The 55,525-nt window shown below is 39.6% G+C and overlaps 2 long non-coding RNA genes across 2 annotated transcripts in view; both read right to left on the reverse strand.

The window, feature by feature from the left end:
* Positions 1 to 16,433: 16,433 nt before the first annotated feature.
* Positions 16,434 to 37,730, reverse strand: LOC103473362 (uncharacterized). Its single transcript, XR_535009.2, has 3 exons — positions 37,626 to 37,730; positions 31,586 to 31,767; positions 16,434 to 20,449 (listed from the first exon to the last, which is right to left on the reverse strand). It is a non-coding gene; the product is annotated as an uncharacterized LOC103473362 (long non-coding RNA).
* Positions 37,731 to 51,553: 13,823 nt separating this feature from the next.
* The window catches only part of LOC145554280 (uncharacterized), a 4,705-nt gene continuing 733 nt past the window's right edge, over positions 51,554 to 55,525 (reverse strand). The window contains exons 1-6 of the long non-coding RNA XR_014090301.1: positions 55,306 to 55,525; positions 54,546 to 54,620; positions 53,852 to 54,058; positions 53,435 to 53,765; positions 53,022 to 53,190; positions 51,554 to 52,877 (exon numbers count right to left, since the gene is read on the reverse strand). The exon at positions 55,306 to 55,525 is cut by the window's right edge and continues 733 nt beyond it. This is a non-coding gene — a long non-coding RNA (uncharacterized LOC145554280). The remainder of the gene's footprint in view (positions 52,878 to 53,021; positions 53,191 to 53,434; positions 53,766 to 53,851; positions 54,059 to 54,545; positions 54,621 to 55,305) is intronic.

The raw sequence follows: 55,525 nt of genomic DNA on the forward strand, positions 1-55,525 counted from the left end.
GTGTGTGTGTGTGTGTGTGTGTGTGTGTGGTGGTGAGGAGGAGGGGAGGGACAAATGGATTCCATGTTTGCAGCGGGAAACACGCTGGAGGCGCAGGAAAACTTTGTTGTTTATGAAGCACACGTGGAACCACTCAAAACTAAATTATCTTCCCGCCGCTCCGGCTTTTGTCGTTTGCAGCCTCTCGGTTTCTCGGCAGCGGTGTCACCACCCAGCGAGCGGGGTGGGTCTGCGCCCCGGTGCGTGAAAAGCAGCCGCTTTCCAGGACTCACACACGCAGGGAAACGCGGTGAGGTTCTGATGCTGCGCGTACGTCTGTGTGCCTTCTGCTCCTCTCTGCTACTGTAAAAGTACATCTGACAGGTTTTTTTTTATTTTTAAAATTTTTTTATACCCCCCACCGCCAGATCTATTTTTCTTGTGCTTCCTGCTTCCTTCTTAACGTGAAGGAAAGTCATTGCCCGTTTTATTTTCAGTTAGACGTATAAGTTTGTGTAAAGATGTAAGCTTAAAGAAGTTATTTTATTTTATTTTTTTTGCATCAACATTGTTTTTATTATTGCATTGGCATCTAAATGCAATATGTCACATTAGACTATTGTTTTCAGGTGTGTAAGAGGAACTATAGCACTATAGCTGAACACATCTCTCGGCATGCCACACTTTTCAGTGTTTTCTTATTCATGAAAACACTTTCCCCCCCACTTACTTCATGGTAATGCATCACTTTGAATTGATCTGTCATATAAAATCCAAATTCAACACATTGATATTTGCATTGGAATGAATATGAAAAGTCCCAGCCTGCTGTCTGTCTGAACAGAGCTTGCTTGCTTTGTGTTTCCCCGGATACGTCACAGTTTCAAACACTACTGTAGGTTAATTGGTCTCTTAAGTAGGCCTCCAGTGAGATTGTGTGCATAGATGGTCGTTGTACATACTGACGGAGTGGCGAGCCATCCAGGAGTCTCCGGGTCCCCTTTGACCCCTGCAAGGACGGGGTCGGTACATGGACATTCTGTGCTCAGGTTTATTGGAACACCTTATTCCTCCACTCGACATCGTATGATCACACGAACCACGACTGGAAGCACACGTCCTTCCCCTGCTGATCATTTCCCCATCGCGTTTTTTACGCTCTCAAACATTCGGTTTTACGGCGGGCCTCTGTTTCTCCTCAGAGAACAGGTGTTCAGCTCATTCGGACTCTGCACTGCAAGGCCAGCTTCGTCTGCAGCGACGGAGGAAATTGCCGTATGAGGGCGACCACAGCAGGTCATGAGACTGTAGTTTAAGTGCAATTACATGAGTCTTACGCGAGGGTCAGTGCTGCGTTTCACCGCAGGATTACATGTTCTGTGGAAAGAGTTCTGTGATTACACTTCTGAACCCTACTCAGTTTTATATATGATAACTTTTGGGCTTTAATGCGCTTTATGAGAAAAGTCTTTATGAGGATTTTAGATCCCTTCCACGAGTAGGCGGCTTTAGATGACATTATTACATGAGCGAGGCTAAGCCTTTGGGGGAACCGAGTTGACGGAGGCAAGAATGAGGTTTTTTTTTGTTATTTTTTTTTTATAAACTCCTGAAGGTAAAATTGTGATCTCTGTAAATGGAGCTCAGATAGCTTGATTTGTTCTATTTGATCTTACTCGTTTACTGGTTCGCCTGTCCTGCAACGTCTAAACAATACTGCAATTCTTTCGGTGGAGAAAAGTGCATTTTGCTATTGAATTCATCATTGTGACTAGTTGGGTATCTGACGACTGTGTTTCATTGACTGAAACACAGTGAGTCCACTCGGTAGCCCTGTGGAAGACGAGGGCTACCGAGAGGGTGCGCTAAAGCAGAGATACATCTGAAACACGCCGAGCACTCTGTGGGCTCTAAAGCACACTCACCAGCCACTTTATTAGGTCAATTTTTCCCAAATCGTTGTTAACAAGAATGATGGCTCACATGGCAGCAACTCAAAGCACTTAAGCATTTAGATGTGGGGAAGATAACTTGCTGAAGTTCAAACAGAGCATGAGAATGGGAAAACAAGGGGATTTATGTTGCACGGTTGATGGTGCCAGACAGATGGGTCTGGGTATTTTTAGAAACTGTCGATTTTTAGACATAGCGGCGGGTGCTCTGAGAATGTTCTTGAAAAGGAGAAGTGACAGTCGTGTGGATTATTATCTGACCGATGTCAGAGGTCAGCAGGGGGAATGAACCGACTGGTTTTGAGATGGTGGTATTTACGGTAGCTTGAATAAGCTACTTCTATCAGCTGAGAGCAGGGAACAGAGGCTACAGCTTTCACTGAGTAACCTAAACTAGACAAAAACAGACTGGAAAACGTTGCCTGGTCTGATGAGATTCAATTCAGCTGAAATACTGAGATGGCGGAGTCAGAATTTGGTGTAAGTAACACAAAAGTATGGACACATCTTGACCTATATCAGTAGCTTAGGCTGGTTGTGGTGGTGGAATGATGTGGGAAATAGTTTCTGACACATTTTTGGCCACTTAGTACCAACAGGTGCCAACATTTAAATGTTGCAACATAGCTTAATAGTATTTCTAATTATGTCCAACTATGATCTTTGATGCTGGTCAATGATCAACATATAAATGGAGATGGTAGGAAGCCTGCTATTGGACATTCGAAGTTTATTGAACAAATGCATTTTGAGTTTCCCCCAACAGATGGCAGGGCAGCTCTTCCAAACACCATTAAAAACAAAAATAAAACGTAGACATTTGTGTGTTAATGTTTATATGACAAAACCCTAAACAAACACAATGTAAGGACTCAAAACTAACATCCATCCATCCATCCATCCATCCATCCATCCATCCATCCATCCATCCATCCATCCATCCATCCATCCATCCATCCATCCATCCATCCATCAGCAATCCAAGCACAGAACCTTGTGGCATTCCACTAGTGTCCATCCATCAGAATTATTGAGGTAATTGTGTAGAATGATTCAGGTTTTAAAGCTAAGACCATTAACATATTATTCTACAACTTGCAAAAGAATGCAGAAATATTAAATCTTAGAAACTAGAGCCATCAGTGTTACCTTGTAGCATGTTTCAGGGGATTCCGATTTCCAAGCAATTTATTAATAAACCACTTTATTTAATGCATTTTCAGTTTAAGCATTAGACCAGGAAAGGAAGACATCAACATACAACATATTTATTACACGAAGCCTTGGTTCACAATGTGGCATTTTCCTGTTGCCTGATCAGACGACGCGTACTTTGTAATTTCATGTTAAGGAGGTTTCCATAGGAACGGATTCCCATTTCGGTTTGACACAACCGTGAAAGCAAGTAGTTGCAAACTTTAAATAGCCTTTTAGAATTTGAATGATCAGTGAAGAAATCCCCTCTAAAAAGAGCTTTCTTGATCAAATGAAGCACAAACTAAAGAACCTAGAGCTCCCGCAGGTTTTATTGTGTGTTTTTTTTTTTTGCCAGAGCAATATAGCTAAAGATCACAATCGCAGTCCCAAAGTTTCAGTTTCTTCCCTGTCTGCAATTGTAACTCCAAGTATACCATTTCACACTAACAGAAATTAGAAGCAAGGGAGAAAAGTAAACATGGGAGAATTTGGGAGCTGGATATTTTGGAAAAGGAATCCGCTGTTTGTATTAATATTTTACCTCTGGGAAAACTTCTGTCACTGACAATTTAGAGGGCGGGCGGCCAACGTTATGTCAATTTGCTGTTACACTGGTATTTATGACTTTATTGAATCAGGGCTGAAAGTCTGCGGTGGGTCGACGTGTTTAAGGCCAGGAGAGGAGAAGAAATGAAAAAAAAAGAAAAGCTCCAGCTAGTTTTCATCGAGGGACGGAGAGTCGTGACTTATTTTTGTTTCAGACGTGTTTCCGTGCACATATGGTCCCAGTTTCGGCCCATATACTTGGGAATCTCCGAGCTGACCCGTGACCCTCCTTCTCAGGCTGACATGATTTCGGCTGTTTCAGTCTGAGGTTCTTGTTCGACCTCCAGAGTCCCTGAAGTTCAAGGGTCACCTCCAGAGAGCAGCAAATTAACCCAATGTGTCAAAGCTGGCATGACACCATGTTCAGCCGAGTCGTCTTGTTTAAATATTCTCATCTTTTCCACCGTCATGCATCTGACGGTAATCTGTTTCTGTTCTCGTCCAATTTTTTTTTTTTTTTTGTGGGCTCTTTTAAATTCTACCTCTCTTCAGAGTTTATGGAGTGTGACTAATTTACCTCCTTTTAACCTCCCTTGTCCGTCTCTGCTGAAATCCCATACACGGCACTCACCCAGCCCTCCCTCCCAATTTCTCCTCTGTCTTCTTTTCTTCTCTGACATCTTCCTCCTTTTCTTTTAGGCGGGTCCTCTCTCTGTCTGATCTCCCCTCTCTCTCTCTCTGCAACCATTTCTCTCTCGCGGTAAAAAAAAACCCCCGCTCCTCTCACTGTGTGTCTCTCCCTGCGGTTAAAGACGTTTCAGTTCAGCTGTCACAAATTATGTTCGCCTGCCCAGCTGTCAAAACAGGGGGGTGTCCCTTTCATTCCACCTCACAAACTACGAAAGGAGAGGAGAGGAGAGAGAGGCAGTGGGGTGGAGGGAGTGGGGGTGAGGGGGGAAAGGGGGCTTTAACGCTCATGTTTGGACACAAGCAATTATCTCTAATTATTGTTTTTCTTTTCAGTTTCCCTGTCCCGATGGAGGTCCGACGAGACGAACATGCAATAATCCGCTCCAGTCGTCCGGGATCAGCGGGCCCTCGGAGTCCGGGCTCGGTCCTGGGAGTCTGTGGCTTTCATCTCAATGTGAGTCAGGAGTTGATTCAAACATGTAGTGATGGGAGAATTAACCCCCGAGACCCAGCTTTCAATGGGCTCCGCTAGGAGATTATATGTGTTGATGGCAGGCTTTTCTGTGTGCTGGGCTTTTTTAGAAGTTTAACTGTTAAATCAAGGCACCGCGGCCAGGATCCTCACCTCTGTGTCGTCGCTTTATGAAGCCTTTCTTCTCTCTCTTGCATCTGTTTTTTTTTTTTTTTTTGGTCAGCACTTTCTTAATCCATAAGCTGACCAATGGAACAGAGTAAAACATGTCCTGAAGTTCTCTGATAGCACAGAAATTAAAATGTTATACTGCAAAAACACAAAGCCTCAACAGGTATTTTTTTTTGTCTGGTTTCTTGTGTAAATATCTCAAAATAAAACAAAACTGACTCACAAGTAAATTTTCAGCAAGTAATAGGAGCTTGTTGTAGATCAATTATTCCTTAATATTGCTGAAAAAGTACCAGATTATTTCACTTATAACATGAAAATAATGTCTTGTTATAAATGAAATAATACATCAGTGGAGCTGGTGCCTTTTCAATCAATATTAATTAACTATTTACTTAGAATAACCTCCTACATCTTGCTGACAAAGTTACCCATAAGTTGTTTTTGTCTGATTTCAAGTACACTAAGGTTTTTGTACTAGAAATTAGATGAAAAATACTTGGTGAAATGTTGTGTTTTCTGAAGTTTAACTCTCACTAGACTGCCATTGTGACGCCCAAAGTGCAGCTGAAAATTCCCATGACGTTCACTGCATGTGAATATGTGGCGCTCGGCAGGTAGACGCACGTAAATATGAACACTCAATTAAAAAAAAAAAAAACGGAAGTCTTTGTCACAATGCAATAAATCAAGGTCGACATCTTCGGTGGTCCTTTCCGTCTGAAGGGAGACAAGCAAAGAACAAATAAAAGCAGAAAATTGTGTCTTTGCAGCCTCATAAAATGTGTTGCATCCATCTTCATGCAAGCCAAACCCAAAGAAATGCTCTGGCAAGGCGAAAAAACCCACTGTTCTCCAGTGTGAGTGACACGATGAGTGCCAAACCAACGGAAGGAAAGTATAAGACAGGGTAAGATTCATCACTGGGGAAGGACAGAATATTAAGTTAAAATAGTAATTTTATATGTGCCTTTTAGATTTAGAACGCTGTATTTAAATAACCCTGAGCTTGGATCCTGTTGCTGTTCTTTCTCACAACTCTGCTTATGCTAACTCCTGAACTTTTAGAACAACAAGAATCGAGCTGCTACTCAAGTCTATTTAGCAAAGTCAATTATGATCAATTTACCAGTTATTTATCAAATTATAATACGCTTGTACAACTAGAAAGTTGTCGTCTGCCAAAGTGTCAGCAGTGGTTCCTAAATAAAGCAAACAGAGCCTCGCACATGAGGGGAACGCTCAATTAGGTTTTTAAAATCAAGCTAGTGCGTTTGTGGCCTTCAAAGTGTTAGCTCCCAGGCTAGAATAGCTTGGGAGCTACTTTACCACTACCCATTCACAACTACAGGAAGGCAGTCATTTTTTTTTTATGTCTTCAGTGTGGCACACGGGCTGAAAACCATAAACCCCCCCCCCAAAAAACCAACGTATTTTGCCATAGCAAGTTTTTAAACCCGCACTATGCTCTAAGTCGTATTTGCCACGCTTCCAGATTTCTTTAGTTTTTCCTTTTTTAATCAATCTTAAATGTTTAAGATCATCCAACAATTTTTTTAAATATATATATATAAGCGGTTCCTAATTAAACTGAACAGAGCCTCACACATGAGGGAAACGCTCAATTAGGTTTTTAAACTCAAGCGAGGATGTTTGTGGCCTTCTAAGTGTTAGCTTCCAAGCTAAAATAGCTTGGGAGCTACTTTACAACTTTCACTACAAGACGGCGGTCATTTTGTCATGTCTATGTTGTGGCACAGGGATTGAAAACTATACAAATAAAAACCTAAAACCTATTTTGCCGTAGCAATTTTTAAACACGTAGTCTGCTCTAGAAAGTATTTGCCCACACTTCCAGATTTCTTGAGTTTTTTCCTTTTCTTTATTTATTTTTTTTTTTTTAGATGATCCAACAAAATGTTTAATACCAGATAGTAGATAACCTGAGTAAATACAAAATCGGTTTTCAAATGATGATTTCATGATACTGTGTAAGACTTCATCAATCATAGGAGCTTATGTGTTGGATCTTGACACAATGCAACTATTTCACGGTATGGAAGAAGATGAGGACCACTGGAGGGAGAAAAAAAGAATTCTGACATTATTCTTGGAATTTTGAGAAAAAAAGTCTTCCATAGAAAGATTAGCATAATTTTTAACATAATTTTTGTTTATTAAAGACACTTTTTGTTAGCTTAGAATGGAAATGTTTTAAGACCTGCATGTTCAATGCAGGTTGTTGTTGCTTGTCATCACTCTGAAGTGAAACTAGTTCAGCCAGTGACAGCAGCTGGGATTTGTACAATCACACCAGTAGGGAGGGAAATGTACAGGCATGATAATCCTGATTATAACCATGTTTCCTACTGTCATTAAGCTAGCTACAAATGATAACTTACTGAGTCCTGGTGTAGAAAGGTACAAACAAAACAAAACTAACCCATTGCTAGTTAGTTTTGTTCTAACTAGCAATGGGTTAGGTGCATAGTATCAGTATGCACCTACTGATACTTTTCTAGCTTCTGTAGAAAAGTATCAGTAGGTGCAGTCACTATGTGCTGCAACTGAGTTCGCTGCAAACCAATATGTTTGGTTTCCTTATACTTTTTACTCAATTTGACTAATAAACTGAACTTGACTGCATTGTCTGAAAACCAGAATCAATTTGCAGTGAATGTAGTTGACTCTGTACTCCTGGATTAAATTGACATATACTTTGAAATGGCTTGTGCTGTTAATAGGCGCCATATAAATAAACTAAACTGAATTGAATTGAAGACTCCACATTCCCAACTTTAAATCTCAAAGCACCTGACGGTATTTCTGCTGTGAATGTAAAGTATTTGTAGGGGTGTTTGAGAACGATTCTGAAAATCATGCAGTTATTCGGAGAAGACTCTTTTGGATTGATGAAAGGGGAGCAAGAGATAAAAATGGAACAATCATTTTCATTTTTCACTTACAACAAAAATTTTTTCCAATTTTTGTAAGTGAAATGATCTGCCAGTACTCAGTAAGTCAATATGAAGGAATGACTTACTAAAAACAATGTTTGTATCTTGTTGAAAGTTGGTTTTGTCTCAACCCAAGCGTACTAAGATATCTGCAAAGATATCTGCACCAGACACTAGACCAAAAATATTTAGTAAAACTTTGTGTTTTTGCAGTGATAACGTTACAGAATATTATCCCCATGCAGCATTTTAAAAAAGAAAGTGTCCCTCTGAACCATGATGTTTTCCACTGTAAAACTTGTCACCAAATAGTTTTAAAGTTGAAAGATTTACACTATGACTGAGAAGGAGGGGAAATGTTACATCTGACTCGATTCACCATGGCAACCCCATAACCTCAAACTGTATTTGATCACATCCTAAAATTAACCTAAGCATGTTCTGTACATTATCGGACCACCAGGGCCCACCATCAATGTAACATTCACACGCATAACGTATCGGGTTTTTCTTTCTGAATAATTTCGCCTGTAAGTCATCCGTGTCACCGCCAGCTGCTAAATGGAAGCGCAGCCTCGTACGCATGATCTTTCCATGTGTTCGACGGACTGAGAATAAAATCCCTCCCTCAAGGTTTTCCGTACTGAACCTAAGTGACACTCGGAGAACGCAAGTGGGCGACATGCATTGACTGTTTGAAAGATTTTTCAGTAAAACAAAAACAAAAAGGAAAAAAGAAAAGAAAGAGGAAAACTTCCTTACTTTTTTGGCCACTTGGGGGCAGTGGAAAAAACAAAGTACCTCATTAGTTTCATGAAGCAGACATGTCAGTAGTTTACACATCTAGCCGGGTGGGAAGACGTCTAGTTTTGTGTTTGGGGTTAGACAATTTAGGGCAAACAGAGTTTATCTGAGCTTATTATTTGGGAAAAGAATGAGCTTAAAAATGACATTCACTCGGCTAGACTCCCCTCCTCTCCTAAAAGTCTGATCCACTCCTTTTTTTTTTTTTTTTGTATCCCCTCTCTATAGGGAAGACATTACATGACAAATCTCTATTGTCCTGGCTCGGATTCTGGGTGTAATCTCTCTTGTCAAAGGGAAAATTCAGCGATTAGTCCCCAGCAAATTACAAGAGGTGATCAGTGTGTCTGTTCAGCCCTCATTAACTGCTAACAGAGTTTCGTCAGAACCACCCACGCTACCGGGACCTTCAACCTCTCACCCCTGACACCTGGAACTTTCACAATTTAGCTCCCAAATGCGTACATTTGAATTGAGCGTGCTCTTCTTTTTGAGGCTTTCTGAAGACGACAGACTGATTGGAGAATTCCCATGGTCTAAGGGTAAATAAAGATGGTATTTTTTTTTTTTTTTCGACTAGAGGTTCCACATGTGTAACTTTTTATCTGGTGATGACGGGAGGGGGGCAAAAAAAGCGCCAAGTGTCACTCAGTAACAAGACATGCGGACCTCGTGCCGCGCTATCTCTAGACCACCCATCCGAGACATTACGTTGGACAAACAGAAGATTTTTTTTTTTTTTTTAGCTGTAATATCTAGCAGATGAGAGGGGTTGGCCTGCGAAGAGGGCTCATCAGGACGGGGTCGTCCACGATGCTGGTCAACTGGTCATTTCTCCCAACCCATTAACCACCTGGGATCGGTATGTTTTGTCAGCTTTTCCCCAGTTTTGGGTTTCATTTGCCAGTGCTTTGAAATCAAACACGCTCGCCCCACGCACGCCTAGAAACGCGGCTCGCTCTCTGACAAACACACACAAACATTTATGCGCTCTGAAGTCGGACTCAACAACCCGGAGCGCACATGCATGTGTGCAGACGTCGCAAACAAAACGCGCTCACCCCGTGCTTACAGATGCAAACAAAGATGGATCCGAAATGCGTTGAAGAGCTTTCCTTTGTTTTTCATGCCAAGTTTGCACAGTTGAGTGCGTCACCTTTTGAATTCTAAATATTAATTAAACCTTGTGATTTATTTATTTATTTGCACAAGAACATCAAAGAGACAGTATATTTATGAAAGATTGCTGGTATTTACAATTTTGTAGAGTTTTCACACCCTATTTTGCCATGTTCTAACCATACACTTTTTCCACTTCCGATACCAATACAGATATCTGAGGTTTAGTAACAACTGATACCGATCCAATACGGTCTCATTTCCTCTCTTCCAGGATTGTTCTGCATTTAGCTCCCTCCGTCTTCCCATCGACTCTCAACAGCTCCCTCATAATAAACACAATTCCCACAGCATAATGCTGCCACCACCATGCTTCATGTGTGGATGGTGGGTTCATGACTACACATAGTATTAAACATCTAGACTAAACTCACATTCTGGTTTCATCTAATCAGAATTTCTTAGAATTGAATAATTTAATTTTTTTTTCCCAGTGGCACTAATCGTCTTCCGTAGACTTCTTACGGATTTCTTTCAACAACGGCTTTCTTTTCTCCATTTCTCCATAAAGGATAGATCTGAGAACTACATTGGTTGGTTTTCCAGGTAACAGTTTCTCTCTCCCAATCTGCCGTACCTTTTTCTGTTTTCAGCCATTTGGACGAGCCAAACCACACAGAGGTGGATTTGCACCACGCAGACAAATTTTCCTACAATGTAACATTACATCATTATGCCTATTGTCACAATAAAGCAAGCCAATGAAAAAAAAAAAGTTAAAAGCTGCAGGTATGAAATGTGCTATTCATGCACAGCCAAATGAAAAACCTTGAAATCAAGGAGTTCAGAAGGGCGCTGCACATTATGATCGACTCTGATCGTTTTATAAACCCGCAGACTCTGAACCCACATGTGAAGATTTTCTTCACACTAAATGAAAGACTGCGAGCCGATTTAAGCGATACGCGCGGATATCTTTCAGGATGAAAGGGAAAGCCGGTTGCCTCTTCCTTCCCTCCCTTCGTCCAAAAAGCTGCATCAGCTGCAACATCTTAAGAATCACCTTTCAGCCTGTCGGGCAATCACTGCTGAGAGTTCCCTTATGTGAAGACATGAAACGCAGTGGGGTGGAAAACCGATACGCCTCCAAATTCTCTGGTGTCCAGGCTTCAGAAAGAAATTAAAAAGTCTACTAAGAATAAGTTTTGGAACGAGAGATGCTGATCAGTCTCAGATGGGTCCGGAAGAGTCAAAGTAAACCACGCATTGCAGCTTCCCTCTGTGCTCCATGAGACGTGGGTTGTGTGATCAATCTTTTTATTTTATTTATTTCTTCTTCATTTCGCATGCCTTTTCTGTATTCCTCATGTGTGTGTGTGTGTGTGTGTGTGTGTGTGTGTGTGTGTGTGCGCGTGTGTGTGTGTGTGTGTGCGTGTGTGTGTGTGCGTGTGTCGGGGAATAAAAGGTTTACAGTTGTTTATCAAAACATGCTAAGACTGCAGTTAATTAGATTGCACTGTGCTGCAATTTGCTGTGGCTGGTGTGTTGAGATGCAGGCAGTTGCAACTGAATACAAATCCTGCGCTCCTCCTGTAAATCTGCCACGAACAATGTTAACATTTCAGTCTTCTCCGGCCCAACGCATTTATTAGACTGTCAGCAAGCTCGATGTCTGGCTTTTTCACTGCTGCTCTGTTGCTGAATCATTTAAGAAGCTCTTTTCCGCAGCATGGCCCTTTAATTGTGGTTGTCTTTTTCAGCGATGTGTTCATAGAGGATCCAGTAGGGGGGGATGATGAAACTGTTTGAGGAAGAATAAATTAAGCTTACAGATGTGATGCTGGAACTGCTGTGCCTAATGACAAACCTCATTGAACTGAGATGTGTCTTTTAACGCTTTTTTCTAAATATGTAATTATGGTGAAAACATCTCCGAGTTGCTAAAAAAAAGGGCATGTTTTCGTGCATTCTAATCAATCTGATGCTATTAATCCTCGTTATTAAGGAAAAAAATGGAAAGTTCGGTCAATGTTGATGAAATGCTGAAACACTTGGCAGCGTTGCTTTTCGATTCTGACACCAGTAGGTGTCTACAGCTCTTTAGATGGGCTGTAATGTCTACAGCCCATCTAAAGAGAAACAATTTGCTATTTTTGCTAAATACTGCAATCGCAGACGAGTTTCTAAATAACCAGTTTCGGTAAGGTTTTAGAGAAGCTTGTTTTTAACCAACTGAATTGTCCATAAAAAAAAATAGCCTTGATTTAGGACCAAATAAACCTCCACCATGGCGATTTATTGGACCGAAGAGCAGCCTTTGACACCCTCGACTACACCACTACAATTGGCTTCCTTGCTGCTCTCCTTTAATTTGCTTAAAACCTGGTTTAAGTGAAAAACAAACAAAATCGTCGGGGCAGAAAGATAATAACCCGATTGCACACTCTTAGAATAATACTTTGTTGAACCACATTTGGATTCAATTTTAGCTTTTAATCTTCTTTGTTTGCTCTGACATCTTCACTTGACTATTGTTGCCCACTCCGATACGTTTGTGCCCACCACAAACTACTGAACTTGGAACGTTTTATTTACTTTTGATGAAGCCACTCGTTAATACCTGGAGCCACTCTGATGTCGAAAGATAACAGTTCTCTAGTCGAGACAGATGATCGTGACTGTTTAATGAATGTCTTTGGCAGAAGAAACCCAGAATGCAAGATTATTCTGAAGAACAATCACCGAGAGACCCGTCTCAGGTGCCTGATCTCAGAATGTCTTATGAATGACTAGAGAGAGAAGGCTTTAATTAGGACATCCCAAGAACAGACCGATAAAAACCGGGATCAACCACATCCAACCAAGAGGCTAAAGGTTTCAACTAACTCTCGACATTTCAGGTGTCAGGCGTTAGCTAGAGGTCCCACATTCAAAGATCAAAGGTGATGAAAATGATGAGGATAAAGATCTAGACTGAAAGACAACAGGTCGTTGTCGTAGCAACATCTAGACATTTTCAATAATGTCAACTTTGTATTAAAAGTGTCATAATTTACCGAATGATGCTTTATGACAACAGTCATAAATATTCATGAAGGCTTATTCATGTTCATGTCAGATGTTGTGTCATGTTTATGACAGTGTCATGACAGTCTTATTCAACCCCTTTCAAATAAAGTGTTACCAAAGTTTTTATAGTCTTTGTTACACCATGTTTTATGTTCTGATTTATTTTCCATATCACACAACGTTTAAGCCCATAGTTATGGGTTGTGTTCTTACCATGAAGCACCTCATACATTACCCCATCAAGCCTGACCACATTCTCTGTCCGTCCCGAAAGAGGACAGAGCATCATGCAGCCACCGCCATGTTTCGCTGTGGCAACGCTGAAATGGAGGGAGGAGGGAAGCGGAAAGGGAAGAGGGAGCTTTAATTTCCCTCTCATGTTTCCTCAGTGCCTCTGGTTCGGCATGATGTCTTTATTATCCTAACTTTGTTTAGTCATTGTATATTTGTCGCTGGCTTGTTTATTAGTTGTATCTGTTTTAATGGACATCTTCTCTCAGCGGCTCTATGAATAACGTCTGGCTCTTATTAATACGACTCTCCAGATGCGGAGCAGTGCTAACATGTCTGCTGTGTGCATTGTGACGATGCCTTTGGACGTGTTTTCCCTTTGTTTCCTGCAGTACGCGCCGTTCCTTTTTTCATTTTTGGCTCCAGATCTCGGAGCGCTGCATCCGACAGTCACATCTCTGAACGCACTGTCACCCTTCTGCCCGTCCTGCACATGTTTATTAAAAGTTTATGCGAGGACAGTACCGCAGCAAGTACAACCGCACATTGTTTGATGTGTTAAATTAATCTGCAGTGTCATTTTTTATTTTTTACTTATTTCTTTGGCTGTGAAACATCCCCTTCTACATCACAGGCTGAGTACGAAATGAGTTATATCACATTAAGCCTCTGGAGCTCATTTTTGAGCAAATGGGGCTGTTGAAAAACAGCTTCTGAAATGAAAGAATTTATGACCTCCCATCTCTATTCAAACACACACAAACGCACACACACAAAAACCACATGGCCGATTTACAAAAGCATCTGGATTTTCTCAAAATTGTTTTGTATTCAAAGACTATCATTCTCTTCGCTGCAGCAATTAGTCACGTTTTTTTTTCCGTGAAAGAATGTGTCTTGGAGTTTAACGTCCCTGTTTTGATAACACTTAAAAAAAAATGAACGGCTTTTATAAAGTTCTTCTGATAGTTACCCATTTTTCCCGTTTTTGTCATGCTACAGCCACAAACATCAATGTATTTTAATGGGATTTTATGTCGTTGATCTATGTAAAGTAGAGTAAGACTGAGTGTAATAATGAATTATGACTCAATCAATCAGACTTTAGCTATGAAGCACTTTAATGCAGTCAAATGAGTCACAAAACATTTTACAAAAGCATCACAAAATGTTAAACTTGATCAAAAAAATATAGGAAAATCAAACAAATGGCCCAAACAATAATGAACATGTCTTATAAAATGTAGTACTTAGGAAATGCAATCACAAATAAGAAAACATTACAGACAGAAATAAAGAAAAGCATAACGCCTAAAATGTGACCATCTAACAACATAGAGATAAAATATATCATTATATTCAATTTATTATTTCTAAAAAGTTAAAAATGCGGAGTGAATGATGGTTAGTCGACAGACTCCATCTCCTGCGTCAGTGGACTGCGGCGGCACCACGGGCCTTATTGATGCTCAGCCCGTCGGTTTATCTTGGTCGGTCTGCAGTTCTTCCATATCTTTTTATGATGAAGGCTTGAGCAGGGCTCCGGCAGATGTTCACAGCCTGGATTTTTGTTTTCGAACCAAACCCTGAGTCCAAACCTCTCCGCATGTCTGTCCCCGCTACGTTCCTCGGTCTTCACATCGCCGTTTGCTCACAAATGTCTAAAGAAACGGACGTTTTTACAGAGCAGCTGCATTTAGACTGAGATTAAATTACAGAGATGGGCTCTGCAGCCAGCCGTTTGGTGACAACTGTAGGTGTCTGGATGCAGGAGGGGACTATTTCATAATATGCGAGTCACGAATTTTGGATTTTAATGTGCACAAAAATGTATGCACTTTTGGCTCGATGGCATGAAATCTATCCACGTGCAGTGAACAATGCAAGGCATTTTATGTAAAAACAAAACAAAAAAAATTACAAGAAAAAGCCCTTATCAGTGACAAAAGTCTACATCACCAAACACTTAATATCCCTGCACTAAATCATGTTTGCAACTTTTTGGAGTCTTCTTTTGTGAGAACTCTGCTGAACGCGTCAGTCCCCGTGCAGAAGACCACACTTGAAGCTCAAATATCGATCATTTCCATAAAATGCCATCATGAAACTAATTGGTATCCCATACTTCACATCACATTTCCAGCGCATGAGAGTCAATAAAATGTGGTATTTGTGGGCTCGAGGACAAATCCACTTCAACATAAATGATCCAACATCCCCTCTCACTTATTAGCCCCACGCTGTATGGCGTTCACAATTGATATTTCAGCCTGATTTTTTTTTTGTGTGTGTGTGAGCATTGCAAAACCTTCTGGCTGAGAAAAGATTGATTTTACCCCCGCAGTTAGGGCATGTGAGAGTCTCTTTTGAGCCAAATGTGCGCAGAGTAATGGCCACGGTGCAGCACAAGTAGTTAATGCTCACTTAACTGAACCTAATAAAAGTAGATAAAAGTGCTGAATGTGATGGCATGAAAGCGAATGTGGAGAGAAAGCCGAACGATTGAATCGCTAAGAACTGTTATACATATATATATATATATATATATGTGTGTGTGTGTGTGTATAAATAAATAAATGAATACATATATTCCCCAAAAAGTCCTTAACAAACGCATGGCAGGAATCCCTGCAGACTGGAGGCCAGCTGTGCGGCGCGTTGCTCCGATGAAGACATTGTACGGTAAACAGTTCCAGCCCAGGTTTGTTGCAGTAAAAAGGCACCGAGAATGCGAACCGTGCACGCCCCAGCTGAGAGCCACTGCTATCAGATGTAGGGCGCAAACCACAGAGTGTGGGACCGTGTGGGGCAGACCACCCATGAGTGCACCTCCCCACTCCCCCCTTACCCCAACCTTCCCTTCCCTCCTCCCTCCATTTCATTTTCCCTGGCTGCAGCTGGATGGGACACAATGCTGGAGCATGGGAACGAACACCAGCCATCGGCAGCAGAGCTGCTCTTTAAACATGTTTTTTTTCTTCTTTTTCTTGCGTTAAGCATATGAGGACGTTCTCACTTGACTTTAAGTGAGCAAAGTTGTGTTTGTCTAAGGCTTTCTAGATGCCTAAGTGTGAGCCTTTATTTGTTGACGTGCCATCGAAAACTGACGTAGCCTTGTTTAGCTGTATGTCTGCATAAACTTCAGGCTCCAGTGTGTAATATACAAACTCACCGACAGATCAAAAATGTTCTTCATTTATTTGCAGTTTAAGATTAAAAACAAAAGAACATTTTTAAAAAAGTCTGCTTTTTATATCTAAAAAGCCAAAGATGTGAAACATGCAAAACCTTATTGGGCTTCAAACATTCTCAAATAAACCCGATTATATCAGTCACCATTCATCATTTCACAATTGTGATCTGCTTCCAAGCCTTCATCATCCTCACCTTGGGTCACTGAGATATGAAAGGGGAAAAAAAGAAAAAATGTCCATGCTCAAACCCGAAGCATTCAGCTGGTATGTTTAGGTTAACTAACCCCATGGGTTAATAAACTAAACAAAGGTAAACCGTGCAAAATGGCCACAATGAAAGCCAGGCTAAGTAAACGAAGCAGAGTTTACAAGATGCGAGGGTTTGCGTGAAAGTTTAATGTGAAACAGGTGATGGAGGGCGTTTTAACTCGGGGCTCAGAAGGAGAATCCTGTCAGAGAACAAATTATTGAAACGCAAAAACTTTAATTAAGGATGCCTGGTGTAGTTTGTCTATCAGAATGTCTCCTGATGTACAGCAAAATCCATTTTTGAGGGCACGGCTGGTAATGATGTCTAAATAAATCTAAGATAAATTCATCTTTTTGCTGCAGTGTTGTCATCTCACATAGTTTACTCCTCTCAACAGTGAGCTTTGAAGATCTCTTTTACCTTTAAAAGTAAAAGCGTAACATTACATCCTGCTGACCAGGCGAAACTATAAAATGATATTGAATTTACAATTTGTTTAAGACAAAAAATAAAAGATTCCTGTTTTGTTTTTTTTAAGTGTCACAAATGTCTAATCCGTGTAAAATATGTTCCTAGGTTCGATTAATCTACATATTACTGTTTTTACGGTTGTCTTAATGTAAAAAAAAAAAAAGTCTGTTTCTGCTTTTACACAAGTAGAATAAATATTTCATAAATCCCAAATTGAATCTGAGAATTCCATATTAGTTCATCCAATTCTGCTCTACTCAGTCTATATATTATACATTTTACACAAAAAGTTGTTAAATGTAAATGTTAATTGAAAAATTTTAAAAATTGCTACCAATGCTAAAGCAGAGCCGAACTTTAGCGTTGCTAGCAGCTAAAGCTAGCCAATTTTTGGTTCTATCAGGTGTCTTGGGCTAGCCCAATTAGCATCCTTTATTAGCTCGTTCTGTTAACACCAGCAACACAAAACCAACACTTCCTTTCCTACTTCAATTTAAGATCCTCAATCATAGAGTAGTGTAGGATGTTAAGCCTAAAGCTCTCAACTTTAGGCTTAAACGTTATTAGCAGTATTTAACTTTATTACATACTGCTAATAATAGCCTCCACGTATTTCAACAGACGAAGACGCGCATGCTAGCAGCAGCTGAAAAATGTTTGCAACACGGCTGGGATGAAGAAGGATGCTCTGTCTCGCGTAGCCATTTTCCGTTTTATGAAGATTAACACAAATATGCTTTACTTGAATGTCATGTTTTATCATCGTTCCCGTTTTTGAGAGCAGCTCAGAAAAATAGCCCTGCAGGTCACGTTACAGAAAGTCATGGAATACTAATAACAATTTCCTTGACATGCTTATGACCTTCAATATGTTAAGTATTCTTTAAAAACATGCTCCAGGCATTCATAATAAATGATGACTGTGTAAGAAAACATGTATTTCCTAACTAGATTTTTTTGTTTTAAATTTGATTTTCTGTATTTTTCAATCTGAGATTCTTCTGCTGAAATAAAGGAGATACTCATACATGAAAATGTTGTTTTGAGACAATTTTCACATATTATGTTAAAGGCACAAGAACATATTCTTAAAGATCAATACACTTTCAATTCCAATGAACATGTCACTGGAACTGGTAGACATTTTAAATATCCCAAATAAAAAAAACGAAACAACCAAAACAAGAAATAAAATGAACATAAAATGGAAATTATTGAACTCTTTTTAATTTATTGATTTAATGCGACAGGCCTACATGATGCAGTAACAACGGCATCTTTGATGTGTGATCTGGTGTATTGATTATTAACCGTAGTTTGATCATTTTCACTGCACAGGTTAGTGAATTATTCTATTTTAGGTGATTAAATTGTTTTCTGGACTTTGAAAGCATGGGGATGGGTAGTGAAAAGAAAATAATCTCCTGTCTCTTTTCGACCAACGCCTGCAGCTCGTAGTTTCTGCCTTTTCCATTTCATATCTTATCTGAGCGATTATCCATGGAGTCTTCTGTGAGTTTGTCTTCGCTTTGTGTGAGTTATTGCATTCTGTTTTTTTTTTTCTGCCGTTTTTCAGTTTCAGTCGGGGGGAACAAACACGGCGCGTGGAGGAGCTCCAGAGAAAATATGAACCCGAACAGCAACAATAGGCCCTCTTTTTAACTTTTTCAGACCACATCTCCCAATAAAAGCTGAACAAACAAACCCTGCCACTTGCGAGCGGCTGCTGTCCAGCTAGCTTCACAGGAAAAAAAAAAAAAAGAAGAAGAGAAGACTTGCGTTCAAAAGAGGGAGTGGGCGGAGGCTTATGGGTCTAATGAAAACTTCACCTTAACTGAAATAATAAAAAGCTCACCACCCAAACAGTGGTGATTTGTTCTTTTCCGCACTGTTTTCTCTGGGCCTCAGCTCGTCACTCAGGAAGCTTAAACGTTTTCCTTCGAGCCCCCGTTTTGTGGTCCACTCATTCTGCTGCGGAGATAATGTGGTGCGTATTTGAAAAAAAGACGTCAAATGTGCCCTGAACCGTGGCAAAACCGCACTGCTTTAGACGTCTGCGACTGAAAGCTGACGGCCTGCGAGGCGACGCGAGGTCGATTTGTACCGCCGCAGCGCCTTCCCCAGGAGAAGGCAAAAAGCCGGTGTAGCCGGCTAGCATGAAGCAGAAAGGGGTCTGTGAATGGTTACTGTTCAATTTGTATTCGGTTCCCCACTGGTCGCCGAGTTGAGATCAGAGCCCGAAAGTGAAAACACATGGGGAGGGTCAGCTGGATCAGAGGGGCCGCCACACACAAAGGCAGAGAGGAGGAAAAAGCCAATGGGAACTTGTGTGAAGAAATAGATTGAATAAACAGAGTCTGCAATGGGCTGCACCCTGTTATCCCATAATTTACACTGCATGGGAGCCTGGAAATCCAGGGCACGGCGTTTGGAGGCCATCAGCTTTCGCCTGCAAAAGAAGTGGCATTCCGCACCTCGTGCCAATCAAAAAAAAAAAAATATCCAGGCGTTATGGCTTCAGACATGTTTTGAATTCCCGTCGGCCTAATGTGTTTATTTTAAATATTCGAGGGAAATTGTTACATCACCAGCAAGCAATGTCTTCTGGTGGAGCCAAAACCCCTTTGAAGTATCCGGGAGCAAAACAGATTTAATAACATAATAACTCTGGAAATTGTATTTGTACAATCAGTAGTGAGGATTAAATGTGGAAGCATGAGATTGGGCTTTAACAAAACATAAAAAAATAAAAAAATTGGCAGCACCTTGACCAAACAAACTTCGCAGAGCGAGTAGTGATGAGGTATTGGGGTTGTGTTGGTTTGGCAGTTTCCCTCCACCCCGCTTTCCTCCTCTGTCCTGATGAAGCTCGCTTCTCCCACCTTGCTTTAATTACACTTCTGAGCACGGGAACCAGCTCCAGTGAGCTCAGCAGTAGTGAAAACACTTCTTAGAAAGATGTCCTGTGCGTTTCCAGAAGGATCGAGTTGCCGGTTATTCAAGCACATCAAAGCGGGATTTGCTCGAAGCGTGACTGAGCCGTTCATCTGCTTAATAAACAGTGAGCGGAGAGGAGCGCTTTATCACAAGATGGAATTTTCTCTGTGCGGCATTAACGATGTGACATCAGTGTTTATAAAGAAAACAGCTGACATGCTTTGATTAACATGACGCCAAACTTCTTATTTTTAATGCTTACGTACACTGTTGAAAAAAAACAAACAAAAAAAATGCTTTTCTGTCTAGATTTTCGTTCAGACTTCTGCAGCACATCATCTCGCTGCCGGGGTCCCCCAAGGCTCTGTACTGGGACTTCTTCTCTTTGCCACCTCATGGGTCACTTCAAGCTGGTAATAGTGAAATTATTACAATATAAGTTATGCTATCTCAACAAAGCCTGAATTTGATGTGGAAGATGGCCAAATTCAGAAGAACTACCCCAAATGCAACATAAAAACACAGATTACAGTGTGGAAATACACACAAGATCAACGTGGTTAACTTCCTAGATGTACTGTGTGCTGATAAAACTAAAATCTGAAGCGTTACATTTGGAAAAACTCAAGTCTGGGAATACAATCCCACCAATGAAGAACAGAACTGTGTTTTATGAGTGTTTTGCTACTGGCCTTCACAAACTGGATGGCGTTGCAGTGAAAGAACACAATACTAAAGCAACAACTTAAGACGCTCTCCAGGAACTTGACACTAGTGCACAAATGGTTATTCCAAGTGGGAAATGAGCCTCGGCAAACAGCCAGATTAGTTACAAAGAGGCTGACGAATGACACAGTCAATGTTTCTGGTGACATCATGAAGCTCTGATCTAAGTTTTATAGAAATGATGTGTCCAGAGCTGAAAGTGTGTGTGTGTGTGTGTGAGCAAGGAACGCACAAAGATGACTCGGTTACATGAGCTCTGTCCTGGGTCAAGATCCCAGAAAAGTACAGTGGGAAACTTGTGGAAGGATAGTCGAAACAGACAGCATTGCAAAATGATATGTACACTTTTGAATTATGAGCAGTTTTAAAACTTAAAAAAAATGTCTCTCTTATTATCCTGACACTTAGAAAATAGAAGAAAACCTAATCCTAATTACTTGAATCAGGAAAAGTTTAATTCCTGACGGAGCGAAAAACTAATGTGTCCTTTTATGAAGTAAGTTAAAGATGGAAACAGATTTTTATGGAGTACAAACTCTTTCATTTGTAATGGCTACAGTTAAAAAGTCTGATTTATTTTATTTTAATTTTTAGATAAAAAGAAGTCTGTAATACATCCATAAAACCAAACCTAGAACATATGTCAATATTAAGGTTTAATACAAAAAATCTGGTAAAAATGTGTTTGGCAAGTGTCACAACTTTGGTGTTAATATTTTATGGATCAGTGCATCATTTTATTGAATTTCTCTCCTTTGTCTCTTTTACGGTATACAATCTGTATCCTTTTGGTAGGAGAAAATATGATAAATACACACCCATCAATGCCTGACATATTAATTATGACACAAAAGGAGCATCTTTCCAAAAAAGAAAACAGTTCAGCTTATGCAAAATAATCTGGTTTTTTTTTTTTTTTTTTGCATCAGGCTTTAAAGGATTAACAAATTTAGAGACAAAACTTCTAAGCTTAAACTAAACAATATACTCATATCTCCAACACCTTTCAGCGAATCGGTTTGTCGTCTTATTTCCAATCCTCTCTGGAATCTGAGACTGAGGTTAATTGAAATCAGCGTCGTCCCGATTGGAGAAACGAAGCGGATTATTCCGGCCTCTCATCTTGTCTGGTGTGATGGGCATTGGAGGAGGTTATCCAGCCTTTGAATCTCTCAGCTTATTTATCCAAGGGCTGGGCAAATACCCACAGCCCTTCTGCATTAGAGCTCTTTTTTTTTTTCTTTCTCCAAAACATTTATAGAAGACACAGCTCAGTGTTTACTCCACCATCTGCCTTCACATCTGCACTTAATATTTTTCTATTATTTATTTTTTTTGCTGACTTTTGTGCACAAGAAGAGCTCAGTCCTTTGTTATGACAAGAAGAGATTCAGGACTTTCTAAGGATTAATACTGTTTGCTTTCCTGCACACCCTCACAAAAACATCCCCAGGGTTCCAGTAGGCTAAAGCTGATATCTGGAACCGAAGTTGGCGAGCTCAGGCGGGACGGGATGTTGCCTTCAATTCATCTGCCACTCGCATTACTCAGCTGGGACTCATTGTCTCTTTAATTAATACATTTTTCCTCCCTTCTGCTCCATTGCAGTTGTGTTTTTTTCCAGCTATTTCGCGGTGGAAATATGTGCTGAGAAAATTTTGACCTCATCCATAACTATTATCCTTTCTACACTTCCTTTATTTCCAGGTTCTTGTTATAATTACCCTTTAGGTGAACTTATATGTCAAGTTTTAGTCTTTGTTAGAGCAACTCTGGAGGATGGTGGCGCATTTTGATCTAAAGATCAACCCATTATGAAGACTAAATTGACACTTTTATGTGCTTTTAAAGTATTTTGTGAGTGTATTTCTAGTTCCAACATACTAAGCGTTTATATATATATATATATATATATATATATATATATATATATATATATATATATATATATATATATTTTTTTTTTTTTTTTTAAAGGCTCTGTAAACCCATGTTGCTTATTGACTGTCAAATTTCTGAAACAGGATGGTTGGTCTCTTTCTGTCTTAAGCAAGTTGAGAGTAAATAATTCCTAATATCCCTTTCACTCTGTTCTGTAGTTGTGTATTAAGTTATGTGGCTTTAGGAAAATCCGGATCTCTACAAATCTGATTATATATATAATGTAATACCAAGCTGCCTCCAATATTTTGACCAAGTTAAAAAGTTTCACAAGTTTGCAACTAAGGGATGCAAAACACACTTCCAAAAATATGGATATTTGATAGCACTAATGCTACCAAATTTTGACCAGTGCTACCCAAATGCTGCAGTACTGATCCATTCATAACCTTACTGGATCTCATGCTAGGGTATGCAGATGCTTTGTCTTCACTAATGAAGATTTCCTCACCTTAGTATGCTTGATGGTTGAAGAGGCTCCAACTGAAATCAGCCCGACCTATTTTCTGATCAAATCAACTAATAATCATTTATCCACTTGAAGGCTCTCGTTCAGAGAGCAATTAACCTTCTGCCCAAGAAGGTAAGGCACTATTTAGTAAAAATTCTAAAGTAACTCAGACGGCAGACAGGTCTGTCGCAATAATCCATTAATCTCATGTCAAATGAAAACAAACAATCATTTTCACTTGTATAATTGATCATTTTTCTCTTTTTCTTGATGATAAAAGTCTTCAGTCTGGTTATGTGGTCTCGACCAGCCCTTATTTTGAAGGACAGTTTTGTTTACCGAGACTTCATGATTAATTTTATTGTTTCCGTTTCTGTTTTTTTATTATTTTTTTTATTTTGGATATTTAAAATGTCTTTCAGTTCCAGCATTAAATGTTCATTAGAATTAAAGTTTATTAATCTGCAAAAATATGTTCCTGCATTATTATTACTTGAAAATGGCCTCAAAATAACAACGTTATTGTTTATCGCGATAACTTTTGGGACAATTTATTGTCCAGCAAAGTTTGTTATTGTGACAGGCCTAACGGTAACCTTTTTGCAACCTTTTTGAAAATGTTAGATTTTTTTTTCCCTTTTACACTTATTATTCTATAGGTTTTGTTTGTCATTGTTGTTGGGATTGGGATTGCTGTAATCGTTGCCTTGACTCCATCCACTTTTTATGTTTACACATAGTTGTTGTGATCTGTCCTACCTGTGGCACTAATCAGACACCGTATGTATTTTAATTTTTTTTTAGATTCAAAAGCAGTTTGAGTTAATTGCTATAATGCCAATGAACTCAAACACAAACTACGTATTTTACTTTTTCTCTCTCTTAGTGCAAATCTGACCTGACACTGCAAGGCAACCAGACCCACCATGCACCAAAATAAACAACTTGTGTCATGTTTGATCTTTCATTACATAACATTTATAGTACATAAAGCACGCTTAGATTTGCATCGTAAGGCATCGTAGGGTGCAAAGATCAAATTTATGGCGATGGAATGGTCTTTCATGTTAGCCTGCTCCTCATAAAAGAGAGTAAAAAAATAAATTATTACTGAAAAAGTGGGAGCAAATGGTGCTGTAGATCATAAAAAATATTCCCCGAACAAATTGTTTCAATGCAAGTGATATTTTGTAAAAGATTTGACAGATTAACTTCTTTTTTTTTTCTTTTTACCATTTCAACATAGTTTTGGATGTTAGCAGGAATGCAAAAAAGCTTCAAACGTCAACAACAGAGAACCTCTGCGTAGGGTTTTCATTTCCAACCCTGTCAAATGAGCTTTTAAATAAGATCACTCGTTGACTTACAGTACTTAAACACTCGGCTGACAGGGAGATGATAATGCACGGGCATGCTTTTATTTGTGTGTTTATGAATGTTTTTCTGCGAGAACAGACAGCAGGGCATGGATTGCATAAAAGAGTCCTGTAAACTTGCCAAACGTGATTTAAATAACCATGTTTTTCCTCTCCTTTGACTGGCAACATGTGGTGTTCATGAACAGCACATGAGGCGAGTCATAATGGATGCTCTTAGGATAGCTTTGTCTAGAGTGGTTCTTTCTTCCCTTTTAAAAAGCTAAAAACACACACTCACACACACTCATACATACTCACACATGCACGCAGAAAACATTTCCTAAGCCATAATTCAGAGACGGACCACCAGCTAAGTCCAATGGGAATGCGGCTTATACTCAGTATTTAGCTCACACCAATGTTCCAATCACATTATGAATTACAGCATTTGTCAAGGAGTGAAGACTTGGAATGGAGAAGGCTTCCCCACCCATCGTAAAGAGCATCATCTCCGCTTTTTCTAACCATAATTGGTCAGGGCTTCGGTGATGTCAGATGAGCATGTGCGGAGAGGAGAGAGATTGATCGCGTCTTGCTAGTACAGTGCGTGAGGAAGACGCACCGAATGTGATTTAACAACTCTCCCCCACCCCCCGGCAACAGAACGCTTTTAGCAATTAACGGTTTGTGTACATGTTGTAGGGCTGAGCTTCTCCCCCTGTGATGTTTTTGATTCATTGACTTTTGGTCCCCCCCAGTAATTCATCTGATCCTGTTTTTGTTTTTTCGACTGTTCCAGCGTGGCGGTGCTGCTATCGATTACGTTTTCATTCACTTTCGTACTGTCAACTAGTCTCGTTTGGTCACGGCCGGTGAAGCTTTTTTCAGATCAGCGTGTGAGACAAATAGGAGGCAGCTGACAAACATTAGAGCTGGGTGTCTGTGAGCCATTCATTTTGGATTTAAGTCTCCACGTTTCGTGCACAAAAACCCGTCTCAAAATACGTCTTGAAACCTTAACCAAAATGTACTACTTACTAATTTGGCAAGTAAAACCCTGCATACTGTGCTCTGATAAAAGTATTTGTCCCCTCAGATATTTCTTTTGTTTTTGCTTTTTTGTCACAGAATACACGTTTCAAATCGTCAAACAGATTTCAATAATAGACAAATTGAGTTTATTTACTGAAGCAAAAAAAAAACCTCTTAAACCAATATGGGCCACTAAATGCTTACATAATTACCCTCTTAACCTAAAAAACCAGTGATGCCACCATTGGCAGTAACAACTGGCATTCAATGTCTTTGATAACTGGGAATGATTCTGATATTTTACATTAAAGGAATCACTTTTCTCAGCAGAAATGATTAATTTTATCCATGTGTCATTGGTCTTAAAGCATTAACAGCCTGTTTAAAGATCCACTTCTGCATCTCAATCCCAGATCATTGACCAAGTGCGCTTCATCACGACTGATTGGGCCAGAGAGCAGAATTCACAACTCCATCAATTATGGGAAAAGGTTCAGGTCCTGAAGCAGGAAAGCAGACAGTCCACCTCTAACTGTGTCTTTAACAATCTCTGGTCAGTATAGTGTGATTAAGATTTAACATTTTTAACCAGACATGCAGTCCAGGCTCATTAAAAGAAGCTGCAAGCGAGCACTTTAGCCTCAATATTTTGGCAACGTTAGCAGCTAATGGTTAGCAAGCTAATTTGCGCGGCTAGTTACAAAGCGACCTGTTTATTGGTAAAGATAATTCAGACCTTCTGTTGTTCGTCATTCAGTCCCTGTATCTTACATGTACCTGAAATCCATAATGCTGCCTCCAACACTTTTAAAGTGGTGGAGATAATCCAACAGCCAACTTTGTAAGCTAATGAGCATAACTCAAAAGCTTGTACTTTCTTTCTCACTCTGAAATGTATTCTCAAATATACAATGATTTATATTATTGATCTGACTTATCTATATACAATACAGGAATGTCATTTATATCTATATGACATATACAGATACAGATGTGATATGTCTGTATCTGTCATTTTCTTAGCATCCCTGTTGTTTCTGTTTGTTTCTACTGTATTTTTGATATTTTTTTATTTATGTACTCATTAGCACTGCCTTTGAGAGTTGCTTTTTTAAAAATTTGTTGTGCTTTCTTGCACGATGACAAGACAGGAAGTCTGATTCTGATATATCGTGCTTAAAACACTCATCATTTCGATAATTGTGTCAAGGTAGATTTAAGCTGACTGAGAAATACTTTTTTGTTTGTTTTTTTTCTTTACTGTAGTGAGATCTCATGCAACTCCGACTATAGACAAACCTACAACTTTTAAACTTAGCAAGGCTTAGATTTTAATTTGGTCATCTTTTTTTTAAAGCTTTTACACGGGAATCTGACATAGACGGTAAGTCATGCAGCTGAGGGATTGACAACAAACAAAGAATGTTGATGTATTGAGACAGTGTAAGGAGCAGGGGAAAAAAAGCTTTGTGCTTCAGGATACAAAAGCTTGAAAAACAATTGTGACTACAGAAAACTAGGGTACTGACATGACTGCAATTGACCCCATAGTTTTGAATGTCATGATATGTAACCGGGTTGCATTTTACAGCAGAAAAAGCACATCAGAAGCTTTTAATATTTACCCAACAGTTTCAGTGAGGACCCAGGTGACTGAACAGATCCTACAGGACTGGGGGAAAAATTAAATAGTTATTTCACTTCTGTGACTTGAGTTATCCACCTTCTCTCAGAGCAAAGAACAATTCAATCAAGTAAAGTTAAAAAGTTTAGGTTTTAGCTCCCTCCGCTAATGTTCTTATCAATAAGTTGCTTTTATAGCCCACTTGGATTCATGTGCTTCACCGTCAAAAGGCTGAAAAAAAAGAAAGATCTTTTCTAAAAACCAAGAAAACTAATAACTGTCTGATTGACACAACTGATTTTCCAAACAAAAAGAGTAAAGAAGTTAATCTAAAAGGGTTACATGTGATGAAGAAAAAAAGTGTCCCTGAGGCTACGGATGACATAAGAGGCATGGGAAAAACTGCTGCGCTGTTGGTGGCATTAAGGAAGTGGCTATACCTCCCTGCCAAATTTGCCGCTGGTAATATTGTGCAGATTTTACGCCTCGCTCTCGCCTCGCATGCGCTCCATGTAATGGGATAAACCACAACTTAAGACCACTATCATTTGGTGTATAATTTTCCTGAAGTGTTCTAAAAGCCACATACTGTTACATGCTTGTGTAAAATCGTGAAAGAACCAGACCCGGGGAGGCATTTTAGTAGAGCCACCGGCCTAATTATTATCTTCCAACTACTTGTGCGAGTGGGAGGCCATTGTGCCACCGCCGCACATACAGAATGCAGCAAGAGTCGCTCTGCGCGGCCACAGGTCGCCTCGCCCTAATGAGGAGCGGTCGGGTGGGTGGAGGGCAACAGACTCACTTGGCCTGTGTGTACGCGGGCCGCTGCACCCAAACTAAAGAGGGGATGCTGGTCTCTGGCATCAGATGACTTTACCGCTCTGGCTGCGTCAGGTGTCAGTGGACACCCGGCTTCTCCAGAGGTCAGAACACAGACGGCCAGTGTCGGTCAGGTCCCCTGCTTATCAGAGAACAGGGGCCTCCACGGTCCGAAAGCCTTGCACTGATCCAATCTCTAATTGGATCAGTGCATTGGTTTGAATCTCTGGGTGTACGTGTGTTTCTCCAGCTTTGTAAACTGTAAGGTTCCCACGTTCGCACATGGAGCTCTTCTTTGATTTCGTTTCAAAAGTAATCAGAGGCAACAAAACCGCCCTCGGTGTTTAAGCTCCAGCGGCCAGAGCCGACGGTCGTAGCAGTTTTCACGGTTAAACAGTGAAAAAGCAAAAGAACTTTCCACAAACACGATTGGCCTCGACGGATCTCACGACTCATTTATTTCTCGATTTCTTCGTCAACAACATGTCGATCACACGGTAAGCAAAAAAAAAAAACACACCTTCAAGATTTCCGAGAGTGTTTCTCTCATCATACAACCACCTCAATACCTCAAATATTCATGAATGAAAACCCATGTGTGCACCATACGCAGCATTTTGTCTTCGTCGAGGCAGAGGAACGCGTTGAAGTGAATGAGCGCTGAGGGAAATTCACTTACATGGAAACACATCTCTGGCAGGGTGATTCTTGAAATGGCTAATTAGGCAATAGCAGCTGGCAAAGGAGAAACCCAGCAGCCGGGTGGCCATACATAGTGAAGCTGTGTTGTAACTTCCAGGTTTCAGTTTTTGCGGCTTCCACAGAACTGTTGCAGGCTAAATGAGTAGCTTGTTTTTCATCTGCCTGTACGGAGGCTGAGAGACATTCTTCTCTCTTTTTTTTTTTTCTTACTAAATTCACAGGAGGTCTCTTCAGAGGGATTGACTTGCATTTGGCTCCAAGTTGTTCCCCCATTACAGATACGTTCTGATTTTTTCCACTTTTTTTTCTTCTTTGCTTTCTTGTACGACGTACATGTTAAACAAAAGATTAGACAAAAAATGTATTAATGTAAATAGAAAATTCAGCTTTGAAATGGTGAGCTTTAGCTCACTCTTCTTTGAAGTATTGCTTTAAGTCTAAATGTCACTGAAAAGTTATTTTTCAGAATAAATGTCCCAATAAAGGGACATTTACAACATCTGAATGTCGTCCTCAAATAGGCCACAGTATAACCTCACTTCAAATCCTTTCAGCATTTAGAGGTGGACTTGTTGAAGTTGATAGCTGGACATTCTCGTTTTGATGGAGAGCAGAATTCATGGTTCTGTGTGTTGACTGTCATGTTGAACTTCTTTATTTTACACCAGAGGTGTCAAACTCCAGTCCTGAAGGGCCGCTGTCCTGCAGTTTTTAGATGTGCCACAGGTACAAAACACCTGAATCAAATGGCTTAATTACCTCCTCAGTTCTCCAGAGCCTTGCTAATTACTTAATTATTCTATTCAGGTGTGGTGCAGCAGAGGCACTTCTAAAAGTTGCAGGACACCGGCCCTCGAGGACTGGAGTTTGACACCCCTGTACACCGTTAGTTTGACGTTTGCTGTAACAGGACACACCTTCCGAAAAATTACACTTTTACATCTTCCGTCTACTTATTTTTCTTTTTTTTTTTATAGCCCACATGAACTAGGCCTACATTTTGACTTTGGAACTCTCCCACTAATTAAATTTTTTCCAAATATAATTATTTCATTGCAAACACCTCAACTGAGGTAAGTAAACCCTGCAGTCCTACAGATGTTGATCTTGTTTTTTTCTTTTTTGTTTCTGCCCTTTGTGGAGTAATTTTGCTAGCCTGGCTGCTCCTGTTCAGTTGTTTTTAATGGCCCTCACTGGGCGCACCAAAGCAATAAACGCGGCTTTGTAAACCTTTCCGAACTCATAGAGGTCAATTATTTTCTCATGGGTTCCAGGTTGGGGAATGAATTGTTGCAGTTCGGGATCTTTTAGCCTACGTCGTGCTGTCAGACAGGTTCTACATGAATGATTATTCATGTAGAACCGCTATTCCCCTGCTTGGATCTCTGAGTAGCTGCCTCTCAGACTGCTAGGATCTCATCGTTCTCTCAGTCTCTGATACTCTTTGTCTGTTGCTAATAAGAATGATCGATCAGCCATTGTTATCATGGAAATCCTCACTGCGCCGCGGATTCCGGCTGGGGGGTTTTTCCTCTTCGTCTTCCTGCTCAAAACACAGCGCCGCTGCGCGCCCGCTTCGCGCCCGCTGCGCGCCCGCTTCGCGCCCGCTTCGGATGTTATCAACCCATGTTCATTCTTCAGGTTATCCTTTATATACAGAACAGAAACCGCTAAGATAAAAACTAATTACGAAGTGAATGCTGCCAGTCGAAATTTGCATTAATTTCGCGATCTCACTGCTTTTGCAGCTGCTCCGTTCGCGCCGCTACTCCTTTCCGCTACTCCGTTCCGCTACTCCGTTCCGCTACTCCGTTCCGCTTCTCTGTCACGGTTACTTGCGCAACTTTACTTTGTTTCTCAGCAACAAAATACAGCCCATTGTTATTTATTGAAGATTTTACATTTCCAAAAACACAGGAATCTAATGTTTCGTTTCGTTTTGTACGTTTGGAAGCTCATTCCCTCTCACTTAATAATCGGAAAAGCCGGGGAATGGCGGCGCTTGAGATTTCTCTGACATTCGGAAAAATATAATTTACTAATTTTAGCATAACTCCGGTTATACTTGGCCCATTAACACAATTTAAAAACTGGTGTGTAGTTTATAATGTGGACTTTAAGCTCAAGTTGAAAGTGAGACTGAGGGAGGCGGAGTCTTGCTGCTACGCCGTAACAAACTAGACGTTAAAAAGAGCTATAAGGCTATGGACCCCTATGGTTTAACGGATCGAAACTCGCGGATGAAAAATCGATAATTTCCTAGGGCGGAAAATATTGATATATATATCGCCGAATCGATTTATTTATACAGCCCTAAGCAGGATCTAGTTTTAAATTGTATGTTGGTTGGTTGGTTTTTAAACTGTAAGAGTTTTTATTTTTTTGTGTGTTTTTTGTGTTTTTTTATTGTTATGTTGTGTTTTAATGTACAGCACTTTGTATCAGCTGTGGTTGTTTTAAAGTGCTTTATAAATAAAGTTGGTATGGTATGGTTTGGTATTGAAGTTAGTTGAATAAATCTCAATGTTTAAGTGTGGCAGGAAAGCAATGTTTAAGGACAATTAATGACACTAGTGATGGTAAAGCGTAGGTTGCTCCGTTGCCAAACCTAATCATCTGAGAAACATTGTCCTGTTGAGAAAATGTAGTGAGATACCAATAACCACTGTTTCTGACGAAATATAAGATTTTACAGAACAACACATCTGTGTTTCAATATCTTGCAGAAGCCATTGGGTGAAGCAGTGGTCTGGCAAGAGCTCTAAAACTCTGACATAAGTGAAGGAACAACTATCTCAGAGTTGCTTTACTGGATTTGTAGAGGCTTCCAGTGTTGAGGAAAGTATCCGAGGTGGTGGAAGTAGGTAGTGAGTTTGAGTTAAATACTTACTGAGGTCTGTTCATTATTTTTAAATTGTTGCTTATTTCTGAGCAAGATGGGAGAAGTGGAACAGAAAGGTCATTCTGTTCCACTGATGAGTGAAAAGTTCCAGTAGTAGGCCGTCTTGTACAGAGGTAGGTTACCCAGGTAGGGAGATCTGATCTTAGCCAGCCTGGGGTGAGATCCTGGCGCTTTGAACCAAAACACAGAGAGACATGTGGTGAGTAGTGATAGGAACATTAGTCAAAGAGAAAGCTTAATCAGCACAACTAATGTGTACAATCAGGCACTGAGCGAGAGTCCTCCTGGGCCCTTAAAGTGGAGGCTTAATGAGATGATTGAACTACTAAGGTGAGTCTGCAGCAAACTGTGTGCTGCTCTGCCCTGATCTGGGAAATTAGTGCTGCAATCACAACACCATTTCAGATTTGTGTGTTTGGGGCATTAAGGGAATTTTACTGAGCGTAAAAATATTAAGTATACCTACTACCAACATAAAAGTACATCTACTGTTCCTGCTCATGGAGTGAATATATATATTGATACTGGAACACTTTGTTTCTACTCACTAAAACAAAACTTTAATATCTTTCTTCTTCTACTGCTCTTGATTGGCTTGTTGTTTGTTTTATCTGCTGTGGACATAGCGCCGCCCCTTGGCTGACTGCTCGAGTTGTCAATTATATAATCTTAGCGAGCCGGGCTTTCTATTAGTTAAGCAGTCCTCAATTGAACTTGTATGATGTGTGAGTGATTTTAAACATAAATCACAAAAAATAACTTTTATTTTTACATAAATCTTGCCAAATAACACCAAATATACACATATATATATATATATATATATATATATATATATATATATATATATATATATATAATTTTTTTTTTTTTTTTTACCACTTTAAGCTGTTGTTTTGTTTCGGGATTTTACTTCAGCATTACTATCTGCTTCTTTCACATGATTACTGTGAAGTTTGGAGGAAATTAATTATACAAATCACAAAATACATGCTTCTTTCTCTGTCTGCTTCTTCTACCCTGAACACTCCTGATTCAAGCTTCTCATTTTTGTATTTCCTTTCTTTAAAACAACAAAAAAAAAGGTACCTCACAAGCCTTGCGTCTCCTTGTCCTGTTGTAGAAAACAAAGCCGAGCACATTATCTTTAGAGGTCCCATTGTAATTTGAAACACACTTGAACCCCCCTCTCACTCACACACTCCAGCCCCAAAGCATTCCCTCCTTCTACACCAATTGTCAAATGCGGCAAGACAATTAAGACCACATTAGATCTTTTCGAGCACTCGTAATTTTATAAGAACAGGCTTTCTTCCACCTCCCCGCCTGTTTTTGAAAATGAAATGTGGGGAAACCCGCGGTTCTTCATGGGCCACTTGGAAAAGATGGGAAGCAGATATTAACCCTGGCAGTGACGGTTCTTGCGAGAGGCCTCCTCTCTCAAAAAAGACCTCCAAATACGACTGCCACCTCCGCCGCGGGACCACACACATACAGACACCTGCGCCTTCTTAAATGCACTCACAAACACACACGCACACACACGTGCACGCACACACACACACACACACACACACACACTCACTCACTTGAACCCGATACCCTGGATTCAACAGAAATCTTGCGTTTGGGTTGAAGAAAATAGATTTTTGACAGATTTTTTTCCCCTCATGCTACTTGAAATAGATGCTTAAAAAGAACGCAGGCACTCTAATAAAAATATTTCTTTTGAATAAATGTATAGTTGGCAGATTTACCGAATTTTCCCCGGCTCCCCTTTCGCCCTCCCTTACATCATTTTTCAGTAATCTGGACTTCTGCGTTTGGCCCCGTTTTTACTAAAAAATAAATGATGTATTGTCCTAATTAGAAGAAAAAATATGAGTAATCCTCCCATCATGCACCACTTCTAAGGACGTTTATTTTTCTAGCTGTAGGTGCTACCCTGTTTAATTTACTTTGATCCCGCGCGTTCCTGAGCCTTTGGTAATCAGAGGCAGAAAGTCATTACGTTGTTATCACAACTGCAGCCTTGCTGACCAAAAGCTTGACACAAGACGTTAACCCGTCTGTAATGGAGAGGCCTTCGCTGGCTCAGCAGCTCGGCCCACACGGCCCGCAGCCTCGGAGGAACATACATCACAGACTGAGCGGCTTCATTACTGGACCGCCACCGAAAATCAGAGCAGAGGTGTGCAGAATGGCTCCAGGGGACCCCGAGGAAAACGTAGGGTGAGTGGGGTGGGGGCGGCGGGAGAAAGGGAGGGAAGGTGAGTCTGCTGGACGGCCTTTTGGGACAGAGCCTTGAAAATCAAAAGAGAATGAGTGATGGGTGTTATTTAAGCCCACTCCTCCTCTCCCAGGCTTCCCTGTAATCACCACTTTGAATCATTTAGAAGAAATACGCTCAGGGATTTCTGAGCAACGGGTTTCGTCAGGAGACGTTTCCAGTGAATGGAGAGCTGCTGGGCTTTGTTTGTTTTCTCACTGCGCTCGGTCAATCCACCGTTGGTTCGCTTTTCCAGAAAGTAAAAAACAAACAAAAAAAAAAACACAACTGTTAAAATGTGACTAATAAAACTGGTAGAACAATTTGCACCATTTGGGAAAGATTTTTGAAATAGAAATGAAACATTTTCTTAATGTGTTCTTCTAGTTTGAATATGAGAAATTGAAGGGCATTTTGTGAAATATCATGTCCTATTAAGTTTTGAATACTGTGTGTACATTGGGAGCAATGCTATCAATTTCATTGTTTTCCGCCACATCGTGACTGGTAGCGTTACTTTTACCAGGCAGTTTTCATATTCTGCCTGGTAATTAAATTAAAATAAGTGCTACCAAATGGTAAGTTGATTATTGGCTAAATTGGCTAAAATGCTGAAAATGTTTTTTCATGACACTGCCTGGATAGTAAAGAACACTGTGTACAAAAATAGTCATTGATTTTTCAATGAAGCATAAAAAATACCTGAAAAATAAATACATTTTAAATCTGTACTGACATCAATAGCTAAGATATATCGCCTTAGAAATGAGCCACGTTCAATTTGCTAGCAAGTATGACCTTAGCGTTGGCGCTACCACTCAATGAGCTAACATGATACAAAATTGAACTCTTGATCCTATACAGACGCTGTGCCAATCAGAAGTCTTTTTATGATTCCTAGCTTTTACTGAGTTGATATATAAATTTTTCTGAAACATTTTTTAAGTGTTGGTCCCAATCTTTAAGAGAAGGAGATGAAGAATGTGCCCCACATACCAAGGGTTCATGTTTCTCAGTCTATGTCAGAGTGTTGGAAATGACATTCGGACGCACGATCAAACCTGCAAATAAGTAGGAGCTTTGTGACTTTCGTCTTGACTGTGAACTCAATCTTTACCCTAGTAAAATTGGTAGTCACGGTGGTTTGATTGTGCTGTTCATATGTTCTTTTTGCATCTGGTGAAGTCGTATGACCATATCATAAGCTATTAACATGGTGTGTGAGAATGGGATACGAGGGACGGTTTCAAGGGCTACCTGATCCTTGTGTAACCAAAGCAGGAATTGACAGGGTCCCTGATCATATTTGTGGTGTTCAGTAGTAGAGTCTCCATGAGAAAATATGTTCCATTTCAGAACCTTAAAGACACATCTTTGCTTTTTGCAGACAATGCGCTTCTGCCATCTTCAACTTACTGCACTATCAACGTTCTCAACCTACTTATGGTGAAGAACAAGATCCAGGATAAAAATTAACTTCCTGCGTCGGCTGGCAGGGCTTGGCTTTAACGACGCACGTCCAAAACTACACTGCTTACAGCTCCTACAGGAGAGGGACAAGGAAAGATTACAGTACTTTCTGAAGTTGAAAATATGAACCACAATCTCATAATTATAGGGAAAGTGTCAAAAAAGGATATCACCTTGTGATTGATTTCTCACAAAATTGGGTAAGTGACAATGTAAATAAAGAAGTCCAAGCTAATATTTTAAAGTTGTGCAAGTGATTTACATAGTGAACATTAGATGTAACACCAAATGTTATACTACAAATGTTTTGGTATAGTGAAAAAAAAAAATTCTTATTGCAGATCACGCCACCTGCTGGGGTAAATCTATAACTGCATTTGGCTCAAATCCAAAGATCTGTTGCTGATGCTTCCTATGTGTTGTATGGGCATAATTTAAAATGTTTTATAGGGTTACAAGGGAGAAGGATGTCTGGACTCCACTCCCACTCCCGTTAAAATAAAAATATTTATTAATATCAAGACATCAATTCGTCTAATATCAGTGTGAGTGTCAGCCCTCTCACTACGACCTGCTTCTTTGACTCTAGCGACGAAAACAAAATCTCATAGATGTGAAACGTTGCCATGGTTTCAAGTGAGTTCGGACCCTCGGGTGACTTGTGGTTTTTACAACCCCTCCACTGCACCGTTTCACTCCTCTATGGCTCCTGTCTGCAGTTTCTCTGGACTGCATCGCATCTGCCGGTCATTCGCACACGATCCCTCTGCTGTTGCGTGCGGAGGCTGCACTGAAAGAGCAGCATTTTCACCCCACCGCGTTCCACATGAGTGGGCTTCAGAGGGGCTGAGTGATAAAAGGGAGGAGAGAAGGGCAGGGAGAGTGACGGGGTGATGCTGCGGATTGATGGTGGACAGGGAGACGTGGGACAAAGGTCGTATACCTAGGTGAGTATTAGGAAAACAAACAGACGACTTAAAGATGCGAGGTACGGGTGAGTGATGGGGATGAGGATGAAAAATGAGATGCGAGGGAGGGAACAGTGGAAATCCTGATTCATTATTCAGTTCATACAGACTGTCCTGTCTTTGTCTGCTAGCGCTGACTCACACAACAACTGAACGAAGACAAGGGCCCTGAAAGCACAGACGAAACCCCTTTGCCTCTAATAAAAAGACCTAAACTTAGACACCCACCCAAACAGACATTCAAACACAGACTGTTTTTTTTAAGCCTGATGACACATTTATTTTGATTGTTTTCAGGTTTTCTGTTTTAAATTATTGATTTGGCAACAACGAAAGATTGCAATCGGTGTTGACCTGGAATTATTGTTGACCCTTTTGACAACGATACATCTATAGCATCAAACCTGTCTTTGTGGATGTCTTTATCTCTTAGTAGGCTGTCTATGTGACTATGGAGTGTGTTTAAATCTTTCTACCAAGAGAGCATCTGTGAGGTCAGACACTGATGTTGGACAAGATTATAGTTTCAGCTCAAATTTATCCCAAAACTGGTGGTTCATCCCAAATTTCGTCACACCAGACTTACCGATTCATAGTCCTATAGACCTTGCGTCATGTGCTTGTGCCAAGTCACATGGAAAGTGAAGGGACTGTTTCCAAACGGCCCCAACAGAGCCAAGGAGTTACAGACAAGCTTTTTTTTACAAGACAGTTATTTAGTTTTCCTCTGTAACTGCATGCTACTCCTGCTGGTTAGCTTTCAACTTGCAAAGGAAAGTCAAAAACTTCACTATGGTCAGTCTATTCTATGCTGAGTAAATTTCAAAATGCAAAATATGAGCAAAGTTACCAAAAAGATTGGCAACTTTTTGGTAACTGTACATTTTGGTAACTGTACATTCATTGGAAATTCATGGTACAATATGATAAATGACAATAACTGAATATATAGATTAGTAAAAAAAACAAAAAAACACCCAGACTGAATATAATGTGCTGTTCTGATGTTTACATTTTTGACACCAGGCTCCCAGATTGTCTTGTGAATAAACTAAAACAAACAGTTGGCCAAACGTTTGATGACACATGCATGTTATTGTTTTAAATGACTTTTTGAAGAGTGATGTTTTATTAGGTTTTCCAGTCATTTCCTTTTTAGGGCCTGAAAACTGTCACTACCTTAAATGAGTCATTGCTGGAGCGAGTAATGCACGTGTCAAACATGACTGGTGCTGTACACTCCACCAAGACCGTTCTGTTTGGAGATATGAAACGTAGGGCACAGAATTAAATTCTATCTGCGCTCTGGACTTGTGGTTACCTGTGTTAGGTGGGTCCATCTCTCCTCTCCACACGGAGAAACAGCCAGTTCTGGAAAAAACGCTCGCTGAAATGCAGACGTCATCTAAAAATAAAAGGGAAACATTTTTTTTTTTTTAAGGGGAAAAATAAGACAATGCCAGAATGTTTTTTTTTTTTTTTTACAAAGGAACAGAGATAAACAAGTGAAGCTTAGGATTCAAGGTGATACATAGACTTTTAGGGAGCTATATTGTGATCAAAAACACAGCAACGGAGTGCACTTCTGGTGAACTAAAATGTGAAGGACATATTGAAATTTTGCAGTAATAATGTGGAAATGTTTTTTTTCTCTCTCTCTTTCTTAAATCCTCTCTCGAGTTGTTTGCGACATCTGGACAATAATTAATCTGTCCTGATTCATTACGGGTAAAGACTTGCTTCTCATCCAGAGGACAGAAGTTACAAATCTCTCCATAGTAGGATCAGTCATCCGTGGAGCAAATCCAACAACCCTTACAAAAAACAAAACATGTGATCTAAATATTTTCTAGCATGATGGAGTACATAGTGTTAAAGTGCATGACAAAACTTACAGTTTCTCAAAGAGGAAAGCATAAGTTTGAACCTGAATGTAACTAAATTAGGAGAAATCACAGCCCCACATCGACACAAACCTTCCAAAATGTTTCAAAACAGTTGCTAAGTTGGCCAGAGTCATAAGAGATGTGACCTTTTTGTCTGGTTATTTATGCGTTTGTGAACATAAAATCCATAAATATACATTGATTCAAATAGTTTAGTGTGTTATCTTCCAAGCTGGTCATGAGTAGTGTGTAGTTTGTGTGAGGTTTGTTTTTGCCTGCCGTATTTTTCTCCGCAGTGTGGGTGGGTAAATAATTGGTTTGTCTACTCCTAATCTCTCCCTCCTGCTCTAATCCAAACCAATCAAACGGTCAGTAGCATTTATTTCTGCCCGGCCCATGCAGTTGAAACTCTGTTGCTGTTTTTGGCCAAAATGAATTCATTCCCACAATGGAAGGGGGCGTTCAGCGTCAACCGTGTAGAGTTTTCCACGAGTCTTTTTAGCCTCCTAAGTGCTTCTTGTCTAGCATTTATGCCACTTTCACCTTTTTAGAATAACATTATTATCACAAGCATGAAGAACAGCACAATTATTCACGGGCTGCTCCTTCTCAAGTTTGGAAATGGTCTTGAAAATTGTCCGGGCCTGCAAAGTGTTCGCCACTTAAGTCCCCCCCACACCCCCGATCCCGAGCTGCAGAGATGTTTGTTTGGACGTAGAAACTCCACACTGGGGTCGCTTTCAGATCTTAGACCATAACATAAACCAATTTTCAAGACAGTTCCTCCTTTAATCATGTTAAGTAACAATAACTGAAATTGTTGGGGAAATAAAAAAGGGGACTAATAATAAAATAATCAAATGCCGCTAAGAGGCAGCTGGCAGCCATTATTGAGATATTACATCTGGAAAAGCAAATTCATAACACCGTGAAATGAATTAGATGTGGATAAGATGCAGAATTGCAAATATATGTATGTTCTGACATAAATGATGGAGCACAAGTCAGTCTGTTGACTTTGGTACTGGAAGTCATTTATGAGCCGCACCCGATTTCAGATGGGAGAAGGATTTGTGATTTTCTTTTTCCCAAAGAGATTTTCAGAAAGGGGAAAATGGAAAAATTAACCAGATGATTGTCACTGATACCAGAGTCATTTAAGATACTACATTCAACTCCAACTCTCTCTCTCTCTATATATATATATATTTTTTTTTAAAATTATTATTATTTTTTTCCAAATTCAAGACTAATTCAAGAAGATCACTAAGTCTTCTTAAAAGGTAGAGTCTCTGAGGACAGTTCTTCAAAATATAGTCGGTGTTTTCAGCTAAATTGAGCTGACTGTCCAGGAATGAATGACCCAAGGTATTTAAAATTTGCCACAATTTCAACAGGTTATCCATCGAGAAAAACTGGAACCACTTTAAGGTCTTGTTTAGATCATTTAATTAGCTCTACATTCTTAATATAATGAAAAATTAATAATAAATAATACAGACTTTGCGGTATTCTGATTTAGTAATGTAATTATATTAGTTGTGTTACCACCTCCACACCACTAGAGGCAGCAGCAACCCCGAAAAGATGCGACTAAGTAGCAGCTTTAGAAGTACTCAGAAAGCTACAAAATTTGGTAAAAACTGAGCTTTGCTGAAGTAATTAAAGACACAAGTTCAAATCCATGCTGAGAGGAACTCCTTCAATCAGTGCTAATCCGCAGCACTGATTGGTTAAGCAATGTAACGTGATCCTCTGCAGCAAGTGATGGCAAAGCGGCGCGTCATCACGACTTTACACAAGTGTGTCTTTACCTCCGCGGCAGAGGCTCCGCCGAACCCCTGAGACCGACTCATCGAACCCCTGGGGTTCGATCGAACCCAGGTTAAGAACCACTGGTCTATGCAAAAACCGAACAACGGAAGCAGATTATGTCTATGAAGCAGACGAGCTAAAGCGAAATACCTTCATAGCTGTCCGAGCATATGCCTGCGTAAAACTTTTGACCAATCACACGAGACTTTGTACGGGTCTACGAACAAGATGATGCAATTTTCGGCACGTGACTGCGTCATTGAGACAATTTTGATAGTTCAGATGAAGTATGGAAGAGCCTTTACAGGAAACGATGTTCTCCTGTGTCATAAACTTTGAATGTCTTCAATTGGAATTACTACTCTTCCTAACGCTATAAGCTGGGATCTGTAAGAATTACAGACAGCATTACAACAGCAGGTTTTATAAGTTGATTTTGGCCAGGGACTCCTACGCTTAATCACTTAAAAGCACTTTTATCAGAATCTGATATTTGATTTGCAAATCCCAAGTTCTGAATCCCTGGCAAAGCTGCACTTCAGCCCAAACAAGTGCAATCAGTATAAAACTGAAAAACCAAAGGGGTCAAAGTGTGCTTTGGTGATGAAGCTCAATTCATTTCATTCTAAAATCAATAAGCCATGATCAACAACTCCTATTGCGCCCACTGTCCTGTCAGGCTACATTTCACATCTTGATGCTCTCCCCACCGGGCCCCCAACGGTACGACTCTCACACGTGCGAATAAACATACGAGAGCCTGTCACTCACTGCAGCCTGTTTGACTTTCCAAAATACGCCCGCCTCGCGACTTCAAAGCTCTTGCTTATACTTTAGTGAGTTAGTCTCATATTGTTTGGAGCGGAGAGTTATGATGTGTCATAAAACAGGAGAAGGAAAGCAGAAACGTGTTACCCCACACAGTTAATGGGTTTCAGCACTTACCGAGCGCAGGGAGCACAGATGACTGTTTCTCTTGCAAATTGGTCTGCTTTCAGTCTGTTTTCATTGATTCAACAAAGGTTAATTAAAACTGTATAACTTAGAGAAACCTGGTCAATGTTTACGTGCGTGAATATTACTGTGTTTGTGAACCCAGATTTGATTTTGATTTTTTTTTTGTAAATTATGATACAGTATGATTCAAGTCTTTAGTCATTCTGTACTTTTTTCTAAGTTCCCTCCATGGATCCAAGCAGTTTCCCAATCTTTTTCATGTGTTCTTGAGCAAAAGTCCATCATATGTTTGAAGGGATTATTAGCATTTCTCTTGCTACTTTTGAGAAATCACTTTCAGTCTGAAAATTTTAATGTTTGAGAGAACTTAAAAATAATTCACAAAGGTTCCTCGAGTCAACCAGACTAAGATATTTTCTCAGCAAATCAGTTTTCAGGATTTATTTATTTTTTTATCCGTTTTAATGGGTAAAATCTCTTTTTTTAAAAATGCAAGCGATATTACAGTTTCACTCTAAAAAATTTTTACTGTCGCAAAAGATAACTTCACATTTAATAACAGGTTAGTTTTATAGTTTGGAGATGAAAAATTGCAGTGATTGAATCAGTCATCTTACTGCTGGGTGATATTTGGTAGATTTTTTTTTTCTCTGTTGGGCACATATAGCAAACTCCAGCTAAACAATAAAAAACAAATATATTGAACAATAATTGCTGCTGTTGGATAATACTGTACACCAAGTTAAACACAATATGACCTTTATGAGCTGCGCAATGTTTACTCACGGTTCATATTTTACACATTTTACACATAATATCTCTTCCATGTGGAAATTTAACATCGCTTGTCAAGATGCATAAAGTCTTCAGACACCTATTCTCTCTCTATCTATCTATCTATCTATCTATCTCTCTCTCTCTCTCTCTCTCTCTCTCTCTCTCTCTCTCTCTCTCTCTCTCTCTCTCTCTCTCTCTCTCTCTCTCTCTCTCTCTCACGCTCTCACAAAAATCACACTTGCTTCCCTTACAACCAGGGAGTTTACAGTGTCCTGTGCATTTTCTCAGATTATATTTAATCAGAGAAAACCCTTCACGTATCTGAAGGCCAACCGAGTGCCATGATGTGTGTGTTTACCTCACAGTGTGTTCCCTCTAAACCGTGTAAACACATGTAGGTCCCCATCACTGTGCCTCACTCTTTGACTCTCTCGCACCCTTAAACGCACTTTGTTCCTTTTAGGGATCCGAGCTTAATTCATTGAAGCTCATTATACCAACGTTTTTCAGGTTTCTCCCTTTTGATGTGTCATTGTGTTTCTCGAGCCTTTCAGGTGGTTTTCTTCTCTCTCTCTCTCTCTCTCTCTCTCTCTCTCCCTCTCTTTTTTCCCTCAATAACACCCACCACACACAGAGACGTGCCTCTCGTCTTATCCTCTTCCCTCCGGCCCCAAACGCCCGCTTTTAGACTCAGGGGTTTTTAATGACACTATTTTGGGAAATTTGTCTATATTTCGAGGGATTTTCCTCTGTGTCCCCTTCCCCCTCCACCCCGTCAAACTCAACAAATCTCCCCGGCAGGTTGTTACTCAGAGATGACTGGTTCCAGATTTCGGGAGGTGAATCACGTTCTGGTCGTGCGTGAGAAGAGCCAGCCTTTTCTTAATTTGTTTTGAGGTTTGTTTGTCTTACTCGCCCATTCGGTCTTACGTGTGAAGCAGCACCGGAGTCCGAGCAGGATGTGTATAATGTTTAATTGTCTTGGATGGGAGCAGATGCTATAAACACAGCCCCAGCGTTGCGAGGTCTATTCATAATTCTTGAATTCGCATTTTGACTCCACGTCGCCACAATGTCGCAACAAAATGTAGCTGAAAATGAAGTTGAAGGAAAATGTATTCACGCTTTAACACTGGACTTCAATTAAAAAAATCTGAAATGTGTGGCATGCACTTCTGTCCATCCCTCTTTCCTCTGACGTCCCCCCAACTTCCTGCAGAAGACATCTACGTTATCCAGTAGAGTCCACTTAATCAATTCATTCAATTAATTGCATAATAAATTAAAGTTACCTTGATCATTTCCATTCTGATGATAAATATTTTTTTGAAGCTCAATTTTCTTTATAGTTATTTCATAATGCATTTTATTTACGGTTTTGGTTGTGTGCGATTTTTGTTTTTGGACGTTTCCTTATTTCTTTTGGATACTTCAAATGTCTTCCACTTCCAGTATTAAGTGTTCTTTGCAAAATTAACATTTATTGGTCTTTTAGGGGGCAAACTTGCATTACTATGCCACTGTCCTTGAAAATGCTCTCAAAACAACAATGTTGCTCATCGCAACAATTTGCGGGACAGTTTGTCGTCCAGCAAATAGTTATTGCGACAGGCCTAGCTAGGGGTAGAAGGAAACCACAACATAATTGAAATCACCATTGACACATGGTTGTGGCAGCAGTATACTGTGGGGTTTATTTTTCTTTGTCTTGGACAGGGAAACTGGTCAGAATGATGGAAAACTGAATGCAGCTAAATATAGGAACCGTGCGAGAAAACCACTAAGAGGCAGGAAGGAAGGGAAGGCTAAACTTTCAGCAGGTCAATGAGCCTAAGCATGCAGCCAAAACCTACAGTGGAGCACTTCCATTAAAGTGTGTTCATGTGTCAAAGTCCAAAACACAACAGCTGTATTGCCAGAAACCATAAAATTGTGCAAATTGAAATAGCAAAAAATTTTAAATTAAAAAAATTAAAAGTTTTCGCCCTGAGATTAAGTCTTCTTTTTTTCTACCGAAATAGACGTGCTTCACTAAACTGCAATGGACACTTTTTCCGCATCACACAAGTCACGTGACCAACAGGAGAACGTCATTACAGGCGAAAACGACAAAAAAGACGACATCAGGAAGTAGTACGAGGTTGACGTTTGTTTTTGTCTTTTTTTCCGGAAATAGTTAATGAAAATTTGTGTGCCTTTTGAATGTGTTGAATTCATAGCTCGTCCGTTAGATTGCTGACTACAATTTCCCCAAAAGGCCGCATACGTATAGCAGCTCCCGAATATAACGGGCATCTCGCGCCAACACCTGCCGACGTCTCCTCGTGACTGATAGATGATGAACCCTATAGCGTCATGGCTTAAATGATGAATATATCTCATGTAGATGTTTACATCTGTCGCTGCCGTGATTTTTTTTAATGACTTCTCGCGCGAACTAGCGCATTCGCGTGTGATTTCCATTTTATTTAATATAAACACCGCCATCGCGAATCTGTGTTTTTTCGACATTTTTTAGCGGAATACGGATAAAGGTTCGTACACATTTGTATTCAGATGACTCTTCGTTTAAGCTGGGTGAACTTGAGCCGTTTTACATTTTACAATTCCCAAACAAAAAATACATTTAAATTTGTAGTTGCAACATGACATAACGTAGGTACAACATCCATTTCCTCCCCTTCCTTAATTTCCCTCAACTAGTTGTATATGTTCCCCCCGCCAAAAAATAAAAAAAATAAAAATACCTTTAGAGTATTGATTCACAGACCCACGTCTCCGCCCAAAAGCTTCAGGCCCTACTTTGGCTTCCTCCTCAATCCACATACAAGATGCATATGCAGATTGCACATGAGCCCTTGTGAAAATAAAGGCACTTGTGGTGAGGGGGTCTGAAAAGTCTCCTGAAGTGGCAGAGTCTGCGGCCTAATTAACATGCCATAGGTGTTAATTGGCAGCTGGCAGCAGTCAAAGCCTGCAGCAGGTGAACACCAGTGCTTGTTGAACTTGGATGCACTGAATAGCAGGAGGAGTCACTGGAGGTTTATGTGTCATCCATTTGCAAATCAATGCCCGCGGCTGGAGGTTAATTTGGATGTGGAGAAGTCTGACATCATGGCGCACCTCTTTTTTTTTTTTAAGGGGCTAAAGCGCCGTTTTTTCCCCCCTGAAGGATTCAATTAAAGATTTCACCCAGAAAACTTAAGTGTCTGTGGCGTGAATCTTAAAAGAGGCGGCGAAAATGAAAAGAAAATGACTCGCGTTTTGAGTTCGATGCCTTCTACCTGGAAAGCCGCAAAGGGTTCAAAAGCTTCTCGTGCTGAATACTTTTTGTGCAGGGATTTTGGGGGGGGGGGGGGTTGCAACTTCATATGCAAAGGGAATCCGGATTTTAAAGAATGATATTACTGATTTCTTTTCTTGAGCTTGAGGTTACCCTCCAGGAACAGAATAGCAGTTATTTGACTATTAAATGAAAATATAAGGCGAAAGGGGAACGGATGGGGGATAGAGGGGTCCTTTCAACCCATAGACCCGGCACTGTAAGGGCCCCGAGTTCAGCAGAGTCCCAGATCTGAACCAACGAGAAAACCCGAACATCTGCCCGAGACGTACCATTTAAATGTTTGGTGTTTCTTATTCGTTGCTCTCATTTCCCCCCGGGTTTATTTTTGCGCCTTTTTCTCAGTCGTTTACGCGCACGTGGACGGCGTGAAATAAATGAAGGACACGTGTTTGCTGTTTGCCGTCTGTTTGCTTCATTCCCAGTTTGAAACAGACTTAAACTCGGGGGCGACAAAAGTTCCCTCTGTGTATGCAGGATGCAGAAAAGGATCCCGCGACACTGAAATCGCTCGTTTAAGATGGAAGCTTCAAATTTTCTACAATTTACACTTTTGGAGTTGAGTCCTTGATTACAACAGGCATAGGAAAAAAAATAAAAAAAATAAAAAAAATATGTATATATAATAGCTAATAAATGGATAAATTATTATTAATAATAGTAGTAATAATACTTTATGTTTTTATGTATTTTTTAATAGATACATTTTATTTGTGATTGTCTTTAATACTCATAAATAAATAAATGACACCTGTCAAACGCCATGCAGAAAGTACCTATAGATAAATCAATTTCTGCGTTTCTGAACTTATTATTATTATTCAGTTTGTTACGCAAGGCTTTGATCTGGAGTAAAAGTAAAAAATATGTGGCACGAAGTGGGCTGGGTCTCGGTGGAGAGGGGAGCTGCTTCCCTCGCTGTGGGGCAAAAACACTCTCGTTTCTTTAATCAATTAGAAAAACCTCCCAGCTCGATCCGGCCCCAGGTTCGGTTTTCATTCAGAGCGTGGTTAAAAAAAAAAAAAAAAAAACTCAAAACATTCATTTTAAACAGACGTTTCATCAACTTCAGTGTTAGGCATCAATATTTCACCAGTGACGGGGAAAGCCAGTTATGTTTGCTTTTCAAGAAACGGGGCTAACTGGGGACAAGACATAAAGGAATGGACCCGTTTCCTTCGCTTCAAGCGCCAACTTTTACTTGATTACATCAATGACTACTTTTGCGCCGCAAGCTCTGGTTCCACTGCTACTTCTTCTTCTTCTTCTTCTTCTTTTTTTTGTTTCCTTTTTTTGTAGAATTATGAACAATCAGAGCCTGATGAGACAGCAGGAAACAGCAGCTCCAGGAGCTTACACCTTTGACAAACTATAAACAGCTGGGAGTTATTAATAAATAATACAAACTGGTTGGTTTTAAAGGTTTTAAACACACCGAGAACTGCGTGGAGGGATCAATTAAAATTATATATATATATACTGGCATTCGTTTGTGATAAATATAATTTAAATCCTTTTAAAATCAGTTATTGAAATTTAACATTTTAGTTTTAAAAATAGCAGACTGAGTGAAAACTCCTGAGACTCTTAAAGAAAAAAAAAAGTGGAATGTAAATACAGGGGGAGGGTGTGGGGGTGAATTAAGATTATTTTGGCCAAGAGGGCTTTCCGTCAAGACAATAAGTCGGACAGATAATCAACGTTAGTCTGTCCGTCTGTTTACATAAAACCAACGAAGAAGAAAACAGCGGCATACTAATGATTAAGTAACTAAATTAATAGCAAAAACTGAATTAATAAATGAAAAAATCGGGATAGTTTGACGGACAAGAACGACTTTTGATTTCTATATTTCAATATAGCTATATTATTTCAATAATAAATAAATAACAGCAGCAGCAATAATAATGTAAATTACTATATAATATTTAAAATAGTGATAGTTATTCTTACTACTTCATTATTATATTATTATTATTATTTATTTATTTTATTTATAAGACTTAAGTTAAAAATAAGCTTATTTAATGACAAAAACTCCGGCAGCTTATCTGTGAGTTATTTATATATATATATATATATATATATATAATTTTTTTTTCCCCACACACACACACACACACACACACACACACATACACACACACACACACACACACACACACACACACACACACACACACACACTATATATATAAAACCTAATTTCTTTACCTTTTGTGTTGATGAATTTTGTCCCTCAGATATTTCAAGCTCAACAGTAAAACCATTAGGGTGTAATTAGTTGTCAGGGCTAATTCCATGAACAGGTTTCCCTCCAATATGAGCTGCAGGGACTCTTTTCATCAGACCAGTTTGCAGAGGTTGAACAGTCAAGGCTCATTTGAGCTTTTGTAGTTCAAAGGAAAACAGGTGGATTAAGTGTTTTTCTTTATTTTTAAAATAAAAATAATGACAAATATAAAACTTGCTGAGAATTTGTTTAAACTTCAATAAGTTCAGCCGGAGTCTTAAAATCTTAACATGATTGATCAATTCAACATATTATTTCAATGTTGTTCGAGCTTTCTACTTTGCAAATGTGATGTTTTCAAAACGGCAGTTTCCATGTTCTGGTGGTAACAATCTCAGTCATATGTGTTTGTTGAAATTCCATTCAATTAAAAAAATACTTTATTTATCCCAAGGGGGAAATGAAATGTTGTCATAACTCACATCATCCAAGCATCTTAAAAGAGTTGTCATTGGATCTGTGGGCAGGAAGAATCTCCAGTAGGAGTCGGTCTTGCATTGAACCTGAAAATGCCTCTGACTGAAGACTGCTGCTGGATGACAGACTCATGGCTACCATGCCAACAGCTCAATTTATGAGCAGCAGATGGTAACATGTCCTTGATGACACCATCAGTTTTTGTCAAGCACTGCTAATCCACCTCATTTGCTTTTGCCTCTCATCTTTAAATCTCTCTTTGGCCATATGGTTTCGTTAAATATGTCATGCTAGGAGTAAATATATTCACTTTGTAAACAATGTTTAAGAAATTTTCTCTCCTGGAGCCACACTTTATATTTGTAAGCAGCTTGAAATAGTTCAGCAAAAGTGCTAATGCTAACTTAGAACTTGCTAGCAAAGCTAGTTATCGGTGTAGGGGACATCTCATCTAATGGTTGCCAGGGAGATGGGACACATACCACCTTGTTTGAAGAGATTTAAAACTTCACCTTTTCACCTATGTTTTACCATACCTAGCTCAATCGTGGTGCTCATGCTAACGTCGTCGTCGTTGTCATTGAATAGCACATCCTCCACATCAGTTTTCAACTCAATTATTTATTTTGGGAAATGAACCAGATTAGCAAAATTATCCTAATATTAATGAATTAAACTGAATAAAAATGGCTTTTTAGCAATAACACGTTTGTGACTTCTACACGGAAGTACGGATAAAGTCTGCGTGAGTTAAATTGTTGCACCGACTTTATTGGCGAAAGTTTGTATCAGTGTTTAGTCTTAACTAATTTCTTTCCTTTTTGTTCCAGCACCGACTATGCGCACTTGTTATTTGAAACTTTAATATCCCGGAAAATAAAAGGCTTTTGAACACGTCGTGCTTTTTTTTTATTATAGTTTAGAGATCCGCTGTCAAATAAAAAAGAGAAAAAAATATAGTTTTTAGGACAAATGTCAAAAGGTGTTTGTTGACACACGACAGTGCTCGTTTCTCGGTGATTTGTCGGGGCCACGTTTCCAGTTCCTGAACACATAAAAGAGCAGAAACCATCACTTGACTTTCCTTTTTTCTTTCAATCGGAAAAACGACTATGTGGAGGTGGAGGTTAAAACAACTCGTAAAGGGAGCGTTTTGGTAGTGGGGACAGCCGCAGCAGCTCCTCTTTGCGCGCAAGGGGTGATGCTGTAGGATGAAGGCTTTTGACAAATACGAAGGGAAATTCCAGTTTTCCCCTGACGGGTGCCCGCTAACAGAAGCGATCTACTTCACTTAAAAAGAAGAAGAAGAAAAAAAGAAACATTCCCATGATGTGTATCGGTGAAATGATCCGGTTTGCGCAGATGACCCCCCCGGGCAATCTGATAACGTTTGTGCCGCTGCCCGCGCGCAGCCCAGATAAGGTGCGTTTGGGAAATGTTTGTTTCTGTGTTTTAGTCAGAGTAAATGACAGCGAATACGCTTATCGTGGAAGACCACAATGAATGGCCATTAGGAGTACAAAGCGCTCCAAATGGTGCGCGTTCAGGGGAATATTTTAGTGTCATATCCAAATTGCAGCAGGAGTAAACCAATTTTCTCCGCGCAGGAATAAACACAGGCCCCCCGAGTTGAACCGCAGAGATCAAGCTCAAGGAGGATCACACAGAGTGTTTCCCAAACTGCGTCGCAGACTTCGGCGGCAATTAGGAGCATTTTGCTGTGAATGGTGAAGGAAATAGTTTCCCTCGCTGCTAAATGTCACCAGGAGCGCGCCCGGGGCGTCAAGTGACCGCTTTGTTTTTGTTTTGTTTGTTAAAATCCCATTTAGCTTCCAGAATTGGGGGAATGGGGAGGGTTTATCATAGGATGTGCCGGCATTTCTTCAAACCGTGCAGTGTTATTTTAATTCAATTAACCAATAACCTGTCGTTGAAGAGAAGAGAAAAGGAAAAAAAAAGTTTTGTTTTTTCATGTACCTTACATGTGACCATACCATAACTCATTACACGTTCATTTAAACTACATAAACTACAAGAGACACATGGATTTATTTATTTATTTATTTTCACATACAAAGGACATATTCATGTATGAGATAGGAGACAGAAGAATATCCACTTATATTTTCATTTAATATTTATTCAATTATTACATTTGTATTAATTTAGATGTTATTTCTTAATGTAATGTTGGTAATCTACTTACTCTTACTTTATCAATTTATAATAATACTTCTTTTTTTTATCTATAACTTTTTTTGCGTTTCATTTTACTTTGACATTTTTCAAAAGTTATCAACCGATAGAAACTTGGCACACTTTCTCCTTTCAGTCTTTCTGTTTGGACAGCTCTGACCTGAAAACAAGTAAAAATCAGTGAGGACCCGACCCTGGAAACCTAATGATGACGTTCTTCCTTCAGAAATAATTTGAATTTACAACAGTTTCCTCCACTTTGGCGAGCTAACGCAGCAGGGAGCCTACAGGCGTTTCGGTGCGTTTGCGCCCGGCGGCATCAGTGCAGGAATTCCCTCAGGTCAGAAAGGAAAGCTGTGTTTTGAGGACCTTCTTAGCAGCCTTCGCTTCACTGCCCTTTGACCCCTGCCAGCCCTCCTTAGTGAAAGAGCATAATCCACCTAACATGGATTTAAACAAACAGTGTAATCCATAACACTCTGCCGTGGCACACTGTCTCCTTCGGACATGCTGGTGCTGTGGTCATCGTTCTTTGAAAGCACCGTGTTTACTCAGATGATCTGAACGCAGCTTTTTGTGCCCATGTTATGCAGCTTTTCTAAGTGGAGTGCAGTAACAAAAAGAAGAAAAAGAAAAAAAGAAAAGGACAGCTTTCCCAGCTCCCTGGTTCTGTTCTTCTTGCGTCTGTACAGCTGTGTTTGTGGCCCTCGCACCTCTGCCCTCGACCGCCTCCCCGCAGCTTTAAGCCTCCGTCTCCCTCCCCACCTCCTTTCCTTCAAAAAAAAAAGAAAAGAAAAAAGTTCATCAATATTTTGTCTGACCTTTGACTTGACCCACACAATTAAACAATGGGATTTCGGGTACACTAAATGGCCTGGCTTTACTACAGAGGGCAGACTAATGAGAGCACGTCGCCTTTAGTTTCTGGCTCAGTCCAGAGGGCAGTGGAGCGGAAAAACAACCTGACGTTCCGTTAAGTTCGCCGCACGCAAACGTTTGAGAGCTGAAGGCAGGACCTTTCCAGTGTCATTTACCTTCCCTCTGATAAGCCGGACTCTCCACCTTCGTTCTTTCCACTTCATTAATCACCGCTCTGCGCTTTCGCTTTTCTCCAAAAAAGACGTCTTGGTGAACGAGAGCTGTAATTCCTCCCCCTGTTCTGCTTAGTTTAAGAATGTGTGTGTGTGTTAGAAAGAGAGAGAGGGGAACAGGGCTGCTGTTTGTAAGTTGTGTTTTAGTGGACGGCCCCTCAGTTTGATTTCTTTCAGGCTCTCAGAGAAATAAGAACTGACACATTTTTCATTAAGAAGGGCCAAGCTGGGCTTTCATATAAGACAAATGAGCAGTAAAATAAAATTATTCTGCAACTCCTGCTGCTTGTCCAACCATCACACATCGTCACCTTACTGCCCTAGAAATCATTTTTTCTTTTTTCTTCATTTTTAGGGCCAAAATTCATGTTTTCTTTTTTTTTTTAAACCAAAATCAATTTTGGCAGAAAACAAAAACTTAATTCATTAGTTTAGAGATAGGGTCTAGAGTTCATCCATTTCTATCTTTTACTGCACTGTAAAAAAAATTCTGTTGTTTTTACAAAAAAAATCTGGCAGCTGTGGTTGCCAGAATAATTCTGTAGAAAACACAGTGAACATGTAAACTGTTTTACTGACCAAACAGTAATTATAACAGTGTTAAATTGTGAAATAAACAGATTATCCCATAGTTTTGCACAAATTTTAACTGTGATTTGAAAAGGTTTATTTTGGTAATAAAACAGTTTTATCAAGTAATTTTAACCAACTTTTTCTGATGAATTATCATAATAATGCTGTTATTTTACACTTTTTTTCCAGTAAGATTTACTCAGTTTTTGTTTGTTGTACAAAAAAAACTTCATTTAGTCCTACTGATAAATTACCTTTAAATAACGGATTAGAACTGTTAAAATGTCAATTTAAAACATTTTATTAATACTTTCTGAAAAACTGAAATTTGCTTTAATTTTTTACTTTTTACTAAGAATTATATCTTTAAATATCTATAAGCATGAAATTTCAACAAACATTTCTCACTTAAAGGAAACTTTAAAACACAAGGAAGCCCAATATAAATTGTATCTATGATAACCTTAAAAAAATAAACATACACTTGCATGCCTTTGAAATATTTATTTTCAATGAAGTTCTCATTTGTCTTTTCTGAACATCATGAAGCACATGCACCTGCTGAATACATATAAATTTCTTCAACGTTTTTAACTTTATCAGAAACAGTATGAGAGCCAACTTTCACCCCCTTTTTTTTTTGGGGGGGGGGGGGCTTGAAGATTATAACATACAATAAATTTCTATTTCCAGTATACATTTTAATAATAATGTTTGTTTGCTTCAAAAGTTTTCCTTTTTTAGAAGCAATTCTATTTTCAAATATCTATAAATAAATCAAATTTCAACAAAGATTTACCAGTTAAATGCAAATTAAAAACACAAGGAAGCCCAATATAAACTGTATCTAATGATAATTCAATATATTTTTTTAGAAACAAATAAACATTTTAATTGAAAACATATTTTCAATGAAATTCTCATTTGCCCTTTCTGACATGGAACAAAATTCAGCCACTGAACAAATATAAATATGTCTTTTCTACTTTCTTAACTTCAGAAGACACTGTGTGAGATGCAACATACATTTAGAAATCTATTCAGCTCTGTTAAGATTAAACACTGTCTTGATAACTCACTGACTTTAGTCCTTTCTCAAACATCACGCCACTCATGATCCGCAAGTTCCTGGATCAAGGTGAGGACACGGGGGTTCACACGCAGTCTGGGTTTACGGGTTTCTTCCACCTTACTGCCCTTGTCTGGGTTGATTGAGAAGAAACACCTTAAGATAAAGAGGACAAACAGAAAACTACATCAAAATGTGCTTCACAAAGACATAAACTTTTATTCAAGATATAAAAGTTGTCAAAAGTCAAATTTAACTGCCTACAATTAAAAAAACAAACAAAAAAACAAGAACTCATACCTCTGCAGAAACTCCAGTGTAGACGCCAGCCCCGATGGATAATGTATGTTAAAACAATAATAGCTCCCAAACATCATGCAGAGGGCAGAAATAAAACAGGAGATGTTGTTGTTTCCAATCTGTTGATCCACACTCAGCATGAATCGTTTGGCATGGAAGCAGGATTGACCTAAGGAGAAAGAACCAATACATTTAGACTCCTGATAGAACAAAACAATAACATTTATAAGAAAAATAACAAAATAAGTAAAAATAACAAAAAATAATATTAGTATAGTAAAAGCTTAAGAAAATAATTGGAATAAAAAAAATTATTAAAGAAAATGTCAGATGGACAAAAGTGCAAAGAAAGGGGACAAGACAACAAAAAAGACAACAGGTCAAAGAAACTGGAAAAACAAAAATGAACTCACCACACACAATGATAGTGGGAATCAAGGAGACATTCTCCATCTGTACTTCTTCAGCTAGGCATGTGTCCTCCACACAGAAGAACACTGCTTCTTCATTTTCATTGAAGTAGCAGAGAAGTAAGATCATCAACTCTTTAACACTCTAATGCCTGTATCAGTTCTTCTGAGAACTTTTCCCATGGTATCTCAAAGGTGTCCACCCAGTTTGCTGCAGATGTCTGGTTGCTGCTGGAGGAGTTTGATGACACACTTAGCGGGGACAAAGACTGCTGTGATGGAGGAGTATCTCGTGATGCATTACTTGAGGACCTGCTGGTTTCAGGGGTCCTGCCTTCAAAAACACAAAACAAAAATAAGTTATCAGAACTGAATATGAATATCAGTGTTTAATGGTTGATTTTCTAGAATTTTACTTACATCTGAATTTCCAAGCAGCAAGTGCCTTTCTGGCTTGAATTGGTCTTAATGCTGACAGCAAGTCTTTCTCAACAATGAACTGGAAGTCATCATACGTTTCTACTCCAATTGACTGTAAAGTCTCCTCGAGAATGTCTTTTGAAGCCTCTGCAAGATCGGGCAACACTTCATTGATAGCACTACGTAAAAATGTTTGCTCAGCCATTTCTGGAATAAAATCAGACAAAATAATGGTAAAAACACAAGATCACCGTAATATAACATGTATTCAACTATGTACAAATTAAAGAGAGTCATACTTAGTGTCAAACAAAATATCGTGCCTGATTCACACTTTTTATTCATGTACATCCTTAAATTTTTAGTCAAACTTCTCTCCCGGTATCTTGTCACCAATAATTACTGGCAACAATTGCAGCAAGTTCCAGTTTTGAACAGCTTGACCTGAAAGCCTGATTGCCTCAGAGTTGACAGGGCATGGCTTTGTGAGAGCATCTGATCCTTTGTACTTGAATTGCTTGATTCTACGGTTGAACTGGGAATATGTAAACCATTTCTTTGTTTTAACGAAATATTTCAAGTATAGTGCAAGATCACAGGACACGACACCCTCAAATAAGTCATGGCCTAAGCAAGGTGGAAGACCAGGTTGGCAAACATGAAAAGACTTTAGTGAGTTGAAGTCAGAGTTTACCTTGACACCTTTGATGTCTTGAATGCTTCCAGTCTCTCGATGATGGACTGCCAAATTGTAAGCTTCAGGGGTTCGCTGTGGACCACAAGCATTTGGATCATTAAGAAAGTCTTTTCTTGTGATTTCACAGTACTTACAAAAGTACTGAGAAGTACTAAAGTTTTCAGTAAACCCACCAATGCTGTGTTATGTTATGTTTATCTTATGTTTACGGGACATATGAGCTGTGAATGATGATTTGACGCTGAAAACTTTTTTGCAGGCTTTTACTGGACATGCTACCGTCCGCCCCTCCATTATATGCTCTTTTAAATGAGCAACGACTTCTTTCACAGTTTGGCTTTGGTGCCCACATAATGAAATGGTGCATTTCAATTTAGCAGCAATGACTTTGGCTAATTCGGGTTGTGAAGCCACGTTGTGAACTCGGTAAAAATGAGTTTTAAACGCTGCATATGTACAAAATGTCCGCTTACATTCTGTGCCGAGGCATTTGAATACACAACTGGGCTCGTTTCTGTGCACTCTACAATGCAACACATAGCCCCTCAATGATTCTAGTGTTTTACAGCAAAATGTACATATAATCATGTTTAAACAATTTCAACCTACCCAACAAGTTACACGTGTTGCAGGTGTAGCAAAAAATGATTCTACTGCATATTGTTCCAAGAAGCAATATGACGCCTTAAAAACAAAATGTACTCTCCCCAGAAACACAAATTACCGTTACGTTTGAAGAAAACAAAGCTTAACTTACATTTGCTGAAAGCTGACGAGGTCCAAACAGCGCTCTTTTCTTTGTCAAGGTTTGAGCACAATTCAGCTTCTTCTAAGATGAGAACCGTTGTACAAACTTGTTCAAAACAGCTTTCAGGCGCCAGGTAAGCGAACCAATCAGAGAGCAGAACAGACCGGAAGTTGAGCACAAAGCGGTGTTCTCTGTCTTTCTCGCAGTAGCCGAACTTTGAGCTTATAAT

Source organism: Poecilia reticulata, chromosome 12 (assembly GCF_904066995.2).
Source record: "Poecilia reticulata chromosome 12, P_reticulata-male-v2, whole genome shotgun sequence".
Taxonomy (NCBI): Eukaryota; Metazoa; Chordata; class Actinopteri; order Cyprinodontiformes; family Poeciliidae; genus Poecilia; species Poecilia reticulata.